The 72,089-nt window shown below is 32.3% G+C and overlaps 3 protein-coding genes and 1 pseudogene across 3 annotated transcripts; all 4 read left to right on the plus strand.

The window, feature by feature from the left end:
• Positions 1-4,508: 4,508 nt before the first annotated feature.
• Positions 4,509-34,885, plus strand: LOC142333108 (uncharacterized). Its single transcript, XM_075380026.1, has 8 exons — positions 4,509-4,764; positions 6,101-6,250; positions 6,979-7,128; positions 10,909-11,058; positions 27,526-27,675; positions 28,403-28,552; positions 32,098-32,247; positions 34,729-34,885. Exons 2-8 carry the CDS (start codon positions 6,104-6,106, stop codon positions 34,882-34,884), a joined length of 1,053 nt encoding a protein of 350 aa, XP_075236141.1. The 5' UTR covers positions 4,509-4,764; positions 6,101-6,103; the 3' UTR covers position 34,885.
• Positions 11,643-15,082, plus strand: LOC142333306 (uncharacterized). Its single transcript, XM_075380331.1, has 2 exons — positions 11,643-11,648; positions 13,537-15,082. The coding sequence occupies exons 1-2, from the start codon at positions 11,643-11,645 to the stop codon at positions 14,932-14,934; spliced, it is 1,404 nt and encodes a 467-aa protein (XP_075236446.1). The 3' UTR covers positions 14,935-15,082.
• Positions 34,886-35,064: 179 nt separating the features above from the next.
• Positions 35,065-36,854, plus strand: LOC142333110 (uncharacterized; annotated as a pseudogene).
• Positions 35,145-52,362, plus strand: LOC142333109 (uncharacterized). The gene is made up of 4 exons (XM_075380027.1): positions 35,145-35,281; positions 46,574-46,723; positions 47,456-47,605; positions 51,284-52,362. The coding sequence occupies exons 2-4, from the start codon at positions 46,577-46,579 to the stop codon at positions 51,836-51,838; spliced, it is 852 nt and encodes a 283-aa protein (XP_075236142.1). The 5' UTR covers positions 35,145-35,281; positions 46,574-46,576; the 3' UTR covers positions 51,839-52,362.
• Positions 52,363-72,089: the final 19,727 nt, after the last annotated feature.

A 72,089-nucleotide genomic window follows, 5' to 3' on the forward strand; every position in this document is an offset into this window, starting at 1 on the left:
TTCCATTATCCAAGTCTCTTCAATGGAAGTATTTGGGCCTTGCAGTCCTCCCAGTACTTTTTTAATATGTTCCATTCTTTGTGCCCTTTCTAGTGTTAGAAATATTTGTGTGTGTTTTTCTTATGAGTGTGAAGAAAGTGTTTTTTTTCTTGTTTAATGTTATCTTACCTGTGGTGTCAGATACTCTCTTATTTCTCTGATCCATCTGCATCCTGTCTTGATGTTTTTCAATTCGAGATTGTAATGTACTGGAACTTTCTTGAAGTCTTGAATCTTCTGATTCAAGAAGATTTCTGCAATTAAATATTGGAATAATAAATTGTAAATTGTAAAAAATTGACAAATATTTCAAATAACTTTTCATTTGTTAAAAAGAAATATTTTGTTGATTATGATTCTGACCATCTAAACAAATTGTGCTGTTGCCTACTGTAAGGTATTTCTATGTAATTTATTGAAATTATTAATTTATATTGTTCAAGCTGTATCTTTCTTCAACTTGCAATAAAGATATATAAATGACTTGAGTATTTATTGCTTTTCCGTAATTAATTTTAGTGTTCCTTGATAATTTTATCTTATAATAACATAGTGTATATTCAAAACTTTGATCGTATTGAGAATTCATGTTAACTGTGTCTCTCGATTTGTTTTGAATTTTTAATGTTTACTGTATATATTTTTTGTTTTTATTTAAACGTGAATGTCTTTTTTCTTTTTCCTTTTTTTGAAAGCGTTTTGTATTATTTTTAAATTTATCCGTTAGGTTGAATCGATTACATTTATTACCAAATTACAGTAGAATTCATTATAGTTGGCTTCTATAAAAATAAATATTATAAATAAAATTATTGAATATAATGAATGCTACAATAAAAAATATGTTAATTCCTGAATTTAAAAATCATAAAATTTGTTTACAAACATAACAAGTGCGTAATTATTCAGAACTAATCCATTAGTGAAAAAAAAAACTCTAGAATTTTTAGTTCTAGTTTATAAAACTGGAAATGAAACTGTAATGTTGCAAAGAAAGAAAATGAGGGATAATATGTAATATGGAACAAAAGAACTAAAATTTTAAAGGGTTCAGAAAAAATTCAAACTTATTTTCCAAGTGATTATTACACTGAGCAATAAATATACTAAGCGCAATTGAGTTTACTTGTTTCTTACAACTAATAATGACTTCTAATTAAAAATATAAATACTGTATTTATTTGATTTTTTTTTGTTGTCAGAATTATGAAAAATCATTTTAATATATGAATTTTTATACCGTTAAAGTAGTACTGCAAAAGAAACTTCAACCCTTGCATTACCAAGCTGGGTATTCTGACTAATCCAGGTTTATTTTTTCCCTATAATAATTTTATCCGAAGAGATACATAGTTGTGTTTCATGATTTTGATCTAAAATGATTGAAATTGTATTCACACTTGTGAGTGACCCATGTTTTTGGTTTTTGTAGTTATTATTGACAGGATACATTGGAGGGATTATGAGACTACCCTGCTGGGTATGGAATCTCTTATCATAAAACCGATGAAAAAATTATCAGTTGTCATTTTTGACAAATGTTTTCCCTTGGCTGCTGAACTACTAAAATGAAACACAATACTGGTTGGCATCATGCGTTCCAGTAAGAAAAAGATTCTGAAGGAATTTTTGCCTGACCAAAAGAAATAAGTTCATTCTTTAATGTTTGTCTCACAAATGACTCGACTGTAGTTTCCTATGTTCCAAAAAGGAGAATATCGGTAATCGTACTCTACCCAGCATCATGAGAGGTAAGTGAATGGTGAAGAAAGTGAATACAAATCTGAACCACAAATTGCTTTCTACAGCATTATGTAGTGTTAAAAAATATAATATAATACGAATAAAAGCAGGGTCTGATTTATGCCCATAAAAATGAAAACAGGAAGTTGATGTTGATGAAGTTAAATGTTAGTCATTAGTGCTGTATATTTGTACTACTGAATGTTACAACGACGTTATTCAATTAGACCATAGAGGCAATGACCTCTTCCCAGATGCATCAGTAAGCCATCTACAGTTTTGTACTGGCTATTTCTGGATTCTGGGAAATTCCATTCCTCCACTATCTTACTGGTAGTAAGGCGATAATAAGTATAAGTAATTTTACAGTATCTATGCCGCCCCCTCACCGTTGGAATCCTTACATTACAAGAAGTATCATAGGCTATAAAAATATGTATATATGTGTGTATACTTATAAAAATATATTATTAGTGAAGATTTGCCAGTTGAAGTACAAACTTTAATGACCTGTGAGCCTCTATCACTGTGTTAGCTGGGTTTTAATTGAATGAATCAAATCAATCGAATGAATAAAGTTACAAAAATAATAGAACTAAACTTGCATAAAATAAATTAACAATAAAAAATAAATTAAAAAAATTTGTGTTTATAATAATGGGATTCCTGTGGTAACTTGGGGTCATGCAAGCAGTTCTTGCGAGGTTAGGCCAGTTATCAACATCAAATTGTAAAAAATGGAGTGTCCCTGGAACGCTATTTTGGAAAGTGCTCCTGAATCGCTGCAAACAGTCGTCTTTTTTCAAAATTCAAAAGGGGGTATTTGTTAGTGGACTGATGGCTAACTTTTGCATGCATCAGGTATACTCTAGATAACAGATATTTTTCAGAAATGTTATATTTTCACAATCAGTCTTCCGATTTTCAAAATTGAAACTGCGTATTTACTAACACAATACAACCAAACTAGACAAAGGGTGTGTAATGTATTTAGAGTGTGCGTATGTTTGTTCCATCATATTAGCTCAATGACTCAACCGAGTTAGATGTACAACCCTGCATTGGAATCCTTATGTTACTGAAAGTGTCACAGACTATATAAATATATTATGTATATTTAATAAATTATATAATAATTTACATACATTCTAATTACATTACAATCCTTTTTGGCAATTCATGTAAGAATAAGTGATTCTTTTATAAAATATTTTAAGTTATCTGTACATGTATGTTGATTGTTATAATTCAAAAGCTTACACTGGGGGAAAAAAAAGAATTCTTTTTTTGTCTCAGGGGGAAAAATATGTGATTCTGAAAGTATTTTATTCCTCTGAATTCAAATATGATCACGCAAGGTTTCCGAGAGACAGGCATTTATAATTCAATCATTTTAATACTTTCTGCATTCTTCACTACAAAATATTCAAACATTTGGCTCACCTAGAAAAAAGAAATGACGATTTTCTGTTACACTTCGCCTGTGGAGCATCCCTCTTGATGGTCCAACAATAATCGATCAGCATATTAGGATTGCATTTGCCTTAATACCTCTCTTTGTTGACAAGATTAAACGAGAGGCGCAAGTATCGACCCTTGTAGAAGGCCGTTCTTGAGTTTCCTAGGTGAGCTTATATCGGATCCCATGATAACTTGGAACATGATTTAGTTCAACATATTATTAAGGAGGGGAGCTGTTAGTTTGCATGTGATTACACGGGGAACTTACAAATCATGCCTTCCCACCACATTTAAATATGTATTTTAATGTACAATTGTATACACGCATTTCTGAAGACGGATATTTAAAACAGTGAATATTGTTGTTCATATTCATAAAACTTTATTTATACCGCAGAGAATATTTATTTTTTGAAAATTGTGTATCAATTTTTGATGTATATTTATGTATTATATTTTATGAGAAAAATTATATTACATAGAAAATAGTATCAGATAAATTCTTGATTTTGCATAAATAATTTGAAATTCACCAAAAACAAATTTTTTGATAAATTGGACAATCATAAAATAAATCTGTTTGAATCATATTTTTCTTATCACAAGCTGCTGGTAACACTCGTGTCCTAGTGGATCGTCGTTCGAATAATTAATAGAACTAAACTAATCGAAATATATTCCACGAACTTGTTTTACATGACAACGAATACTTCAAACCATTTTAAACAGTATAAAATAAATATTATTTAATTTGAGGATTAGTTATTCAAACTTTTATTCGTGGTATTTAATGTCGTTAGTCGATCGTTTAACTAAAATTGTTTGAATGTATAAACAGAGGAAGTATTTTATTAACTTTTTTGTACACAAATTTTTCTGTACTTCGCAAAATGATACGTCTATTTAATTAAAGTCACGCGTATTCATATTATAGAAAAATATTTACTAATTAAAACATAAATAACAAAGACAAAAAGAAAATTGAAAAGTATACTGAAAACATATTTTTTTGGCGACTCCAAAAGTTACTTCGATAAATCGAACAATAAGATACAACAAAAAACCAAAAAACAATGTAAATATTATTTTGTATTGAATATTGATTCATATTAGAAAAGCCAGGAGGTACGTAAAGTTTACTTATTTTTTGTGAAATACTGGGACCGAGTAATAACCGCCCCGTTGGAATATAGGAAATTAGTCATGTTCAACAACAGGCAGATATTCAGAATGATACAGAAGGCATGGGAAACTCATTGGTTCCACACATGTTTGTTCAGTAGAAGCCGTGAGAATCCATGGTGGTTGCTAACTTGCCACCCTATTTCATTGTTTTTACATATATTACGGACTGTAATGTGTGATTACGAACACCCCAATAGCACGGTAGTATAATTGATATGCATTCCTTTCATGTGACATCTTCGGTAACATATATATGAAATCTGTACTGTCACATGGTGGTTGGTAGTCATTAAGTTATTATGATTCAGTGAAAGAAGTTTGTTTTATATACGTGTCGTAAGTATATTAATATAACTAAATATAATATAGAAAACTCTATAATAACACATTTAATAATTAATCACATTTGCATAAAATTAGTCGTGAACAACAAGAGACAGATATTCAGTCTTATTCTGAAGGCGATATACTTTGAAGTATTCTTAAACAAGTATAAGAAATACAGTAAACATATTTATAGAAATAGGTAGATTTCGTTGTGCTTGGCTGTTTTCAATTGAAATCATATCCTACATATATATTAAATTTGATGTACTGGGCGTGATTGTTCAATTCTCTGAAAGATAGTTGTAGAAGGTTCTCGTAAATTTTCTATAAGTAGAGATAGTCTCATTATTTTTTGTTAAATTTTTCACTTTTCCACATGGCTTCTTTGTAATACAGAAAATTAATGCAGTCTGGCTTTACCAGAAACAGTGTAATAAATTTACATGTTTAGTTAATCATATGCTTCTCTTGAAATTTTCATGAAAAAAATCTGTGATGTGTTTATTAATGGTATGCACCATTAATAGAGGCTGCAGTTTTACAAGTTTTCATGTCAAATGTTACTGTGCCAGTTAATTGAAAGGGATAAACGCTTGACAATTACAGTAACCGAATAGTATGCTTGTGTTAAAAATACAGTATAACATTGAAATGTCATATGTCATATTATGCTAATCGATAAGTATCAACCCTGGCGTTTGTCAGTCGGATGCTTGTGTGACAAGAGTTTAACTAGGGTCAGGTTAGGACACTCCTTTTTGACTCGCATTCTTGTAATAGTTCATGGAAGACAGCCTTATTTTATGTTACTGGCATCTTAACTCTTGAATTATGTTTTTACCTCTAAAAATATTTTGATTCTGTAAAAATTAAATGTTCATCTTTTATACAAGTGAATTCGCTTCCATTAATACTTAAAAAACATGCAATAATCTTTGTTTAAATTAGCATCAAAGTCTATATACCCAGTGAATACTTTTCTTATGCAAAATATTGTATCATTTTGGGTAATAAAAATGATGACCTCTACTGTTATTGTCTACTCATGTATATTATTTGGAGATTTAGATATTCATTTATACCATAAACTGTGGTTTTCATGTGGTGTTAGTTATAAATATAGATTATTTGTATAACAAGTCATTTCCATACATAACCGACACAGGTTCGTGCTTTAATACCCGCTTTGATACAGAACAAGTCTTAAATTATCTCTAACAATATAGTTAGTTCCAAGCTCTTGACTTCATCAGATGTTACGTTTCAATAATATTTCATTTAACATGCTTATTTTAAGTCACACTTTTGTAATAGAATATTAATATTACTTAATTTTTTTTTGCAGAGTATGGATGCACAAACTGGTGGTTCAGTTTTGCAAGAAAATCCATTATCCTTGCCCATTAAAAAAGAAAACGCGCATGAAACAGGGCAACAAGAATATTTGTTTGTACAACTTGCCAAGACAGATGATGGTCTGGCAATATTTAAACAAGTAAGTTTTTTTCTTCTTTGTTTTGGTTTAAGTTAAAAACATAAAACCTATTATTATAAGAATTCTTAATTTTTCTAATTCATTATAATATTTTTATTTACTGTTTATAGCCCACATATCATCATTTTGCATTTATGTCTGTCTAGCTTGATATATTTTGATTTAAAGTGTAAAAAACATTTATAGTGGATTATAGGAGGTAAAATACAGTGAGCTTATGCCTCATGCCTTAAATAAAGGTGACTAACATATTCATTTTTTACCCACATTTAACATAGTTTACGAAAATATTTTAAAAGAGTTCAAAGCTATCCTTGCCTTTATCAAGCATGTTCAGTTACGAGAAACTTTGTTATAGGTTTCGATAATCCTTATTCTGCATCACTGCATTTTTGTTTCCAAACAAGATTGATATGTTTCTTTATATTTGTACCAGCAACCTGTTTCTTTTACCATACAATTTAGATTGTGCGTAAGGGCAAACATTTTTCTATTGATCTATTATTTTACTGCCAATGCCTTCAATAATTCCCGTTTCTGGCACTATCATGTGTGATTATTTACTGAAAAGTTCCAGATGAATGTTACTATATATGTACTCACTAGGATGATTTATTTCTATGAAAATCAATTTATTTTTACATTGTAAGAAAAATAGATATATTTTTAATAGATGTTAATTATATAAAGATAATAAATTATTATTATTACTTTATGTTTTGCTGCAGAGTATGGATGCACAAACTGATAGTTCATTATTTGATGAAGATCCATTATCTTTCAGTATTAAAAAAGAAATCAAGCATGAAACAGAGCGAACAGAAAATTTGATTGCTCCTGTTGCTATGGCAGATGATAAACCGACAACATCTAGACAAGTAAGATATTTTCATTTACTTTTTGATGGTTTACCTAATATTTAGCATTCTAGTTTAACACTAGATATTTTGATTAAAAGCTTAAATAGTGATACCAAACTGTATGTGAAATGATAAAACAGTCTGTGTAGAATTGTACGATTGACAAGTCACTCCTGAAAACTCGTGGCTTTTGATAAAGAATAAACATTCCGAGCGAGGTTTTATATAAGGTCTCTTTTTCTTTCTTCATAGTGCTAAAATATGCTGTTCCTCATCCCACAACAAACCTACTGAAATGCAGCTGATATATTCTTGCAATTAAATTTATAATCTATTCACAGAAACCAGTTTTATGAAGAACATTGTTGTCCTCGGAGAAACTACTTCATTGTGTGTCTCTTATGGTACTTTAAATGTGACACAGCCAGAACAAATTGTTTGTTTACCTCAAAACAGACAGCATGTTGCATTATTGCTGTTGAAACATCCATAAAACATAGAAATGAATAAATGTAAGAAATATTGTACTTCTTAATACCATTCCTATTGGTCTTTGGGGCCAGCCAAAACAGCCATGAGCCATCCAGGACTTCATGTGTAGTTTTTGTGGTATTTATGGGTTTTCTGAGGGTTCCTTGGGATTTTTAATGTGGTTTTATGCCATTCCTCTAGGGTTTTTCAGTACTCTTTGACTAGAATCTTTTTATCATGTGCATTAAATTATAAACGGTAATTATAATAAAATGATTATACAATAGTAATAAGAGTATTGCATGATATAAATCTGAAAATTAGTAGAATGTATTTAAATGCCACTATTTTTTAGCAAAAAAAACTAGCCATTTTGAAGCCATGGAGGGTATCAGCTTTCTCAAAACAAGGCTAATTTCTTAGAGTTTCTTTTCACAGATAATTGAATTCATATTTAAATGGTAGTATAAATTAAATTTGTGCTTAAATAGTTCGCAGCTCACAAACATCCACTAGAAACTGTTGAAACCATTCCCAACACTGGGAATGGTTTCCCCAACAAAACCAAAAAAACAATGTAATTATTATTTTGTATTGAATATTGATTCATATTAAAAAAGCCAGGAGGTACGTAAAGTTTACTTATTTTTTGTGAAATACTGGGACCGAGTAATAACCGCCCCGTTGGAATATAGGAAATTAGTCATGTTCAACAACAGGCAGATATTCAGAATGATACAGAAGGCATGGGAAACTCATTGGTTCCACACATGTTTGTTCAGTAGAAGCCGTGAGAATCCATGGTGGTTGCTAACTTGCCACCCTATTTCATTGTTTTTACATATATTACGGACTGTAATGTGTGATTACGAACACCCCAATAGCACGGTAGTATAATTGATATGCATTCCTTTCATGTGACATCTTCGGTAACATATATATGAAATCTGTACTGTCACATGGTGGTTGGTAGTCATTAAAGTTATTATGATTTAGTGAAAGAAGTTTGTTTTATATACGTGTCGTAAGTATATTAATATAACTAAATATAATATAGAAAACTCTATAATAACACATTTAATAATTATTCACATTTGCATAGCTAGAAGGTAAGAAATCCTTACATATTTTTTGGTAAATAATAGAAGCTCTCCCTTGATGGAGTCAGATTTCCGAATTAGCAAACAGGAAATTAGTCGTGAACAACAAGAGACAGATATTCAGTCTTATTCTGAAGGCGATATACTTTGAAGTATTCTTAAACAAGTATAAGAAATACAGTAAACATATTTATAGAAATAGGTAGATTTCGTTGTGCTTGGCTGTTTTCAATTGAAATCATATCCTACATATATATTAAATTTGATGTACTGGGCGCGATTGTTCAATTCTCTGAAAGATAGTTGTAGAAGGTTCTCGTAAATTTTCTATAAGTAGAGATAGTCTCATTATTTTTTGTTAAATTTTACACTTTTCCACATGGCTTCTTTGTAATACAGAAAATTAATGCAGTCTGGCTTTACCAGAAACAGTGTAATAAATTTAGATGTTTAGTTAATCATATGCTTCTCTTGAAATTTTCATGAAAAAAATCTGTGATGTGTTTATTAATGGTATGCACCATTAATAGAGGTTGCAGTTTTACAAGTTTTCATGTCAAATGTTACTGTGCCAGTTAATTAAAAGGGATAAACGCTTGACAATTACAGTAGCCGAATAGTATGTAAAAATACAGTATAACATTGAAATGTCATATGTCATATTATGCTAATCGATAAGTATCAACTCTGGCGTTTGTCAGTTCGGATGCTTGTGTGACAAGAGTTATAACTAGGGTCAGGTTAGGACACTCCTTTTTGATTCGCATTCTTCTAATAGTTCATGGAAGACAGCCTTATTTTATGTTACTGGCATCTTAACTCTTGAATTATGTTTTTACCTCTAAAAATATTTTGATTCTGTAAAAATTAAATTTTCATCTTTTATACAAGTGAATTGGCTTCCACTAATACTTTAAAAACATGCAATAATACTTTCTTAATTTAACATCAAACTCTATATACCCAGTGAATACTTTTCTTATGCAAAATATTGTATCATTTTCGGTAATAAAAAACAATGACCTCTACTGTTATTGTCTACTCATGTATATTTTTCGAGATTTAGATATTCATTTATACCATAAACTGTGGTTTTCATGTGGTGTTAGTTATAAATATAGATTATTTGTATAACAAGTCATTTCCATACATAACCGACACAGGTTCGTGCTTTAATACCCGCTTTGATTCAGAACAAGTCTTAAATTATCTCTAACAATATAGTTAGTTTCAAGCTCTTGACTTCATCAGATGTTACGTTTCAATAATATTTCATTTAACATGCTTATTTTAAGTCACACTTTTGTAATAGAATATTAATATTACTTAATTTTTTTTTGTTGAGATTATGGATGCACAAACTGGTGATTCAGTTTTGCAAGAAAATCCATTATCCTTGCGCATTAAAAAAGAAAACATTCATGAAACAGGGCAACAACAATATTTGTTTGTACAACTTGCCAAGACAGATGGTGGTCTGGCAAAATTTAAACAGGTAAGCTTTTTTCTTCTTTGTCTTGGTTTAAGTTAAAAAAATAAACCTATTATTTTAAGAATTCTTAATTTTTTTATTCGTTATGATATTTTTATTTACTGTTTATAGCCCACATATCAACATTTTGCATTTATGTCTAGCTTGATATATTTTGATTTAAAGTGTAAAAAACATTTATTAGTGGATTATAGGAGGTAAAATACAGTGAGCTGATGCCTCATGCCTTAAATAAAGGTGACTAACATATTCATTTTTTACCCACATTTAACATTGTTTATGAAAGTATTTTAAAAGAGTTCAAAGCGATCCTTGCCTTTATCAAGCATGTTCAGTTACAAGAAACTTTGTTATAGGTTTCGATAATCCTTATTCTATGTCACTGCAACTTTGTTTCCAAACAAGGTTGATGTGTTTCTTTATATTTGCACCAGCAAGCTGTTTCTTTTACCAAACAATTTTGATTGTGCGTAAGCGCAAACATTTTTCTATTGATCTATTATTTTACTGCCAATGCCTCCAATAATTCCCGTTTCTGGCACTATCATGTGTGATTATTTACTGAAAGGTTCCAGATGAATATTATTATAGAAGTAACCATACAGACGAGTTATTTATATGAAAATCAATTTATTTTATCATTGTATGAAAAATAGATATATTTTTAATAGATGTTAATTATATAACGATAATAAATTATTATTATTATTATTATTACTTTGTGTTTTACTGCAGAATATGGATGCAGAAACCGATAGTTCATTATTTGATGAAGATCCATTATCTTTCAGTATTAAAAAAGAAATCAAGCATGAAACAGAGCGAACAGAAAATTTGATTGCTCCTGTTGCTATGGCAGATGATAAACCGACAACATCTAGACAAGTAACATATTTTCATTTACTTTTTGATGGTTTACCTAATATTTAGCATTCTAGTTTAACACTAGATATTTTGATTAAAAGCTTAAAAAAGTGATACCAAACTGTATGTGAAATGATAAATCAGTATGTGTAGGATTGTACAATTGAGAAGTAACAAGTCACTCCTGAAAACTCGTGGCTTTTCATATAGAATAACCATTCCGTGCAAGATTTTATACAGGGTGTCCCATATAAATCGCAACCCATCAATCACTCATCCATGAAATTTCAAAAGTCCAGCTTACTCTCCTACTCGTTGGGGGAGTAAGCTGGACTTACTCCCCTAACGAGGGGAGAAATAGACTCGTCCAACATCTGAACATCGCGGCGACGCAGTAGAACACTACCGATAGTAACAACAATCCAATCATAACGTTCAGTGTATTGCTGGAGACACGATGGTGTTTTCGCTAGATGAACGTTTTTTCATTGTTGAGAATCGGTCCTATTTTTTTTCGAGTACACCATTAATGCAGAACGATATCAGGATATTTTATTTCAGCTCATTGCACTCTTGGAAGAGAGACAGACACTGCTGGCTACAACATGACGGTGTGACATTGCACTATGCAGGTTCAAGTTCTGATTTCGTCGAGGAATTCTTTGGTAATCGTGTTATGGGTCGACGCTTGTGGCCACCAAGATCTCCAGATTTGACTGCGGCGGATTTTTTCTATTGGGTTACCTCAAGGAAAAAGCCTACAGCGACAAACCACGAACACTTGAACGATTGAAATTCGATATTGAACAAGCTGTATTAAATATCCAGCCACAAACTTTGAAAAATGTTGCAAGAAACGCTGTAAAAAGAATTGAAGCTTGTATTCAAGAAGATGGCGGCCACTTCCAACATTTACTCTAAATGTAAGGTTTTTACATTTCAATACCTACCAATATAAGGTTGGGTTGCGTTTTATTAGGGACACCCTGTATAAGGTTTCTTGTTTCTTTCTTCATATTGCCAAAATATACTGTTCCTCATCACACAACAAACCTACTGAAATGCAGCTGATATATTCTTGCAAGTAAATTTATAATCTATTCACAGAAACCAGTTTTATAAAGTACGTTGTTGTACACAGAGAAAACTACTTCATTGTGTCTCTTATGGTACTGCAAATGTGGCACAGCCATTACAAATTTTGTAACATAACAAACTGTTTACCTCTCAACAAACAGCATATAACATAAATAAAACATAGAAATGAATAAACGTAAGAAATATTCTACTTCTTAATACCATTCCTATTGGTCTTTGATAACAGCCATGAGGCTTCTCTTCCAGGATCTGTACTTCATGTATAGTTTTTAGTATGGTATTTATGAGTTTTCTGAGGGTTCCTTGGGATTTTCAATGTGGTTTTATGCCATTTCTCTAGCGTTTTTCAGTACTCATTGATTAGAATCTTTTTTCATGTGTATTAAATTATAATCTGTAATTATGATAAAATGATTATTCAATGTAATATAACTATTGTATGATATAAATCTGAAAATTAGTAGAATATATTGATACATCACTATTTTTTTGCAAAAAAACTTGCCTTTTTGAAGCTATGGATGGCGTCGGCTTTCTCAAAACAAGGTTAATTTCTTAGAGTTTCTTTTCACAGAGAATTGAATTCATATTTAAACGGTAGTATAAATGAAATTTGTGCTTAAATTCTTGGCAGCTCACAAACATCGTCTAGAAACTGTTGAAACCATTCCCAGTATTGAATTCTCTTTGCACAGTCTCTGGCCAATAACTTTTGAATCGCTTTATATGAGACAAGACTGAGCGTATTACAAATTGCCTTGTTGCAGTTGTTTTTCTGTTAAACTAACTTTTGTAAGAATTTGTTAAGATTACATCACATAGTAGTCGATACGTCTTCATAAGTGCTGATGGCCTACCACTTCACTCGTATTTCTTTACTGATCCAATCTTATTTTTCTATCATTCAATTCTTCCATAGGATGAAAATCTAATAAAAATTATAAATCGATCTTATTACTCTTCTCTGTGTTTGATTTTTTAAGAACAAATGTAATGACCAATCACTTAATCTGTGGATGAGTTTGGAAAATATCTACACTTATTGCCGAGGTTCTATTTTCAGTTAATATTAACAGAATTAAACTACAGTAAATTTAAAAAAAAATTTTTTTTTTATTTGGCATTATGAAATTACCTGTTGACTGACAAGTTTTAGTTTCTGTGCTATGTAGCGTATAGTTTGATTGTGTTAGATTTTGTTTTCTATATTTTAACTGCTAATACTAATGAAATTTTTATTTTTGCTACTCTGAAACAAACATATTGTGCTTGCTTAAATATGAACATAAGATATTTGATATTTAATATTAAAGTATAAGTTGTCAATTTGTAGTTGGAATTATTAAAAACAAAAAAAGTTTTACGATAGATTTTTAACTTAACAGTTAAGTTTTTTTTTAGGATCTTATTGAAGAAGTTATCAATGATGCGGAGGAAAGAATTACTGAAAGTACTTTACAGAGATCAAAACGTGTGGTTTGCAATAAATTAAAATATAAGTGCATTTGTGACAATGTCATCGATGAAGAATATGAAGATATCAACACTTTTTCTTTTAAAGAAAAGTGCTTGCAAATTACAGAAAAACCTGTTAAAGAAAGGAATGTCATATCTTCTCATCTTCCTATTCACACATGTGTTTTTTGTAAGGAGTCTTTCACTCAGAGATCTACATTAGAGTCACACTTATTTATTCATGTTGTCAAAAAAAACTTAAAATGTAATTTTTCTAAAAAAATGTTTATTCGACGCAGTAAGTTAAAAACACATATCTCTACTAATAGAGACGAGAAAAAATACACTTGTAATTTTTGTAAGAAAATATTTAGTCAAAAGAGTAATTTAAAAACTCATCTCCTTATTCATACTGGTGAAAAGAAATTCACTTGTAATTTTTGTAAGAAAACATTTCGACACAGCGGCAGTTTAAAAACACATCTCTATATTCATACTGGTGAGAAGAAATTCACTTGTAATTTTTGTAAAAACATTTTTAGGCAAAGCAGTCATTTAAAAAGACATCTCTTTATTCATACTAGAGATAAGAAATTCACTTGTAATAATTGTAAAAAATCATTTAGTGTAAAGAGTAATTTATTAAGACATCTCTCTATTCATACTGGTGAGAAGAAATTCACTTGTAATAATTGCAAAAAATCATTTAGTCTAAAGGGTAATTTATTAAGACATCTCTCTATTCATACTGGTGAAAAGAAATTCACTTGTAATTTTTGTAAGAAAACATTTAGGCTAAAGGGTAATTTATTAAGACATCTCTCTATTCATATTGTTGAGAAGAAATTCACTTGTAATTTTTGTATGAAAACATTTAGTCAAAAGGGTAATTTATTAAGACATCTCTCTATTCATACTGGTGAAAAGAAATTTACTTGTAACTTTTGTAAGAAATCATTTAGTCTGAAGGGTAATTTAAAATCTCATCTCTCTATTCATACTGCTGAGAAAAAATTCACTTGTAATTTTTGTAACAAAACATTTACAGAAAGCAGTAGTTTAAAAAGACATCTCTATATTCATACTGGTGAGAAGAAATTCACTTGTAATTTTTGTAAGAAATCATTTATACATAGCAGTAGTTTAAAAACACATCTCTCTATTGATACTGGTGAGAAGAAATTCACTTGTAATAATTGTAAAAAATCATTTAGTGTAAAGAATAGTTTATTAAGACATCTCTCTATTCATACTGGTGAGAAGAAATTCACTTGTAATAATTGTAAAAAAACATTTAATCGAAAGGGTAATTTATTAAGACATCTTTCTATTCATATTGGTTAGAAAAATTTTACATGTAACTTTTATCTAAAAACTTTTACACAAAAGTTAAATAAGGTTGACAGAGTGGTATAAATTATCTATATTTAGTATAGGGTCTTTGCAGTTTGTAGCTATTTTTTTTTTTATTTTGCATTGCATGTATACTATTATTAAAACTAATTATTTTATACATCAGATCATTTGGAATGATTTATATAATGTGTGTACAATTCTTTTAATAAAAAACCTTTTAATAACTTTTATATTATATGATTCATATTTCCTTTATTTCAGCTTGTCTAAGAAATTCGGAGACATTGCAGGCCAAAATTGTGAATACATTTATGGTTATTGAAAATTAACATTTTGAGATCGCATGCAACATTTTTTTCGATAAACTTCTACAATTTTTGCGTCCACACAATAAACCCTACTCTATAGAACTTCTACGGTTTCTGTTCACCGACCTTTTGGTGTATGGCTTATGGTTTTCACAGACCTTTTTTGAAACTAATTTAACACCATTCAGGGTGTTGTTGCAGAGACTGAAACAAATCGATTATTCTGATAAATTTCTAAAAATCTTTATAATTTATTTTTTTTAATTTTTAACGAGCTGATGAACTGCATTTGAAACACCGAAACACAAAATTTGAGTTTAATAATATTAACGTATTTATCTGAGTATTGAGAGTATGAAATAACCCCTCCCCATCGTTTACGCAAAACATTTAATGGGATAAACCGTTTTAAATGTTTGTACCAATACAAAACTCTATTATTAATTTTACCTATAAAATAATTGTTTTTATTGTATAAAATTAGGGTATTTTTAAAAACTGTGAGAAAAATAGTAATAAAATTCTTTTTTCTTTGACGGAAGCATGCATCTTTGTGCTCAAAAGAGCTTATTGAGAGACGCCTGACGCAAAATGTTGTTGAAAATTCGTTTTCAGTTCATCGATAATGCGGAGGATTTGGTCCGTAAACTCTTTCCTTGAAAAAGCCCCAAACGAAAAACTGAAGAGAAATCTGGCAAACGCTGAATCCATCGTCCTCTACTGACAATTCGTTCTTTTACACAAAAAAAACCGCACAAACGCGTGCTAGTGAATTTTTTTATGTTTCTCCGTCGTATTTGAAGAAGCCGTCCCCTTTTCACCATTTTTCAACCGATAGTAGAAATCTACAAAAATTGTACGGTAATACTTCTGTATCGACAGTCCGGTCGCAAAATGGTGCTGTTCGATATCAGAATCGTATCGTACACCGAATTTCTCATCATGAAATGGACGAATAAACATCCGGTGTGGCTTTTCAGTCATCCTGTACCTGGTGCCAATCGAATTAACACTCCCGGTTAAATGAAACCGTGTTTCGACCGACATGAAATTGAGCATCATCGGGTCTATTTCTTCATCGATAATGGTTTTTAAACGCCGGACAGAACAATTAAAACTTTTCAGTTTCTATTCTCTTAAATTTTTGCAAAATCGTTACACGATACGATTTCAAATTAAAATCGTGAAGATTCTTACGGAAAGATCTGCATTTTTTACCGCTTTGTTGTGATAACTTTCTTTGAATATCAGCTTTTGCCTCCGGAATCGTTCATTTCGTTTTGCCTTTGAAACCGATCCCGTTGAACGCTACTTTTTAAACAAATCGCGTTCGCTATTCTGCTGGGCTACTGGCATTCGGAAATCTTTCCGCGAGTATTTGACGCGTTTCCTGAAAGGATCCAGAACGCACTTACCGTTTCCCTTTAAAAACCCTTCCCTCGACCTAATAAGGCGTTTTAGAAAAATACAACGGTAAAGAACGAAACTATACAGCTCTAAAGCACGAACGGTTTGCAACCGACAGATAACAGACGTAGTAGTAAAAAGAAGCAGCGTTAAAAGTGACTCAAATAATTGTATTTGGAACCGGTTCGGTTCTGTTTTGAGTCTCTCATCTTGTACATATGAATGTAATTTCGCTCCGTAATAGATCATTTGGAACTAATATTAACTGTAAAATAATCAAATACAGAATTAGTAAACGGAGTAAAATATGTGAGAACTTATTAAATGAATTTCATTATGCTAAAACAAGTTTGAAAAATTATTTTACGAATTGTTTATTAAATTAAAATCTGCTAGTAATTCAATAAATATAACATTTTTAATTACTCGTCAACGGATATATTTAGTGACGTGCGGCTGGCAGAATTTGTTTCGCATACCCTCCTCTGAAACCACATGTTCTTGGATTGTTATTTGAGTACAACTTGTTTAAGTGTTACAACGTAAAATTATGCGTGGAACCGAAAAACACTTTTACAGAAACGTTTCAATTTTTGAAACAAGCTTACGGAGAGAGGATGCTGTGGGTAGTCAGTAGATCGAAGATGACCCTCGAGCAGGAGGGCCTTCGACTTCGACTGATGACACCCGCGTTCAGAAAATCAATCGCCGATCGACTGTCACAGAACTTGCAAAAGAGGTTAACGCCGCGATCGGATCATTCCGTGACATTTGGATTGAAAAATTGAACGCGCATCTATTCGCAGCAAAGTTTGTTTCTCGTTTGACGACCGAACAGTAGAAAGAACATCGAGTTTTTGTGAACAGACCGATCACGTCAATTTCGAAGCAATGTTCACTTTTTTCGATTTTAGTGAATTCATGCGTTTTGAATTCTTGCCTGTATGTGAAACAATGAACCGTGCGTACTATAAAGGCGTTTAACAACGGTTACGCGAAAAGAGACCGGAGTTGTGGCAAGACAGCTCACGGTTCCGTGAAAAAATGTATTTTTTGACCCTATTTTTGGCGTTTTACATGGGATTTATTAGAAACTAAGAGAGATACAGTTCTGGGACCTATTTTTTTCGATTTACCAACTCAAAAACCGTAAGAAACAATTGAATTTGCCCCTTAATTGACCTTCCCAGAATTTCAGAAAGCCTTAATTTACCCGGAGGAACTGAAACTCGGTCGAAATCTTTCACCCTGTATAACTCGTCAAAGAAGCGTTTTCGGATCTATGTTTATATGAATTTTTTCTTATTTTTAGCCTCTAGAATGAGATGTAGAAGTCTTTCCCTATCCTCCTGAATCACTCTGTATAACGGAATTTCGAAATAAAATACAATACTCTTTTTCTTCCCAATTTGTCACTTAGTTTATTTCTACTTTCCGGCTACAGTGATATATACTGCTACAACAGTTACAGCTGCAACGGGAAATTACTAGTAAATCGGTCAAAAAAACTCTAACAAATTAGTATTTTTTTTTAAAAGTTTAGTGCCTTAAGGTGACGTTAACCCCCCTCCCTCCAAATAAATTTTAAATAATCTGTTTAAATAAATTTTTAATCTGAAAAAAAAATTTTTATTCCAATGCTACAAATTCAAAAAAAATATTTTTATCTGTCGGACGTTTGTGCGTGTGTATGTTGGCTTGTGTTTTGTCTTATAATTTTGGAACCCGTGGACCGATTTTCTTTAAACTTGACAACAGGCACTATCTTGGGGGGGAATGTATTAAAGATTTGTGAAAACTGGAAAAAGGGATCTGGGTGTTTGGCCGAAATAAAATTTCAAATTTTTAACCGAGGCACTTTAACAATCAAAAGTTGAAAACGTTTTTAATCGATATGAGAAATTACAAAAAAAAATTTTATTTAATATTTTTCCCCGAATAATTTTTTTTAATTTACTTTACTTTAATTAGGGGTACGGCCGGACCGTGAATAAAATTTAATAGAATTACACTTATGCAGAGAAATATTTTTCCCGTTTTATGAATTTTTAGTTACTTGTTTCGGAAATATATTATAGAAACTCTATAACAGTTAAGCTACAGACTATCGACTCACAGACTTCAATACTGCAAACAACTGGTATATACAGCACTGTACCTAATTTTTAAATCCTATAATGCCTCTACAAAAATTAAAAATTTTTAAACGGCGATAAATACCCCGCTATTTTAAATAAGTTAAAAATTTTATGTTTTCAATGCCTTATATTTATATGTAGATATACCGCAATATTTGAGCTAAATTTCAATTTTTAATGGGTAACGGGGTCACATTAAGTCATCATTATGGACGCCTCCCTAACGTTTCTCCAGCACTACCACAATGAAGGAGAACATTTTTTGAACAAAATTGTCACAGGGGACGAGACACGGCTCCATTTCGAAACTGAAGAAACAAAAGAACAATCCAAACAGTGGATGCATTCTCCTTCTCCCAGTAAACCAAAGAAGTTCAAGCGAACCTTCCTTCTCCAACAGAAAATGTATGGCTACTGTGTTCTGGGATCAGAATGGAGTTCTCTTGGTGGAATTCATGGAATGTGGCACGACCATCACTGCGTGACTCTTCAACGTCTACGAAGGGCAATTCAGAATAAGGGGAGAGGAATGTTGTCATTCTCCATGACAATGGTCGGCCGAACACTGCAGCTGTAACAAAGAAGATCCTGCAGCGTTTTCGTCGGGAAGTGTTTGATCACCCACCATACAGTCCGGACTTGGCTCCATCCGATTTTCACCTCTTTACTCACATGAAACGCCGGCTAGGAGGACAACATTTTGGCACTGACATCGAGCTGCAGACCACCGTAGAAACATGGCTGAAAACAGTTGGTACCTCGCTACGACAAATGTCTAAATCGGAGTGGCGACTATGTAGAGAAATAGCGTAAATATGTAAGTACTTGTTACAAATATAAATGTTTTTATTTTCACTGTGGTTTTAATTTCGTGACCGATCAGACCTTGAAAAAAAAATAACCCTCGTAAATAATATTTATTTTTTTTATTTTAAATGCGATTAAGGATACCAAAGATTAAATTACACGGAAAACTAAATGAACTGTTCCGGCATTTGCCCTATTGTATCAAGGGAAACCGTGGGAAAACCTTTATAAGAACAGCTTGAAAATATTTTTGTCTGATACATTATCAGATTACAGGCATATAACATAAGTAAAAAAAAAACTTATACGTTATGATAATACTAAAATTTTAATTATAAAAATCTTTATGATTTATAAATTTCTTCCACATCTGATATCCAATCTTTTTCCCTGTTAAAAAAAAAAAAACAAAAATTTTTATAATAACGATCTACAATCTCTTATCAATAAAATATTGTTACCTGTTATCCCCATCTTCAGGAGAATGTACAAAGAATTGAGTGAAAAAACACATCCATAATGATGGTTCAACGAAAGTAAAAAAAAAAAAATCAGTTATTTTCCCATTATATATAAATAAAAAAATTATTGTGCTTTAATTAGCAAAGATTGTTTACTATGCTCAATTTACAATGTATGAACAGAAATGTGCCTTTTGTATGAACGACGTAAACAAGCAAATCGATTTCAACTTTAGATGACGAAGATAACATTTAACGAATCAATCTTTTCTTTAACTAATATTTCTTCTGCTACCTCTTTAGGCTACGTATTGATGGCATATAGACCCACAGTCTGCTCTTTGGAACTCTTGCTAATTGTAATCTTACGTAACAATTAATTTACTGTTAAAGCTAAATATTTAAAACTTATATAGGCATACTAGGAACAGACTTTCCTTTTATAACTAGACTGATTTACCGTTAACAACTCTTCTTTTAGCTGCGCGATTACCGATGTGGTCGATGTCTGTACACCGTTATGGTCACAAGCATGAATTTAGCCGATGGCAGGATCTACCTTCGCAAAAACAGACTTTGTTGGCTATAGTTGAATAAATCGACTGATTCCTGTACATTCAGTTCAGCAGTAAAGCTTATACCATCAGCGTCGCCCTTAATGACAGACCGTTTTTCCTCTTGGCCACGTTATTGTAAAGCATCCAAGAGTGTTTATTTAAATGAGTTAATTAAATCTTGTATTTTGATCGGTAAATAATAATATATTATATACATCCTTATGCTACTCCGTAGATTATAAAAAAGGAACTACTTCAGAATTTGCCTGTATAGACCAAGGAGAACTGTGGTAAAACTTTGATCACAGCAGCATTAAAAAAAAAAATTGATGTGAGTAAACATATATATATAAAATATATTTTTTTTTAATTCAAATATTTCATCAACATATTGACCACTGTGCTAATTAAATTTAAAAAAAATAAACACACCACCAAAACACAGTAACAAAAAAACCTACAAAAGTGGAGTTATGTTATTACAAATTTTGTGGTTGGCCAACACGAGTGGTAGCGTCTCTGCCTTTCATCCGGAAGTCCCAGGCTCGAATCTCAGTTACGCATGTAATTTTCACACATGCTACAAATCATTCATCTTATCCTCAGAAGCATGCCTAACGGTGGACTAGGAGGTTAAAAAAAAAAATTGTGATAGAGTGATATATATATATATAATTTATTTTTTATGACTGCATAAGAACATTTTAGTCATTCCATTATCCAAGTCTCTTCGATGGAAGTATTTGGGCCTTGCAGTCCTCCCAGTACTTTTTTAATATGTTCCATTCTTTGTGCCCTTTCTAGTGTTAGAAATATTTGTGTGTGTTTTTCTTATGAGTGTGAAGAAAGTGTTTTTGTTCTTGTTTTTCTTGTTTAATGTTATCTTACCTGTGGTGTCAGATACTCTCTTATTTCTCTGATCCATCTGCATCCTGTCTTGATGTTTTTCAATTCGAGATTGTAATGTACTGGAACTTTCTTGAAGTCTTGAATCTTCTGATTCAAGAAGATTTCTGCAATTAAATATTGGAATAATAAATTGTAAATTGTAAAAAATTGGCAAATATTTCAAATAACTTTTCATTTGTTAAAAAGAAATATTTTGTTGATTATGATTCTGACCATCTAAACAAATTGTGCTGTTGCCTACTGTAAGGTATTTCTATGCAATTTATTGAAATTATTAATTTATATTGTTCAAGCTGTATCTTTCTTCAACTTGCAATAAAGATATATAAATGACTTGAGTATTTATTGCTTTTCCATAATTAATTTTAGTGTTCCTTGATAATTTTATCTTATAATAACATAGTGTATATTCAAAACTTTGATCGTATTGAGAATTCATGTTAACTGTGTCTCGATTTGTTTTGAATTTTTAATGTTTACTGTATATATTTTTTGTTTTTATTTAAACGTGAATGTCTTTTTTCTTTTTCCTTTTTTTGAAAGCGTTTTGTATTATTTTTAAATTTATCCGTTAGGATGAATCGATTACATTTATTACCAAATTACAGTAGAATTCATTATAGTTGGCTTCTATAAAAATAAATATTATAAATAAAATTATTGAATATAATGAATGCTACAATAAAAAATATGTTAATTCCTGAATCTAAAAATCATAAAATTTGTTTACAAACATAACAAGTGCGTAATTATTCAGAACTAATCCATTAGTGAAAAAAAAACTCTAGAATTTTTAGTTCTAGTTTATAAAACTGGAAATGAAACTGTAATGTTGCAAAGAAAGAAAATGAGGGATAATATGTAATATGGAACAAAAGAACTAAAATTTTAAAGGGTTCAGAAAAAATTCAAACTTATTTTCCAAGTGATTATTACACTGAGCAATAAATATACTAAGCGCAATTGAGTTTACTTGTTTCTTACAACTAATAATGACTTCTAATTAAAAATATAAATACTGTATTTATTTGATTTTTTTTTTGTTGTCAGAATTATGAAAAATCATTTTAATATATGATTTTTTATACCGTTAAAGTAGTACTGCAAAAGAAACTTCAACCCTTGCATTACCAAGCTGGGTATTCTGACTAATCCAGGTTTATTTTTTCCCTATAATAATTTTATCCGAAGAGATACATAGTTGTGTTTCATGATTTTGATCTAAAATGATTGAAATTGTATTCACACTTGTGAGTGACCCATGTTTTTGGTTTTTGTAGTTATTATTGACGGGATACATTGGAGGGATTGTGAGACTACCCTGCTGGGTATGGAATCTCTTATCATAAAACCGATGAAAAAATTATCAGTTGTCATTTTTGACAAATGTTTTCCCTTGGCTGCTGAACTACTAAAATGAAACACAATACTGGTTGGCATCATGCGTTCCAGTAAGAAAGAGATTCTGAAGGAATTTTTGCCTGACCAAAAGAAATAAGTTCATTCTTTAATGTTTGTCTCACAAATGACTCGACTGTAGTTTCCTATGTTCCAAAAAGGAGAATATCGGTAATCGTACTCTACCCAGCATCATGAGAGGTAAGTGAATGGTGAAGAAAGTGAATACAAATCTGAACCACAAATTGCTTTCTACAGCATTATGTAGTGTTAAAAAATATAATATAATACGAATAAAAGCAGGGTCTGATTTATGCCCATAAAAATGAAAACAGGAAGTTGATGTTGATGAAGTTAAATGTTAGTCATTAGTGCTGTATATTTGTACTACTGAATGTTACAACGAGGTTATTCAATTAGACCATAGAGGCAATGACCTCTTCCCAGATGCATCAGTAAGCCATCTACAGTTGTACTGGCTATTTCTGGATTCTGGGAAATTCCATTCCTCCACTATCTTACTGGTAGTAAGGCGATAATAAGTATAAGTAATTTTACAGTATCTATGCCGCCCCCTCACCGTTGGAATCCTTACATTACAAGGAGTATCATAGGCTATAAAAATATGTATATATGTGTGTATACTTATAAAAATATATTATTAGTGAAGATTTGCCAGTTGAAGTACAAACTTTAATGACCTGTGAGCCTCTATCACTGTGTTAGCTGGGTTTTAATTGAATGAATCAAATCAATCGAATGAATAAAGTTACAAAAATAATAGAACTAAACTTGCATAAAATAAATTAACAATAAAAAATAAATTAAAAAAATTTGTGTTTATAATAATGGGATTCCTGTGGTAACTTGGGGTCATGCAAGCATTTCTTGCGAGGTTAGGCCAGTTATCAACATCAAATTGTAAAAAATGGAGTGTCCCTGGAACGCTATTTTGGAAAGTGCTCCTGAATCGCTGCAAACAGTCGTCTTTTTTCAAAATTCAAAAGGGGGTATTTGTTAGTGGACTGATGGCTAACTTTTGCATGCATCAGGTATACTCTAGATAACAGATATTTTTCAGAAATGTTATATTTTCACAATCAGTCTTCCGATTTTCAAAATTGAAACGGCGTATTTACTAACACAATACAACCAAACTAGACAAAAGGTGTGTAATGTATTTAGAGTGTGCGTATGTTTGTTCCATCATATTAGCTCAATGACTCAACCGACTTAGATGTACAACCCTGCATTAGAATCCTTATGTTACTGAAAGTGTCACAGACTATATAAATATATTATGTATATTTAATAAATTATATAATAATTTAAATACATTCTAATTACATTACAATCCTTTTTGGCAATTCATGTAAGAATAAGTGATTCTTTTATAAAATATTTTAAGTTATCTGTACATGTATGTTGATTGTTATAATTCAAAAGCTTACACTGGGGGAAAAAAAAGAATTATTTTTTTGTCTCAGGGGGAAAAATATGTGATTCTGAAAGTATTTTATTCCTCTGAATTCAAATATGATCACGCAAGGTTTCCGAGAGACAGGCATTTATAATTCAATCATTTTAATACTTTCTGCATTCTTCACTACAAAATATTCAAACATTTGGCTCACCTAGAAAAAAGAAATGACGATTTTCTGTTACACTTCGCCTGTGGAGCATCCCTCTTGATGGTCCAACAATAATCGATCAGCATATTAGGATTGCATTTGCCTTAATACCTCTCTTTGTTGACAAGATTAAACGAGAGGCGCAAGTATCGACCCTTGTAGAAGGCCGTTCTTGAGTTTCCTAGGTGAGCTTATATCGGATCCCATGATAACTTGGAACATGATTTAGTTCAACATATTATTAAGGAGGGGAGCTGTTAGTTTGCATGTGATTACACGGGGATCTTACAAATCATGCCTTCCCACCACATTTAAATATGTATTTTAATGTACAATTGTATACACGCATTTCTGAAGACGGATATTTAAAACAGTGAATATTGTTGTTCATATTCATAAAACTTTATTTATACCGCAGAGAATATTTATTTTTTGAAAATTGTGTATCAATTTTTGATGTATATTTATGTATTATATTTTATGAGAAAAATTATATTACATAGAAAATAGTATCAGATAAATTCTTGATTTTGCATAAATAATTTGAAATTCACCAAAAACAAAATTTTTGATAAATTGGACAATCATAAAATAAATCTGAATCATATTTTTCTTATCACAAGCTGCTGGTAACACTCGTGTCCTAGTGGATCGTCGTTCGAATAATTAATAGAACTAAACTAATCGAAATATATTCGACGAACTTGTTTTACATGACAACGAATACTTCAAACCATTTTAAACAGTATAAAATAAATATTATTTAATTTGAGGATTAGTTATTCAAACTTTTATTCGTGGTATTTAATGTCGTTAGTCGATCGTTTAACTAAAATTGTTTGAATGTATAAACAGAGGAAGTATTTTATTAACTTTTTTGTACACAAATTTTTCTGTACTTCGCAAAATGATACGTCTATTTAATTAAAGTCACGCGTATTCAAATTATAGAAAAATATTTACTAATTAAAACATAAATAACAAAGACAAAAAGAAAATTGAAAAGTATACTGAAAACATATTTTTTTGGCGACTCCAAAAGTTACTTCGATAAATCGAACAATAAGATACAACAAAAAACCAAAAAACAATGTAAATATTATTTTGTATTGAATATTGATTCATATTAGAAAAGCCAGAAGGTACGTAAAGTTTACTTATTTTTTGTGAAATACTGGGACCGAGTAATAACCGCCCCGTTGGAATATAGGAAATTAATCATGTTCAACAACAGGCAGATATTCAGAATGATACAGAAGGCATGGGAAACTCGTTGGTTCCACACATGTTTGTTCAGTAGAAGCCGTGAGAATCCATGGTGGTTGCTAACTTGCCACCCTATTTCATTGTTTTTACATATATTACGGACTGTAATGTGTGATTACGAACACCCCAATAGCACGGTAGTATAATTGATATGCATTCCTTTCATGTGACATCTTCGGTAACATATATATGAAATCTGTACTGTCACATGGTGGTTGGTAGTCATTAAAGTTATTATGATTTAGTGAAAGAAGTTTGTTTTATATACGTGTCGTAAGTATATTAATATAACTAAATATAATATAGAAAACTCTATAATAACACATTTAATAATTAATCACATTTGCATAGCTAGAAGGTAAGAAATCCTTACATATTTTTTGGTAAATAATAGAAGCTCTCCCTTGATGGAGTCAGATTTCCGAATTAGCAAACGGGAAATTAGTCGTGAACAACAAGAGACAGATATTCAGTCATATTCTGAAGGCGATATACTTTGAAGTATTCTTAAACAAGTATAAGAAATACAGTAAACATATTTATAGAAATAGGTAGATTTCGTTGTGCCTGGCTGTTTTCAATTGAAATCATATCCTACATATATATTAAATTTGATGTACTGGGCGTGATTGTTCAATTCTCTGAAAGATAGTTGTAGAAGGTTCTCGTAAATTTTCTATAAGTAGAGATAGTCTCATTATTTTTTGTTAAATTTTTCACTTTTCCACATGGCTTCTTTGTAATACAGAAAATTAATGCAGTCTGGCTTTACCAGAAACAGTGTAATAAATTTAGATGTTTAGTTAATCATATGCTTCTCCTGAAATTTTCATGAAAAAAATCTGTGATGTGTTTATTAATGGTATGCACCATTAATAGAGGCTGCAGTTTTACAAGTTTTCATGTCAAATGTTACTGTGCCAGTTAATTAAAAGGGATAAACGCTTGACAATTACAGTAGCCGAATAGTATGCTTGTGTTAAAAATACAGTATAACATTGAAATGTCATATGTCATGTTATGCTAATCGATAAGTATCAACTCTGGCGTTTGTCAGTCGGATGCTTGTGTGACAAGAGTTTAACTAGGGTCAGGTTAGGACACTCCTTTTTGACTCGCATTCTTCTAATAGTTCATGGAAGACAGCCTTATTTTATGTTACTGGCATCTTAACTCTTGAATTATGTTTTTACCTCTAAAAATATTTTGATTCTGTAAAAATTAAATGTTCATCTTTTATACAAGTGAATTCGCTTCCATTAATACTTAAAAAACATGCAATAATCTTTGTTTAAATTAGCATCAAAGTCTATATACCCAGTGAATACTTTTCTTATGCAAAATATTGTATCATTTTGGGTAATAAAAACGATGACCTCTACTGTTATTGTCTACTCATGTATATTATTTGGAGATTTAGATATTCATTTTTACCATAAACTGTGGTTTTCATGTGGTGTTAGTTATAAATATAGATTATTTGTATAACAAGTCATTTCCATACATAACCGACACAGGTTCGTGCTTTAATACCCGCTTTGATACAGAACAAGTCTTAAATTATCTCTAACAATATAGTTAGTTGCAAGCTCTTGACTTCATCAGATGTTACGTTTCAATAATATTTCATTTAACATGCTTATTTTAAGTCACACTTTTGTAATAGAATATTAATATTACTTCATTTTTTTTTGCAGAGTATGGATGCACAAACTGGTGGTTCAGTTTTGCAAGAAAATCCATTATCCTTGCCCATTAAAAAAGAAAACATGCATGAAACAGGGCAACAAGAATATTTGTTTGTACAACTTGCCAAGACAGATGATGGTCTGGCAATATTTAAACAAGTAAGTTTTTTTCTTCTTTGTTTTGGTTTAAGTTAAAAACATAAAACCTATTATTATAAGAATTCTTAATTTTTCTATTAATTATAATATTTTTATTTACTGTTTATAGCCCACATATCATCATTTTGCATTTATGTCTGTCTAGCTTGATATATTTTGATTTAAAGTGTAAAAAACATTTATAGTGGATTATAGGAGGTAAAATACAGTGAGCTTATGCCTCATGCCTTAAATAAAGGTGACTAACATATTCATTTTTTACCCACATTTAACATAGTTTACGAAAATATTTTAAAAGAGTTCAAAGCTATCCTTGCCTTTATCAAGCATGTTCAGTTACGAGAAACTTTGTTATAGGTTTCGATAATCCTTATTCTGCGTCACTGCATTTTTGTTTCCAAACAAGATTGATATGTTTCTTTATATTTGTACCAGCAACCTGTTTCTTTTACCATACAATTTAGATTGTGCGTAAGCGCAAACATTTTTCTATTGATCTATTATTTTACTGCCAATGCCTCCAATAATTCCCGTTTCTGGCACTATCATGTGTGATTATTTACTGAAAGGTTCCAGATCAATGTTACTATATATGTACTCACTAGGATGATTTATTTCTATGAAAATCAATTTATTTTTACATTGTAAGAAAAATAGATATATTTTTAATAGATGTTAATTATATTAAGATAATAAATTATTATTATTACTTTATGTTTTGCTGCAGAGTATGGATGCACAAACTGATAGTTCATTATTTGATGAAGATCCATTATCTTTCAGTATTAAAAAAGAAATCAAGCTTGAAACAGAGCGAACAGAAAATTTGATTGCTCCTGTTGCTATGGCAGATGATAAACCGACAACATCTAGACAAGTAAGATATTTTCATTTACTTTTTGATGGTTTACCTAATATTTAGCATTCTAGTTTAACACTAGATATTTTGATTAAAAGCTTAAATAGTGATACCAAACTGTATGTGAAATGATAAAACAGTCTGTGTAGAATTGTACGATTGACAAGTCACTCCTGAAAACTCGTGGCTTTTGATAAAGAATAAACATTCCGAGCGAGGTTTTATATAAGGTCTCTTTTTCTTTCTTCATAGTGCTAAAATATGCTGTTCCTCATCCCACAACAAACCTACTGAAATGCAGCTGATATATTCTTGCAATTAAATTTATAATCTATTCACAGAAACCAGTTTTATGAAGAACATTGTTGTCCTCGGAGAAACTACTTCATTGTGTGTCTCTTATGGTACTTTAAGTGTGACACAGCCAGAACAAATTGTTTGTTTACCTCCCAACAGACAGCATGTTGCATTATTGCTGTTGAAACATCCATAAAACATAGAAATGAATAAATGTAAGAAATATTGTACTTCTTAATACCATTCCTATTGGTCTTTGGGGCCAGCCAAAACAGCCATGAGCCATCCAGGACTTCATGTGTAGTTTTTGTGGTATTTATGGGTTTTCTGAGGGTTCCTTGGGATTTTTAATGTGGTTTTATGCCATTCCTCTAGGGTTTTTCAGTACTCTTTGACTAGAATCTTTTTATCATGTGCATTAAATTATAAACGGTAATTATAATAAAATGATTATACAATAGTAATAAGAGTATTGCATGATATAAATCTGAAAATTAGTAGAATGTATTTAAATGCCACTATTTTTTAGCAAAAAAAACTAGCCATTTTGAAGCCATGGAGGGTATCAGCTTTTTCATAACAAGGCTAATTTCTTAGAGTTTCTTTTCACCGATAATTGAATTCATATTTAAATGGTAGTATAAATTAAATTTGTGCTTAAATAGTTCGCAGCTCACAAACATCCACTAGAAACTGTTGAAACCGCCCCGTTGGAATATAGGAAATTAGTCATGTTCAACAACAGGCATATATTCAGAATGATACAGAAGGCATGGGAAACTCATTGGTTCCACACATGTTTGTTCAGTAGAAGCCGTGAGAATCCATGGTGGTTGCTAACTTGCCACCCTATTTCATTGTTTTTACATATATTACGGACTGTAATGTGTGATTACGAACACCCCAATAGCACGGTAGTATAATTGATATGCATTCCTTTCATGTGACATCTTCGGTAACATATATATGAAATCTGTACTGTCACATGGTGGTTGGTAGTCAGTAAAGTTATTATGATTTAGTGAAAGAAGTTTGTTTTATATACGTGTCGTAAGTATATTAATATAACTAAATATAATATAGAAAACTCTATAATAACACATTTAATAATTAATCACATTTGCATAAAATTAGTCGTGAACAACAAGAGACAGATATTCAGTCTTATTCTGGAGGCGATATACTTTGAAGTATTCTTAAACAAGTATAAGAAATACAGTAAACATATTTATAGAAATAGGTAGATTTCGTTGTGCTTGGCTGTTTTCAATTGAAATCATATCCTACATATATATTAAATTTGATGTACTGGTCGTGATTGTTCAATTCTCTGAAAGATAGTTGTAGAAGGTTCTCGTAAATTTTCTATAAGAAGAGATAGTCTCATAATTTTCTGTTAAATTTTTCACTTTTCCACATGGTTTCTTTTTAATACAGAAAATTAATGCAGTCTGGCTTTACCAGAAACAGTGTAATAAATTTAGATGTTTAGTTAATCATATGCTTCTCCTGAAATTTTCATGAAAAAAATCTGTGATGTGTTTATTAATGGTATGCACCATTAATAGAGGCTGCAGTTTTACAAGTTTTCATGTCAAATGTTACTGTGCCAGTTAATTAAAAGGGATAAACGCTTGACAATTACAGTAGCCGAATAGTATGCTTGTGTTAAAAATACAGTATAACATTGAAATGTCATATGTCATATTATGCTAATCGATAAGTATCAACTCTGGCGTTTGTCAGTCGGATGCTTGTGTGACAAGAGTTATAACTAGGGTCAGGTTAGGACACTCCTTTTTGACTCGCATTCTTGTAATAGTTCATGGAAGACAGCCTTGTTTTATGTTACTGGCATCTTAACTCTTGAATTATGTTTTTACCTCTAAAAATCTTTTGATTCTGTAAAAATTAAATTTTCATCTTTTATACAAGTGAATTGGCTTCCACTAATACTTTAAAAACATGCAATAATACTTTCTTAATTTAACATCAAAGTCTATATACCCAGTGAATACTTTTCTTATGCAAAATATTGTATCATTTTCGGTAATAAAAAACGATGACCTCTACTGTTATTGTCTACTCATGTATATTTTTCGAGATTTAGATATTCATTTATACCATAAACTGTGGTTTTCATGTGGTGTTAGTTATAAATATAGATTATTTGTATAACAAGTCATTTCCATACATAACCGACACAGGTTCTTGCTTTAATACCCGCTTTGATTCAGAACAAGTCTTAAATTATCTCTAACAATATAGTTAGTTTCAAGCTCTTGACTTCATCAGTTGTTACGTTTCAATAATATTTCATTTAACATGCTTATTTTAAGTCACACTTTTGTAATAGAATATTAATATTACTTCATTTTTTTTTGTTGAGATTATGGATGCACAAACTGGTGATTCAGTTTTGCAAGAAAATCCATTATCCTTGCGCATTAAAAAAGAAAACATTCATGAAACAGGGCAACAACAATATTTGTTTGTACAACTTGCCAAGACAGATGGTGGTCTGGCAAAATTTAAACAAGTAAGCTTTTTTCTTCTTTGTCTTGCTTTAAGTTAAAAACATAAACCTATTATTTTAAGAATTCTTAATTTTTTTATTCGTTATGATATTTTTATTTACTGTTTATAGCCCACATATCAACATTTTGCATTTATGTCTAGCTTGATATATTTTGATTTAAAGTGTAAAAAACATTTATTAGTGGATTATAGGAGGTAAAATACAGTGAGCTGATGCCTCATGCCTTAAATAAAGGTGACTAACATATTTCATTTTTTACCCACATTTAACATTGTTTATGAAAGTATTTTAAAAGAGTTCAAAGCGATCCTTGCCTTTATCAAGCATGTTCAGTTACGAGAAACTTTGTTATAGGTTTCGATAATCCTTATTCTGCGTCACTGCAACTTTGTTTCCAAACAAGGTTGATGTGTTTCTTTATATTTGCACCAGCAACCTGTTTCTTTTACCAAACAATTTTGATTGTGCGTAAGCGCAAACATTTTTCTATTGATCTATTATTTTACTGCCAATGCCTCCAATAATTCCCGTTTCTGGCACTATCATGTGTGATTATTTACTGAAAGGTTCCAGATGAATATTATTATAGAAGTAACCATACAGACGAGTTATTTATATGAAAATCAGTTTATTTTATCATTGTATGAAAAATAGATATATTTTTAATAGATGTTAATTATATAACGATAATAAATTATTATTATTATTACTTTGTGTTTTACTGCAGAATATGGATGCAGAAACCGATAGTTCATTATTTGATGAAGATCCATTATCTTTCAGTATTAAAAAAGAAATCAAGCATGAAACAGAGCGAACAGAAAATTTGATTGCTCCTGTTGCTATGGCAGATGATAAACCGACAACATCTAGACAAGTAAGATATTTTCATTTTCTTTTTGATGGTTTACCTAATATTTAGCATTCTTGTTTAACACTAGATATTTTGATTAAAAGCTTAAAAAAGTGATACCAAACTGTATGTGAAATGATAAATCAGTATGTGTAGGATTGTACAATTGAGAAGTAACAAGTCACTCCTGAAAACTCGTGGCTTTTCATATAGAATAAACATTCTGTGCAAGGTTTTATACAGAGTGTCCCATATAAATCGCAACCCATCAATCACTCATCCATGAAATTTCAAAAGTCCAGCTTACTCTCCTACTCGTTGGGGGAGTAAGCTGGACTTACTCCCCTAACGAGGGGAGAAATAGACTCGTCCAACATCTGAACATCGCGGCGACGCAGTAGAACACTACCGATAGTAACAACAATCCAATCATAACGTTCAGTGTATTGCTGGAGACACGATGGTGTTTTCGCTAGATGAACGTTTTTTCATTGTTGAGAATCGGTCCTATTTTTTTCGAGTACATCATTAATGCAGAACGATATCAGGATATTTTATTTCAGCTCATTGCACTCTTGGAAGAGAGACAGACACTGCTGGCTACAACATGACGGTGTGACATTGCACTATGCAGGTTCAAGTTCTGATTTCGTCGAGGAATTCTTTGGTAATCGTGTTATGGGTCGACGCTTGTGGCCACCAAGATCTCCAGATTTGACTGCGGCGGATTTTTTCTATTGGGTTACCTCAAGGAAAAAGCCTACAGCGACAAACTAGGAACACTTGAGCGATTGATATTCGATATTGAACAAGCTGTAATTAATATCCAGCCACAAACTTTGAAAAATGTTGCAAGAAACGCTGTAAAAAGAATTGAAGCTTGTATTCAAGAAGATGGCGGCCACTTCCAACATTTACTCTAAATGTAAGGTTTTTACATTTCAATACCTACCAATATAAGGTTGGTTTGCGTTTTATTAGGGACACCGTGTATAAGGTTTCTTGTTTCTTTCTTCATATTGCCAAAATATACTGTTCCTCATCACACAACAAACCTACTGAAATGCAGGTGATATATTCTTGCAAGTAAATTTATAATCTATCCACAGAAACCAGTTTTATAAAGTACGTTGTTGTACACAGAGAAAACTACTTCATTGTGTCTCTTATGGTACTGCAAATGTGGCACAGCCATTACAAATTTTGTAACATAACAAACTGTTTACCTCTCAACAAACAGCATGTAACATAAATAAAACATAGAAATGAATAAACGTAAGAAATATTCTACTTCTTAATACCATTCCTATTGGTCTTTGATAACAGCCATGAGGCTTCTCTTCCAGGATCTGTACTTCATGTATAGTTTTTAGTATGGTATTTATGAGTTTTCTGAGGGTTCCTTGGGATTTTCAATGTGGTTTTATGCCATTTCTCTAGCGTTTTTCAGTACTCATTGATTAGAATCTTTTTTCATGTGTATTAAATTATAATCTGTAATTATGATAAAATGATTATTCAATGTAATATAACTATTGTATGATATAAATCTGAAAATTAGTAGAATATATTGATACATCACTATTTTTTTGCAAAAAAACTTGCCTTTTTGAAGCTATGGATGGCGTCGGCTTTCTCAAAACAAGGTTAATTTCTTAGAGTTTCTTTTCACAGAGAATTGAATTCATATTTAAACGGTAGTATAAATGAAATTTGTGCTTAAATTCTTGGCAGCTCACAAACATCGTCTAGAAACTGTTGAAACCATTCCCAGTATTGAATTCTCTTTGCACAGTCTCTGGCCAATAACTTTTGAATCGCTTTATATGAGACAAGACTGAGCGTATTACAAATTGCCTTGTTGCAGTTGTTTTTCTGTTAAACTAACTTTTGTAAGAATTTGTTAAGATTACATCACATAGTAGTCGATACGTCTTCATAAGTGCTGATGGCCTACCACTTCACTCGTATTTCTTTACTGATCCAATCTTATTTTTCATTTCATTCAATTCTTCCATAGGATGAAAATCTAATAAAAATTATAAATCGATCTTATTACTCTTCTCTGTGTTTGATTTTTTAAGAACAAATGTAATGACCAATCACTTAATCTGTGGATGAGTTTGGAAAATATCTACACTTATTGCCGAGGTTCTATTTTCAGTTAATATTAACAGAATTAAACTACAGTAAATTTAAAAAAAATTGTTTTTTTTTATTTGGCATTATGAAATTACCTGTTGACTGACAAGTTTTAGTTTCTGTGCTATGTAGCGTATAGTTTGATTGTGTTAGATTTTGTTTTCTATATTTTAACTGCTAATACTAATGAAATTTTTATTTTTGCTACTCTGAAACAAACATATTGTGCTTGCTTAAATATGAACATAAGATATTTGATATTTAATATTAAAGTATAAGTTGTCAATTTGTAGTTGGAATTATTAAAAACAAAAAAAGTTTTACGATAGATTTTTAACTTAACAGTTACGTTTTTTTTTTTAGGATCTTATTGAAGAAGTTATCAATGATGGGGAGGAAAGAATTACTGAAAGTAGTTTACAGAGATCAAAATGTGTGGTTTGCAATACATTAAAATATAAGTGCATTTGTGACAATGTCATCGATGAAGAATATGAAGATTTCAACACTTTTTTTTAAAAAGAAAAGTGCTTGCAAATTACAGAAAAACCTGTTAAAGAAAGGAATGTCATATCTTCTCATCTTCCTATTCACACGTGTGTTTTTTGTAAGGAGTCTTTCACTCAGAGATCTACATTAGAGTCACACTTATCTATTCATGTTGTCAAAAAAAACTTAAAATGTAATTTTTCTAAAAAAATGTTTATTCGACACAGTAAGTTAAAAACACATATCTCTACTAATAGAGATGAGAAAAAATACACTTGTAATTTTTGTAAGAAAATATTTAGTCAAAAGAGTAATTTAAAAACTCATCTCCTTATTCATACTGGTGAAAAGAAATTCACTTGTAATTTTTGTAAGAAAACATTTCGACACAGCGGCAGTTTAAAAACACATCTCTATATTCATACTGGTGAGAAGAAATTCACTTGTAATTTTTGTAAAAACATTTTTAGGCAAAGCAGTCATTTAAAAAGACATCTCTTTATTCATACTAGAGAGAAGAAATTCACTTGTAATAATTGTAAAAAATCATTTAGTGTAAAGAGTAATTTATTAAGACATCTCTCTATTCATACTGGTGAGAAGAAATTCACTTGTAATAATTGCAAAAAATCATTTAGTCTAAAGGGTAATTTATTAAGACATCTCTCTATTCATACTGGTGAAAAGAAATTCACTTGTAATTTTTGTAAGAAAACATTTAGGCTAAAGGGTAATTTATTAAGACATCTCTCTATTCATATTGTTGAGAAGAAATTCACTTGTAATTTTTGTATGAAAACATTTAGTCAAAAGGGTAATTTATTAAGACATCTCTCTATTCATACTGGTGAAAAGAAATTTACTTGTAACTTTTGTAAGAAATCATTTAGTCTGAAGGGTAATTTAAAATCTCATCTCTCTATTCATACTGCTGAGAAAAAATTCACTTGTAATTTTTGTAACAAAACATTTACAGAAAGCAGTAGTTTAAAAAGACATCTCTATATTCATACTGGTGAGAAGAAATTCACTTGTAATTTTTGTAAGAAATCATTTATACACAGCAGTAGTTTAAAAAGACATCTCTATATTCATACTGGTGAGAAGAAATTCACTTGTAATAATTGTAAAAAAGCATTTAGTGTAAAGAGTAATTTATTAAGACATCTCTCTACTCATACTGGTGAGAAGAAATTCACTTGTAATAATTGTAAAAAAACATTTAATCGAAAGGGTAATTTATTAAGACATCTCTCTATTCATATTGGTGAGTAGAAATTCACTTGTAATTTTTGTATGAAAACATTTAGTCAAAAGGGTAATTTATTAAGACATCTCTCTATTCATACTGGTGAAAAGAAATTTACTTGTAACTTTTGTAAGAAATCATTTAGTCTGAAGGGTAATTTAAAATCTCATCTCTCTATTCACACTGCTGAGAAAAAATTCACATGTAATTTTTGTAACAAAACATTTACAGAAAGCAGTAGTTTAAAAAGACATCTCTATATTCATACTGGTGAGAAGAAATTCACTTGTAATTTTTGTAAGAAATCATTTATACACAGCAGTAGTTTAAAAATACATCTCTCTATTCATACTGGTGAGAAGAAATTCACTTGTAATAATTGTAAAAAATCATTTAGTGTAAAGAGTAATTTATTAAGACATCTCTCTATTCATACTGGTGAGAAGAAATTCACTTGTAATAATTGTAAAAAAACATTTAATCGAAAGGGTAATTTATTAAGACATCTTTCTATTCATATTGGTTAGAAAAATTTTACATGTAATTTTTATCTAAAAACTTTTACACAAAAGTTAAATAAGGTTGACAGAGTGGTATAAATTATCTATATTTAGTATAGGGTCTTTGCAGTTTGTAGCTATTTTTTTTTTTTTGCATTGCATGTATACTATTATTAAAACTAATTATTTTATACATCAGATCATTTGGAATGATTTATATAATGTGTGTACAATTCTTTTAATAAAAAAACCTTTTAATAACTTTTATATTATATGATTCATATTTCCTTTATTTCAGCTTGTCTAAGAAATTCGGAGACATTGTAGGCCAAAATTGTGAATACATTTATGGTTATTGAAAATTAACATTTTGAGATCGCATGCAACATTTTTTTCGATAAACTTCTACAATTTTTGCGTCCACACAATAAACCCTACTCTATAGAACTTCTACGGTTTCTGTTCACCGACCTTTTGGTGTGTGGCTTATGGTTTTCACAGACCTTTTTTGAAACTAATTTAACACCATTCAGGGTGTTGTTGCAGAGACTGAAACAAATCGATTATTCTGATAAATTTCTAAAAATCTTTATAATTTATTTCTTTAAATTTTTAACGAGCTGATGAACTGCATTTGAAACACCGAAACACAAAATTTGAGTTTAATAATATTAACGTATTTATCTGAGTATTGAGAGTATGAAATAACCCCTCCCCATCGTTTACGCAAAACATTTAATGGGATAAACCGTTTTAAATGTTTGTACCAATACAAAACTCTATTATTAATTTTACCTATAAAATAATTGTTTTTATTGTATAAAATTAGGATATTTTTAAAAACTGTGAGAAAAATAGTAATAAAATTCTTTTTTCTTTGACGGAAGCATGCATCTTTGTGCTCAAAAGAGCTTATTGAGAGACGCCTGACGCAAAATGTTGTTGAAAATTCGTTTTCAGTTCATCGATAATGCGGAGGATTTGGTCCGTAAACTCTTTCCTTGAAAAAGCCCCAAACGAAAAACTGAAGAGAAATCTGGCAAACGCTGAATCCATCGTCCTCTACTGACAATTCGTTCTTTTACACAAAAAAAAACCGCACAAACGCGTGCTAGTGAATTTTTTTATGTTTCTCCGTCGTATTTGAAGAAGCCGTCCCCTTTTCACCATTTTTCAACCGATAGTAGAAATCTACAAAAATTGTACGGTAATACTTCTGTATCGACAGTCCGGTCGCAAAATGGTGCTGTTCAATATCAGAATCGTATCGTACACCGAATTTCTCATCATGAAATGGACGAATAAACATCCGGTGTGGCTTTTCAGTCATCCTGTACCTGGTGCCAATCGAATTAACACTCCAGGTTAAATGAAACCGTGTTTCGACCGACATGAAATTGAGCATCATCGGGTCTATTTTTTCATCGATAATGGTTTTTAAACGCCGGACAGAACAATTAAAACTTTTCAGTTTCTATTCTCTTAAATTTTTGCAAAATCGTTACACGATACGATTTCAAATTAAAATCGTGAAGATTCTTACGGAAAGATCTGCATTTTTTACCGCTTTGTTGTGATAACTTTCTTTGAATATCAGCTTTTGCCTCCGGAATCGTTCATTTCGTTTTGCCTTTGAAACCGATCCCGTTGAACGCTACTTTTTAAACAAATCGCGTACGCTATTCTGCTGGGCTACTGGCATTCGGAAATCTTTCCGCGAGTATTTGACGCGTTTCCTGAAAGGATCCAGAACGCACTTACCGTTTCCCTTTAAAAACCCTTCCCTCGACCTAATAAGGCGTTTTAGAAAAATACAACGGTAAAGAACGAAACTATACAGCTCTAAAGCACGAACGGTTTGCAACCGACAGATAACAGACGTAGTAGTAAAAAGAAGCAGCGTTAAAAGTGACTCAAATAATTGTATTTGGAACCGGTTCGGTTCTGTTTTGAGTCTCTCATCTTGTACATATGAATGTAATTTCGCTCCGTAATAGATCATTTGGAACTAATATAAACTGTAAAATAATCAAATACAGAATTAGTAAACGGAGTAAAATATGTGAGAACTTATTAAATGAATTTCATTATGCTAAAACAAGTTTGAAAAATTATTTTACGAATTGTTTATTGAATTAAAATCTGCTAGTAATTCAATAAATATAACATTTTTAATTACTCGTCAACGGATATATTTAGTGACGTGCGGCTGGCAGAATTTGTTTCGCATACCCTCCTCTGAAACCACATGTTCTTGGATTGTTATTTGAGTACAACTTGTTTAAGTGTTACAACGTAAAATTATGCGTGGAACCGAAAAACACTTTTACAGAAACGTTTCAATTTTTGAAACAAGCTTACGGAGAGAGGATGCTGTGGGTCGTCAGTAGATCGAAGATGACCCTCGAGCAGGAGGGACTTCGACTTCGACTGATGACACCCGCGTTCAGAAAATCAATCGCCGATCGACTGTCACAGAACTTGCAAAAGAGGTTTGCGCCGCGATCGGATCATTCCGTGACATTTGGATTGAAAAATTGAACGCGCATCTATTCGCAGCAAAGTTTGTTTCTCGTTTGACGACCGAACAGTAGAAAGAACATCGAGTGGATGTTTTTGTGAACAGACCGATCACGTCAATTTCGAAGCGATGTTCACTCTTTTTCGATTTTAGTGAATTCATGCGTTTTGAATTCTTGCCTGTATGTGAAACAATGAACCGTGCGTACTATAAAGGCGTTTAACAACGGTTACGCGAAAAGAGACCGGAGTTGTGGCAAGACAGCTCACGGTTCCGTGAAAAAATGTATTTTTTGACCCTATTTTTGGCGTTTTACATGGGATTTATTAGAAACTAAGAGAGATACAGTTCTGGGACCTATTTTTTTCGATTTACCAACTCAAAAACCGTAAGAAACAATTGAATTTGCCCCTTAATTGACCTTCCCAGAATTTCAGAAAGCCTTAATTTACCCGGAGGAACTGAAACTCGGTCGAAATCTTTCACCCTGTATAACTCGCCAAAGAAGCGTTTTCGGATCTATGTTTATATGAATTTTTCCCTATCCTCCTGAATCACTCTGTATAACGGAATTTCAAAATAAAATACAATACTCTTTTTCTTCCCAATTTGTCACTTAGTTTATTTCTACTTTCCGGCTACAGTGATATATACTGCTACAACAGTTACAGCTGCAACGGGAAATTACTAGTAAATCGGTCAAAAAAACTCTAACAAATTAGTATTTTTTTTTAAAAGTTTAGTGCCTTAAGGTGACGTTAACCCCCGTCCCTCCAAATAAAACTTAAATATTCTGTTTAAATAAATTTTTAATCTGAAAAAAAAATTTTTATTCCAATGCTACAAATTCAAAAAAAATATTTTTATCTGTCGGACGTTTGTGCGTGTGTATGTTGGCTTGTGTTTTGTCTTATAATTTTGGAAGCCGTGGACCGATTTTCTTTAAACTTGACAACAGGCACTATCTTGGAGGGGAATGTATTAAAGATTTGCGAAAACTGGAAAAACGGATCTGGGTGTTTGGCCGAAATAAAATTTCAAATTTTTAACCGAGGCACTTTAACAATCAAAAGTTGAAAACGTTTTTAATCGATATGAGAAATTACAAAAAAAAATTTTATTTAATATTTTTCCCCGAATAATTTTTTTTAATTTACTTTACTTTAATTAGGGGTACGGCCGGACCGTGAATAAAATTTAATAGAATTACACTTATGCAGAGAAATATTTTTCCCGTTTTATGAATTTTTAGTTACTTGTTTCGGAAATATATTATAGAAACTCTATAACAGTTAAGCTACAGACTATCGACTGACAGACTTCAATACTGCAAACAACTGGTATATACAGCACTGTACCTAATTTTTAAATCCTATAATGCCTCTACAAAAATTAAAAATTTTTAAACGGCGATAAATACCCCGCTATTTTAAATAAGTTAAAAATTTTATGTTTTCAATGCCTTATATTTATATGTAGATATACCGCAATATTTGAGCTAAATTTCAATTTTTAATGGGTAACGGGGTCACATTAAGTCATCATTATGGACGCCTCCCTAACGTTTCTCCAGCACTACCACAATGAAGGAGAACATTTTTTGAACAAAATTGTCACAGGGGACGAGACACGGCTCCATTTCGAAACTGAAGAAACAAAAGAACAATCCAAACAGTGGATGCATTCTCCTTCTCCCAGTAAACCAAAGAAGTTCAAGCGAACCTTCCTTCTCCAACAGAAAATGTATGGCTACTGTGTTCTGGGACCAGAATGGAGTTCTCTTGGTGGAATTCATGGAATGTGGCATGACCATCACTGCGTGACTCTTCAACGTCTACGAAGGGCAATTCAGAATAAGGGGAGAGGAATGTTCATTCTCCATTCTCCATTCTCCATGACAATGGTCGGCCGAACACTGCAGCTGTAACAAAGAAGATCCTGCAGCGTTTTCGTCGGGAAGTGTTTGATCACCCACCATACAGTCCAGACTTGGCTCCATCCGATTTTCACATCTTTACTCACATGAAACGCCGGCTAGGAGGACAACATTTTGGCACTGACATCGAGCTGCAGACCACCGTAGAAACATGGCTGAAAACAGTTGGTACCTCGCTACGGCAAATGTCTAAATCGGAGTGGCGACTATGTAGAGAAATAGCGTAAATATGTAAGTACTTGTTACAAATATAAATGTTTTTATTTTCACTGTGGTTTTAATTTCGTGACCGATCGGACCTTGAAAAAAAAATAACCCTCGTAAATAATATTTATTTTTTTTATTTTAAATGCGATTAAGGATACCAAAGATTAAATTACACGGAAAACTAAATGAACTGTTCCGGCATTTGCCCTATTGTATCAAGGGAAACCGTGGGAAAACCTTTATAAGAACAGCTTGAAAATATTTTTGTCTGATACATTATCAGATTACAGGCATATAACATAAGTAAAAAAAAACTTATACGTTATGATAATACTAAAATTTTAATTATAAAAATCTTTATGATTTATAAATTTCTTCCACATCTGATATCCAATCTTTTTCCCTGTTAAAAAAAAAAAACAAAAATTTTTATAATAACGATCTACAATCTCTTATCAATAAAATATTGTTACCTGTTATCCCCATCTTCAGGAGAATGTACAAAGAATTGAGTGAAAAAACACATCCATAATGATGGTTCAATGCAAGTAAAAAAAAAATCAGTTATTTTCCCATTATATATAAATAAAAAAATTATTGTGCTTTAATTAGCAAAGATTGTTTACTATGCTCAATTTACAATGTATGAACAGAAATGTGCCTTTTGTATGAACGACGTAAACAAGCAATTCGATTTCAACTTTAGATGACGAAGATAACATTTAACGAATCAATCTGTTTTTTAACTAATATTTCTTCTGCTACCATTTAAATGAGTTAATTAAATCTTGTATTTTGATCGGTAAATAATAATATATTATATACATCCTTATGCTACTCCGTGGATTATAAAAAAGGGACTACTTCAGAATTTGCCTGTATAGACCAAGGAGAACTGTGGTAAAACTTTGATCACAGCAGCATTAAAAAAAAAATTGATGTGATTAAACATATATATATATATATAAAATATATTTTTTTTAAATTCAAATATTTCATCAACATATTGACCACTGCTAATTAAATTGAAAAAAAATAAACACACCACCAAAACACAGTAACAAAAAAAACCTACAAAAGTGGAGTTATGTTATAACAAATTTTGTGGTTGGCCGTCACGAGTGGTAGCGTCTGCCTTTCATCCGGAAGTCCCGGGCTCTAATCTCGGTTACGCATGTAATTTTCACACATGCTACAAATCATTCATCTTATCCTCAGAAGCATGCCTAACAGTGGACTAGGAGGTTAAAAAAAAAAATTGTGATAGAGTGATATATATATATATATATATATATATATATAATTTATTTTTTATGACTGCATAAGAACATTTTAGTCATTCCATTATCCAAGTCTCTTCGATGGAAGTATTTGGGCCTTGCAGTCCTCCCAGTACTTTTTTAATATGTTCCATTCTTTGTGCCCTTTCTAGTGTTAGAAATATTTGTGTGTGTTTTTCTTATGAGTGTGAAGAAAGTGTTTTTGTTCTTGTTTAATGTTATCTTATCTGTGGTGTCAGATACTCTCTTATTTCTCTGATCCATCTGCATCCTGTCTTGATGTTTTTCAATTCGAGATTGTAATGTACTGGAACTTTCTTGAAGTCTTGAATCTTCTGATTCAAGAAGATTTCTGCAATTAAATATTGGAATAATAAATTGTAAATTGTAAAAAATTAGCAAATATTTCAAATAACTTTTCATTTGTTAAAAAGAAATATTTTGTTGATTATGATTCTGACCATCTAAACATATTGTGCTGTTGCCTACTGTAAGGTATTTCTATGCAATTTATTGAAATTATTAATTTATATTGTTCAAGCTGTATCTTTCTTCAACTTGCAATAAAGATATATAAATGACTTGAATATTTATTGCTTTTCCATAATTAATTTTAGTGTTCCTTGATAATTTTATCTTATAATAACATAGTGTATATTCAAAACTTTGATCGTATTGAGAATTCATGTTAACTGTGTCTCGATTTGTTTTGAATTTTTAATGTTTACTGTATATATTTTTTGTTTTTATTTAAACGTGAATGTCTTTTTTCTTTTTCCTTTTTTTGAAAGCGTTTTGTATTATTTTTAAATTTATCCATTAGGATGAATCGATTACATTTATTACCAAATTACAGTAGAATTCATTATAGTTGGCTTCTATAAAAATAAATATTATAAATAAAATTATTGAATATAATGAATGCTACAATAAAAAATATGTTAATTCCTGAATTTAAAAATCATAAAATTTGTTTACAAACATAACAAGTGCATAATTATTATTCAGAACTAATCCATTAGTGAAAAAAAAAACTCTAGAATTTTTAGTTCTAGTTTATAAAACTGGAAATGAAACTGTAATGTTGCAAAGAAAGAAAATGAGGGATAATATGTAATATGGAACAAAAGAACTAAAATTTTAAAGGGTTCAGAAAGAATTCAAACTTATTTTCCAAGTGATTATTACACTGAGCAATAAATATACTAAGCGCAATTGAGTTTACTTGTTTCTTACAACTAATAATGACTTCTAATTAAAAATATAAATACTGTATTTATTTGATTTTTTTTTTGTTGTCAGAATTATGAAAAATCATTTTAATATATGATTTTTTATACCGTTAAAGTAGTACTGCAAAAGAAACTTCAACCCTTGCATTACCAAGCTGGGTATTCTGACTAATCCAGGTTTATTTTTTCCCTATAATAATTTTATCCGAAGAGATACATAGTTGTGTTTCATGATTTTGATCTAAAATGATTGAAATTGTATTCACACTTGTGAGTGACCCATGTTTTTGGTTTTTGTAGTTATTATTGACGGGATACATTGGAGGGATTGTGAGACTACCCTGCTGGGTAATGTTTGTCTCACAAATGACTCCACTGTAGTTTCCTATGTTCCAAAAAGGAGAATATCGGTAATCGTACTCTACCCAGCATCATGAGAGGTAAGTGAATGGTGAAGAAAGTGAATACAAATCTGAACCACAAATTGCTTTCTACAGCATTATGTAGTGTTAAAAAATATAATACGAATAAAAGCAGGGTCTGATTTATGCCCATAAAAATGAAAACAGGAAGTTGATGTTGATGAAGTTAAATGTTAAAGTCATTAGTGCTGTATATTTGTAATGCTGAATGTTACGACGACGTTATTCAATGGGACCAGAAAGGCAGTGACCTCTTCCCAGATGCATCAGTAAGCCATCTACAGTTTTGTAGTTTTGTACTGGCTATTTCTGGATTCCAGGAAATTCCATTCCTCCACTATCTTATTGGTAGTAAGGCGATGGTAAGTATAAGTAATTTTACAGTATCTATGCCGCCCCCTCACCGTTGGAGTCCTTACATTACGAGTTTCATAGGCTGTATAAAGATGTGAAATGATAAAACAGTCTGTGTAGGATTGTACGATTGACAAGTCACTCCTGAAAACTCGTGGCTTTTGATAAAGAATAAACATTCCGAGCGAGGTTTTATATAAGGTCTCTTGTTTCTTTCTTCATAGTGCCAAAATATACTGTTCCTCATCATACAACAAACCTACTGAAATGCAGCTGATATATTCTTGCAAGTAAATTTATAATCTTTTCACAGAAATCAGTTTTATGAAGAACATTGTTGTCCTCAGAGAAACTACTTCATTGTGTCTCTTATGGAACTGTAAATGTGGCACAGCCAGAACAAATTGTTTGTTTACCTCCCAACAGACAGCATGTTGCATTATTGCTGTTGAAACATCCATAAAACATAGAAATGAATAAACGTAAGAAATATTGTACATCTTAATACCATTCCTATTGGTCTTTGGGGCCAGCCAAAACAGCCATGAGGCTACTCTTCCAGGACTTCATGTGTAGTTTTTGTGGTATTTATGGGTTTACTGAGGGTTCCTTGGGATTTTTAATGTGGTTTTATGCCATTTCACTAGGGTTTTTCAGTACTCTTTTTTTCATGTGTATTAAATTATAAACGATAATTATAATAAAATGATTATACAATAGTAATAAGAATATTGCATGATATAAATCTGAAAATTAGTAGAATGTATTTAAATGCCACTATTTTTTAGCAAAAAAAACTTGCCATTTTGAAGCCATGGAGGGTACCGGCTTTCTCAAAACAAGGTTAATTTTTTTAGAGTTTCTTTTCACAGATGATTGAATTCATATTTAAATGGTAGTATAAATTAAATTTGTGCTTAAATAGTTGGCAGCTCACAAACATACACTAGAAACTGTTGGAATATAGGAAATTAGTCATGATAAACAACAGATAGATATTCAGAATGATACAGAAGGCATGGGAAACTCATTGGTTCCGCACATGTTTGTTCAGTAGAAGCCGTGAGAATCCATGGTGGTTGCTAACTTGCCACCCTATTTCATTGTTTTTACATATATTACGGACTGTAACGTGTGCATACGAACACCCCAATAGCACGGTAGTATAATTGATTTGCATTCCTTTCATCTGACATCCTCTGTAACGTATATATGAAATCTGTTCTGTCACATGGTGGTTGGTAGCATTAAAGTTATTTTTATTTAGTGAAGGAAGTGTGTTTTATATACGTGTCGTAAGTATATTAATATAACAAAATATAATAATATAGAAAACTATAATAACCACATTTAATAATTAATCACATTTGCACAGCTAGAAGGTAAGAAATCCTTACATATTTTTTGGTAAATTATAGAAGCTCACTCGTGATGGAGTAAGACTTCCTAATTAGCAAACAGGAAATTAGTCGTAAACAAGAGACAGGTATTCAGAATCATTCTGGAGGCGAAATATTTTAAGTATTCGCAAACAAGTATAATAAAAACATTTATGGAAATAGGCAGATTTCGATGTGCTTGTGTTTTTTTCAGTTGAAATCATATCCTGCATATATATTATATTTTTGATTGAATTTGGTGTACTGGTTGTGATTGTTCAATAATCTAAAAGGTAGTTGTAGAAGGTTCTCGTAAACTTTCTATCAGAAGAGATAATCTCATATTTTTCCGTTAAATTTTGAACTTTTCCACAATGGCTTCTTTGTACCACAGAAAATTAATGCAGTCTGGCTTTACCAGTGTAATAAATTTAGATGTTTAGTTAATCGTATGCTTCTCTTGTAATTTTCATTCAAAAAATCAGTAATGTGTTTATTAATGGTGCATATAGGCTTATGAGAGGCTGCAGTTTTCATGTCAAATGTTACTGTGCCAGTTAATTAAAAGGGAAAGACGCAAAAGGGAAAAGTCACACTTTTGTAATAGAATATTAATATTACTTAATTTTTTTTTTGCAGAGTATGGATGCACAAACTGGTGGTTCAATTTTGCAAGAAAATCCATTATCCTTTCCCATTAAAAAAGAAAACATGCAGGAAACAGGGCAACAAGAATATTTGTTTGTACAACTTGCCAAGACAGATGATAGTCTGGCAATCTTTAAACAAGTAAGCTTTTTTCTTCTTTGTCTTTGTTTAAGTTAAAAACATAAAACCTATTATTATAAGAATTCTTAATTTTTCTATTCATTATGATATTTTTATTTACTATTTATAGCCCACATATCATCATTTTGCATTTATGTCTAGCTTGATATATTTTGATTTAAAGTGTAAAAAACATTTATTAGTGGAGTATAGGGGGTAAAATACAGTGAGCTGATGATGCCTCATGCCTTAAATATAGTGACTAACATATTCATTTTATACCCACATTTAACATTGTTTATGAAAATATTTTAAAAGAGTTCAAAGCTATCCTTGCCTTTATCAAGCATGTTCAGTTACGAGAAACTTTGTTGTAGGTTTCGATAATCCTTATTCTATGTCACTGCAACTTTGTTTCAAAACAAGGTTGATGTGTTTCTTTATGTTTGCACCATCAACCTGTTTCTTTTACCAAACAATTTTGATTGTGCTTAAGCGCAAACATTTTTCTATTGATCTATTAATTTACTAGCAACGCCTCCAATAATTCCCTTTTGTGGCACTATCATGTGTGATTATTTACTGAAAGGTTCCAGCTGAATATTATTATAGAAGTAACCACACAAACGAGTTACTTATATTAAAATCAATTTATTTTATCATTGTATGAAAAATAGATATATTTTTAATAGATGTTAATTATATAACGATAATAAATTATTATTATTATTATTACTTTTTGTTTTACTGCAGAGTATGGATGCACAAACTGACAGTTCATTATTTGATGAAGATCCATTATCTTTCAGTATTAAAAAAGAAATCAAGCATGAAACAGAGAGAACAGAAAATTTGATTGCACCTGTTGCTATGACAGATGATAAACCGACAACATCTAGACAAGTAAGATATATTCATTTACTTTTTGATGGTTTACCTAATATTTAGCATTCTTGTTTAACACTAGATATTTTGATTATAAGCTTAAAAAAGTGATACCAAACTGTATGTGAAATGATAAATCAGTATGTCTAAGATTGTACAATTGAGAAGTAACAAGTCACTCCTGAAAACTCGAGGCTTTTCATAAAGAATAAACATTCCGTGCAAAGTTTTTTACAGGGTGTCCCATATAAAAAGCAGCTCATCAATCACTCATCCATGTAATTGCAAAAGTCAAGCTTACTCCCCTACTCGTTACTGAAATGGACTCGTCCAACATCTGAACATCGCGGCGACGCAGTAGAACACTACCGATAGTAAGAACAATGCAATCATAACGTTCAGTGTATTGCTGGAGACTAGATGGTGTTTTCACTAGATGAACGTGTTTTCATTGTTGAGTTGTACTTCAGTACAAAATCAGTGTTTACAGTGCGAGATTTGTTTTGCCATAAGTACCCAGATAAACCAGCTCCTAACAAAACATCAGTATTAAGGTTAGTTGCAAAATTTAGAGAGACTGGTTCTGTTAATAACAAGGACACAAAAGATCTGCGTTAGTGTTGAATACAGATACAGTCACTGAAATCAAAAGACCGATTACTCGCCTCGCCAAATAAATCGATCAGACGTTTGTCTGCTGAAATTAATTTGTCTAAATCAACTGTTCATCGGGCGAAGAAACTATTACAATTACGACCTTATCGCATTCAAACGGTTCATCGACTTCGTGAGGTAATGGATGGTAATAATAAAAATTACGTTTACATTTACACATGCCTTTTTATTATTTCAATACCTACCAATATAAGGTTGGGTTGTATTTTATATGGGACACTCTGTATAAGGTTTCTTGTTTCTTCTTCATATTGCCAAAATATACTGTTCCTCATCACACAACAATCCTACTGAAATGCAGCTGATATATTCTTGCAAGTAAATTTATAATCTATTCACAGAAACCAGTTTTATAAAGTACGTTGTTGTCCACAGAGAAAACTACTTCATTGTGTCTCTTATGGTACTGCAAATGTGGCACAGCCATTACAAATTCTGTAACATAACAAACTGTTTACCTCTCAACAGACAGCATGTAACATAAATAAAACAAATGAAATGAATAAACATAAGAAATATTGTACTTCTTAATACCATTCCTATTGGTCTTTGATAACAGCCATGAGGCTTCTCTTCCAGGATCTGTACTTCATGTATAGTTTTTAGTATGGTATTTATGAGTTTTCTGAGGGTTCCTTGGGATTTTCAATGTGGTTTTATGCCATTTCTCTAGGGTTTTTCAGTACTCATTGATTAGAATCTTTTTTTCTTGTGTATTAAATTATAATCTGTAATGATAATAAAATGATTATTCAATGTAATATGACTATTGTATGATATAAATCTGAAAATTAGTAGAATATATTGATACCTCACTATTTTTTTTGCAAAAAAAACTTGCCTTTTTGAAGCCATGGATGGTGTTGGGTAAAGTTAAAAATAAAAAAACACACAGCTAGTATTTGCCAAAAGAAATTGGACTTTAATGAAAACAAATTAATATAAGTTAATTATTATAACCTTAAAAACTACTTAATACATCAGCTGAAATCAGCGTCTGAACAATGATAGTTAAATGAAAAAATACATGAGTACACGCTTCTAAATACAGATTTTGACAATATACGTTTTTGACAAAGCCTGAAGGAGAACATGAAACACCTTAGTTTTAATTATAACTTTAGAAAAATATAACATCAATAAACATAGTATGTCTGAAAAACTATTGCATTGCTGACAAATGTTGTAATATTGAAAAATTAGGAATGAACAAATGTCATTAACTTAGAAACATCAATTACAGTAAATCTTAATTGGCACTAGCCTTTCCTGATTTGTGAACCACAAACTTAACATTAAATAATGTAAAAATGTAATTCTAGTTTAACGTAGAAAAGGACACAATAAATTACAGTACAAAAGAGTTAATTACAATATAATCACACTGAACTTAATTGAGCACATGAAATAGGTTGCAGCTGAACAATGACAGCCTTCTGTAAGTAACCTGTCGTGACTGTACTAAAGTGAAATTGAAACTTGAACGGCATAGATATGATGAACTGAATGTTCCACAAATTTGAATGATAACATAATGGTTTAACGTAATGAGTAATGAAAAACTGAACTTGCCTGTAGCACACAAATATTTGCCAGAGATGAACTCGTAACAGCAAGTACAGAAGAATACCTATGTAGTCCTGGGCGTAGTCCGCACGGTGAATCAGGAATACAGAGGCGTGATGTGGTTTAGTGGTAGAATGAGGCGTGGAATCTCAAATGTGTAGTGATGAGTTTGAGATTCTGCTTGAGCGTGAATGTTACCACAAAGTTTGCAGGAGAGTATTGCCCTAGGCGACTGCAGTGGTGAGATGTTGGATTTACTCTGCCGAAAAGATGGCGAAAAAAGGCGGGGGTAACCAGATCCAGGTAGTGGACAGGAGAGTGTGTGTGTGTATTAGTAAGGGGACGAAAAAATAACGGGTGTATGAAAAGGGTAGTCAGAAATAACTCGATAGAATAATGGGCGCGGTCGCTAAGGATGACGGTGGGAGGGTCGAACACAAGAACAATAATGGAAACAAGTGGACTTTACAGACCCAGCAATACGAAACCAAGTGGAATTCAAACATTCCTTGTAACAAAACAATGGGACCCACCCTAGTTTGGAATTCGTAGAAAATAACGGAAAACTTTATGCCAGAATGGCGTAAACAGATGGCATCGGCTTTCTCAAGACAAGGTTAATTTCTTAGAGTTTCTTTCCACAGAGAATTGAATTCATATTTAAACGGTAGTATAAATTAAATTTGTGCTTAAATTGTTGGCAGCTCACAAACATCGTCTAGAAACTGTTGAAACCATTCCCAGTATTGAATTCTCTTTGCACAGTCTCCGGCCAATAACTTTTGAATCGCTTTATATGGGACAAGACTGAGCATATTACAAATTGCCTTGTTGAGTTGTTTTTCTGTTAAACTAACTTTTGTACTAATTTGTTAAGACTACATCACATAGTAGTCGATACGTCTTCATAAGTGCTGATGGCCTACCACTTCACTCATATTTCTTTACTGATCTAATCTTATTTTTCATTTCATTCAATTCTTCCATAGGATGAAAATCTAATAAAAATTATAAACCGATCTTATTACTCTTCTCTGTGTTTGAGTTTTTAAAAACAAATGTAATGACCAATATCTTAATCTGGGGATGAGTTTGGAAAATATCTACACTTATTGCCAGGTTTCTATTTTCAGTTAATATTAACAGAACTATACTACAGTAATTTTTTTTTAAATTTGTTTTTTTTTTTTATTTGGCATTATGAAATTGCCTGTTGACTGATCAGTTTTATGCTATGTAGCATATAGTTTGATTGTGTTATATTTTGTCTTCTGTATTTTAACTGCTTATACTAAAGAGATTTTATTTTTTCTACTTTGAAACAAACATATTGTGCTTGCTTAAATATGAACATAAGATATTTAATATTAGAGTATATGTTGTCAATTTGTAGTTGACCTTATTAAAAATAACAAAGATATCCGATAGATTTTTAAAGTTTTTTTTTTTTTTTAGGATCTTGTTGAAGAAGTTATCAATGATGTGGAGGAAAGAATTACTGAAAGTAGTTTACAGACATCAAAATGTGTGGTTTGCAATAAATTAAAATATAAGTGGATATGTGACAATGTCATCGATGAAGAATATGATGATTTCAGCAGTTTTTCTTTTAAAGAAAAGTGCTTGCAAATTACAGAAAAACCAGTTAAAAAAAGGAATGTCATATCTTCTCATCTTCCTATTCACACATGTGTTTCTTGTCAGGAGTCTTTCACTCAGAGATCTAATTTAGAGTCACACTTATCTATTCATGTTGTCAAAAAAAACTTAACATGTAATTTTTCTAAAAAAACATTTATTCGACGCAGTAATTTAAAAACACATATCCCTACTAATACAAATGAGAAAAAATTTACTTGTAATTTTTGTAAAAAAACTTTTAATCATAGTAGTCATTTAAAAGCACATCTCTCTATTCATACTGGTGAAAAGAAATTTACTAGTAACTTTTGTAAAAAAACTTTTAGTGATAGAAGTAATTTAAAAACACATCTCTATTCATACTGGTGAGAAGAAATTCACTTGTAATTTTTGTAAAAAAACTTTTAATCAAAACTGTAATTTAAAAGTACATCTCTCTATTCATACTGGTGAAAAGAAATTTACTTGTAGTTTTTGTAATAAAATGTTTATTCAACAAATTACTTTAAAGAAGCATCTCTCCATTCATACTGGTGAGAAAAATTTTACTTGTAATTTTTGTAAAAAAACTTTTAATCTAATCTCTAATTTAGAAACACATCTCTGTTCATAATGGTGAGAAGAAATTCTCTTGTAATTATTGTAAGTAAACATTTTGTCGTAGGTATAATTTAAAAAGACATCTCTATTCATACGGGTTAGAAAATTTCATTTGTAATTTTTATCTAAAACGTTTTACACTAAAGTCAAATTAGGTTACGGAGTAGTATAATTTTCTTTGTTATAGGGTCTTTGCAGTTGTGGCTAGTTTTTTTTTTCATTTACGTTATTGTATACACTACTCTAAAGTAATTAGTTTATAAAGAACATCATTTGGAACCATTTATATTATATATGTACATTCTATTAATAAAGATTCGTAATAACTTGCATATTATATGATTCATATTTCCTTTATTTCCGGTTGTGTAAAAGGTACTGAGCCTTTGGAATCCAAAATGTAGAATGCATTTATTGTTATTGAAAAATAACATTTTGAGACTACCTGGACCATATTTTTTTATAATCTTTTGCCATTTTTCTGTTAACACCATAAATCCTACACTATAGAAATTCTAAGGTTTCTGTTCTTAAAATTGAGATACATGATTTTCATAGGCGTTTTTTGAAACTAATTTAACACCATTCAGGGAGTTATTGCAGAGACCGAAACAAGTGATATTCTGATGGTGCTAGGTCTAGGCTATATGGTGGATCCATCTAAACCTCCCAGTCAAGTTCTTGCAGTTGATAGGTTGTTAAAGATATCGCGAATTCTGGCGGTTATCAGTGTGTTGTATGACATCCTTTCTGTTTACTAATTCTGGCTGTCTTTTTTTTTTTAATTGCTAAGTGCAGTCACACTAAATACCAACAGTACAGGTCTGAGTCTATCATACTGCTTGATAGCAGCAGCTTGTGATACACGATGCCCTTTCAGTTACACCTAACACAACATAATCTTCCTGGCCGTCAGTGTTGGCTTTTTCACAGACTATGGAGTTTTTCCCTGCTTCAGTCACAATTTTTTCGCCATTGTGTTCTTAGGTTATCCACTTTTCATCACTGATGATCATCTGTCTTCAGAAATGGCTCACTTTTGTTGCGTTTCAGTAGAGATTTACAGATAGAAATTCAATTGAGTAAAGTTTTCTCAGTCAGATCATATGGCACACAAATGTCACTTTTCTTTTTGTAACCAGCTTTCTCTGAATAGACTAATAGTGTTTGCTGATGGGTTTTAGGCCACTGGCAATGTCATGAAGGCTTGCATGGCTAGACTTTTGCCAGAATATCATTCACTTTCTCTGTGATTTTGTTGTTGGTCCTTCCACTGCAAGACGCATCTTGGACATCAAAATTTCCAAAACAAAAGCGACTGAACAGTCTTTTGGCTGTTGTTTTTGATGACATAGCTTGCCCATAAACAGCACAAGTTTCTTCACGGTCCTGCGCAGCATTTACATCTTTATCAAAGTAAAATTGTAAGATGTTCATCAGTTTCGCTGAACGTCCACTGATTTTCATAGCACAATATGTTATGTCCAAGTGTAAGAATTGCAACATTTTTTGCACATCTAGTAGCTTCAACTGCCAGCTGTCAAATAACCTTCGCCCTGATCCACTGCGACTCATATACCCTGAGATTTAGGACATTAAAGTATATAGTTTGCAAAACAGTCATTACTTTTTAGACTTCCATGTATAACAAATTAAAACTACAAGTTTAAGACATTGTTACAAAGGTAATTCATTAAGTTAATAGTATATTAGAAGTAATTGAGAAAGAATATTAAAAACTGTATCCAAATATAGCTATAAATATAAAATAACAGGAGAGTCATTTATAAAAAACTTCCAAAAATCACTAAAGAAGATTAATTTGAAATTAAGGAAATTTGTATACATGTCTTTCTTACAGTGGAAGGAGCACCAAGAAAGAATTCTTTGAAATTTTGAGTTTAAAGATCCAAATTGATTTAAATGAAATTTATTATTTTTTTGAATTTCTCTGATATATACTTGATATTTGGTGTTTGTTTGTTGTTGTTGTGTGTGTGTGTGTGTGTGTGTGTGTGTGTGTGTGTGTGTGTGTGTGTGTGTGTGTGTGTGTGTGTGTGTGTGTGTGTGTGTGTGTGTGTGTGTGTGTGTGTGTGTGTGTGTGTGTGTGTGTGTGTGTGTGTGTGTGTGTGTGTGTGTGTGTGTGTGTGTGTGAATATCAAAAGTGCAGGCAGTATATGGCATGGCAGCTCAACAAATACAACTACTGCCACTCTTATTGTATGTGCGATGCGATTGGCTGTAGCAGCCTCTGGTTACTTGACTAAAAAACAAAAAATTAAAAAAAAATCGACTGCAATGAGAAATGCAAGTAACCATTATGTGCGGGTGAAGACGCGACTGGGATGATACCCATTCGCATCATATTAAATTTTATGCGAAAAAAATACCAATGCTGACTGGGATTCGAAACTAGTACCTTCCGAATGAATATTAGAGACGTTACCACTCCGCCATGAAGATCGACTTTGTTGTAATAATAATAACAGTACTAGTAATAATGATAGTATAAATATAATTATAAACATTTCATGTAGCTCGCAAATTCCCTACCGATCCATGGCCCAATGACACATATTAATCATCTTGTCCATTCACCTTTACATGAAACCGTCCACCTTATCTGCTACTTCTCTAATAGCTCACAATATACCTCTTTACTCATATCTTCAATTATCTTCACCCATAAATCAGTCAACTGCTGCAGCGGAAACACCCTGGTGACCACAAATAAGCTTCTGTGAATACTGAGGCTTATGCACACGCAATTCTCTGAGCTATCCTCCTTTGTACTCCCTCCACCAGTCATCTGTTATGATCATACCTCAGAGCTCTGTACCGTACCGGTACACCATACAGCAAAATGGAATTTACTATGTGTGAATACAATCTCCTTTTAGAGTGCTGCGGTCTAGTCGTAGTTCTGTTCAGGCTTTGAACAACTTGTTCGGCTTTTACCCGAATTTTCAGGACATGAAACGTGATGGACCTTCTATGGTCCAACCACAACCTGAGGTATTTTGCAGTCTTAACTGCCTGGATCGGTCCTTCATGGGTCACAATCGGTATAGGTCCTATAATTCTCTTACCTGTCATAGAGATCGCCACTATTTTCCCATGTGATAATCGAAGGCCTCTGGCTTTCATCCATCTACTTACCATGTCTAAAGCTTCATTTGCTGCCCTCACAAAATTTCATTTTTTTTTGCTGCAACCACCAAAGCGAGGTCGTTGGCAAACGTTACTGTGTTCACCACTTCTGGGTACTCTAGGCGTAAGATCCCATCAAAAGTACTATTCCATAGTATAGGGCCCAAGACTGAACTCTGGGGTACCCCACTAGAAACTTTAAACTTGTGCTCATTGTTGCCCGTACGGTACACCAAGAGTTTTTCCTGCAGATATCTTTGAATCAGTTTTCTCAGGTATGCGGGCACATTGACTTCTTTCAACACCTTGAATACAGCCTCCCAACTGAAAGAATTGAATACATTGTGGACATTTACCAATATGACCACTGGGATTTGACGCGTACGCCAAGTACCTTTTGCTGCGTTATCGACAGTTTTCATCACTTCTTTTACCGCATCGATGGCTGATCTCAACCATAAACTAAATTGCCATTGACAGGCCACTTCTCTCTTCAATGTAATTCCTCAGCCTGGCCTCTAACATTTTCTCTAATAACTTGCAGAGATTGTTAACTGAACAGATCGGTCTATATGGTACTGAGCTCTCCGGCCAGGTTTCTGTATTAAGACCAGTCGTGATGTCTTCCAAGAAGTAGGGATAAAATCACCCTTTGTCATTTTATTCATTACGTTTAGAATAGTAACTGGAGCTTCCTCTACCAGGATCTGGACAACTTCAACCGGAATTCCATCCGGACCCAGACTCTTATGCAGCTTCATTTTTTTACCTGCAGTCTTAAGCTCCAGTATATGTATTCACACACCTTATCCTTCGTGATTACCAGTAACAGTCATCCTAATATTTCTGATACCAACTGGTAGCCTCTTCCCCACAGATCCCTGTCAATGTCCTCGCATAGTTCCTTCCAACATTTAGTCTTGGCTTTTTGTAATAGCGGATCCATACACGGATCTGGCTTCAGCATATTCCTTTTTGGCATTGTCCTTACGAGACTGACAGTCATGTCTATTTGCTCATTGTAACACTCTTTTGGATGCCCAGGCTCTTACGTAGTAGTTGTAGTTCAGGTCCCCACCAGTACGCATGTCTTTTTTCTGGTACTGTTACTAAAACCCTCATCTTATCGCATTCTGCGGTTACTATTGCTGTCAATTCTTCTGGATCGACTATGTCAGCCAACTTTACACGTATCACTTTGGAAAACCGTATATACCCACTCCTCAAGGTGATTACTCTTTCCGGATTCACTAGTCTTGGTTCCGTTGTGACCTCATATGCTATTATGAGGTGATCTGACAGGCTTTCTTCTAGTATTCTCCAGTTACATAGGATAGAGACATACTGTTCAGAAATAAAGGTGAATTCAATCGCAGAGCTGGTGTTCCCATGACAATTGACTGGCTTATCCTCGTTCATGCACGTCAGTCTTAAAGCATTGATTTTATCACCTAGATACTGCCACTTTAGGTTATGTGTTGTCCCCACAAAATGTGGTGACTTTGCAGTAAAATCGCTAGCCAATATTATCTTTTTACCTCTGAGTTTCATGATCTCATTTCCCAGTTCATCAAGCAAGGTTCAAAAACTCGTGACTCCCTCATTTGGTGAGTGATATACAAAAACATCACCGTATCACCCAGATCTGTGCATACATAACCCTTGCGAGATCCGCATGTCCATACCGGTGTCCCCATTGAACGAAAACCAATTACTGCAACCATGATCTCATATTTGGCCCATTCGGCTCAAGTAATCATTAATGCATTAGGTTCCGCTGCAATAATAATGTATATTCTCTGTTGTATCGCTATCTCACAGCAGTTGTCATGTCTCTGCTGCAGTTCATGTTTAACTGCAAGATATTCATTTCTGGGGCGCACATCTTCCTGTCCAATGGCCCTCCTATCCGCATATCGCACATGACATCAGAATGGTGCTTTTAATTTTATTACGTTTTGACATTTAGATTTGTTTTTCTTTTGTGTAGGTTTGTTTGTTTGTTTATTATATGCGCTTAAATTTTTATTTTAGCTGCTATTGGCGCAGAACAGACCAATGGTGGTGCACCGGACAGCTGCACGCAGCGATCAAACAATCCATTCGTTCGAACGATTTACGCTTCTTGATATGAACGATTTATCTAAAATTATATTTGTGTTTTGAGGATAAAAAAGGAAAACATTGGGTGGGGTTAGAGCTATGTTAAAAACTCACAACTGGAAAAAACAAATAAAATTCACAGAATTTTAAAGGTTTTAATTATAAATGTTTTTGTTGTTAGTACGCTAAATTCATGAACGTTAATTAGTTACAATTGCAAAAATATTTAAGAAAATCATTTGTAATGAAACATAAACTAGTAAAATATTAGCCTTTTTTCTAGTTAATAATAAAAGTAATTTTTATCGAATTTAGCAGCATAAGTTTTTATAAAAACCATATGCATATTGGTCAATTAACAAAGTTGTTGAATTATAAACCTAAAATAACCTGTCTTTTATCATCAAATTTTTCTGTTTTATGTTAGATATCGTGAAAACTATGTGAGATACAGTTCTGAGACCTGTTTACTTGTTTTTTCAGTTTTTTGTTTTGTTTGTTCAAAAAACCATCAAGCGTACCGATTATATATAGTTTAACAATTTCAGTTTGACCTCATTTCACCAGGTGAACTGAAATGTAAGCAAAATTTTTTTCTAGCCATATATCCAAAAATTTTTGGATATATATTTAAACATACAAATGTTTTTCCTTAATTCAAGGTTTTCGAATCAGTTAACCAAATTATTTTCCTTTCTTCCTGAATCACTGTGTATAATTATTAAAAACAGAAAAGTATATATAGTATTAATTGCATCACGTTTTGGTAGAAGTTAACATTTTCAAAACATCTTTTAATTTAAAAAAAAAAAAAACTGTAAATTCGCCAGAAAGTTGTTAAAAGTATTATTTTTAAAGCTCTTTATGTACTGAAATATCTTCGCCTGCTCTAAAACTTAATTTCCTATCTTAATTGTGTACATTCTATTCTTCTTCCCCTGATCTTTATCTCTCGTTTCCCAATCAGGCAGAATTTAATTATTTCTTTCAGATATATACTAAACAATGTTGGTGGCATGCAGCATCCCTATCTCACTCCCTTTCCAATCCCTATTCTACCTGTTATTTCACCTCCTATCCTCACTTTTATTCTCTGGTTATAGTATAGCACTTTTATTAGGTGCCTCTCTTTCCAGTCAACTTTTTCAGTATTAACAGTAATCTAACCTGTCTTGTTTTTTTTGTCTTCAGTCATTTGACTGGTTTGATGCAGCTCTCCAAGATTCCCTATCTAGTGCTAGTCGTTTCATTTCAGTTTACCCTCTACATCCTACATCCCTAACAATTTGTTTTACATATTCCAAACGTGTCCTGCCTACACAATTTTTTCCTTCTACCTGTCCTTCCAATATTAAAGCTACTATTCCAGGATGCCTTAGTATGTGGCCTATAAGTCTGTCTCTTCCTTTAACTATATTTTTCCAACTGCTTCTTTCTTCATCTATTTGCCGCAATACCTCTTCATTTGTCACTTTATCCACCCGTCTGATTTTTAACATTCTCCTATAGCACCGCATTTCAAAAGCTTCTAATCTTTTCTTCTCAGATACTCCGATTGTCCAAGTTTCACTTCCATATAAAGCGACACTGCAAACATACACTCTCAAAAATCTTTTCCTGGCATTTAAATTAATTTTTGATGTAAACAAATTATATTTCTTACTGAAGGCTCGTTTAGCTTGTGCTATTCGGCATTTTATATCGCTCCTGCTTCGTCCATCTTTAGTAATTGTACTTCCCAAATAACAAAATTCTTCTATCTCCATAATCGTTTCTCCTCTTATTTTCACATTCAGTGGTCCATCTTTGTTATTTCTACTACGTTTCATTACTTTTGTTTTCTTCTTGTTTATTTTCATGCGATAGTTCTTGCGTAGGAATTCATCTATGCCGTTCATTGTTTCTTCTAAATCCTTTTTACTCTCGGCTAGAATTACTATATCATCAGCAAGTTGTAGCATCTTTACCTTTTCACCTTGTACTGTTACTCCGAATCTAAATTGTTCCTTAACATCATCAACCGCCAGTTCCATGTAAAGATTAAAAAGTAACGGAGATAGGTAACAAAATTCTTCTACCTCCATAATCTTTTCTCCTCCTATTTTCACATTCAGCGGTCCATCTTTGTTATTTCTACTACATTTCATTACTTTTGTTTTGTTCTTGTTTATTTTCATGCGATAGTTCTTGCGTAGGACTTCATCTATGCCGTTCATTGTTTCTTCTAAATCCTTTTTACTCTCGGCTAGAATTACTATATCATCAGCAAATCGTAGCATCTTTATCTTTTCACCTTGTACTGTTACTCCGAATCTAAATTGTTCTTTAACATCATTAACTGCTAGTTCCATGTAAAGATTAAAAAGTAACGTAGATAGGGAACATCCTTGTCGGACTCCCTTTCTTATTAGGGCTTCTTTCTTATGTTCTTCAATTGTTATTGTTGCTGTTTGGTTCCTGTACATGTTAGCAATTGTTCTTCTATCTCTGTATTTGAACCCTAATTTTTTTAAAATGCTGAACATTTTATTCCAGTCTACGTTATCAAAAGCCTTTTCTAGGTCTATAAACGCCAAGTATGTTGGTTTGTTTTTCTTTAATCTTCCTTCTACTATTAATCTGAGGCCTAAAATTGCTTCCCTTGTCCCTATACTTTTCGTGAAACCAAATTGGTCTTCTCCTAACACTTCTTCCACTCTCCTCTCTATTCTTCTGTATAAAATTCTAGTTAAGATTTTTGATGCATGACTAGTTAAACTAATTGTTCTGTATTCTTCACATTTATCTGCCCCTGCTTTCTTTGGTATCATAACTATAACACTTTTTTTGAAGTCTGATGGAAATTCCCCATTTTCATAAATATTACACACCAGTTTGTATAATCTATCAATCGCTTCCTAACCTGCACTGCGCAGTAATTCTACAGGTATTCCGTCTATTCCAGGAGCCTTTCTGCCATTTAAATCTTTTAATGCTCTCTTAAATTCAGATCTCAGTATTGTTTCTCCCATTTCATCCTCTTCAACATCCTCTTCTTCCTCTATAACACCATTTTCTAATTCATTTCCTCCGTATAACTCTTCAATATATTCCACCCATCTATCGACTTTACCTTTCGTATTATATATTGGTGTACCATCTTTGTTTAACACATTATTAGATTTTAATTTATGTACCCCAAAATTTTCCTTAACTTTCCTGTATGCTCCATCTATTTTACCAATGTTCATTTCTCTTTCCACTTCTGAACACTTTTCTTTAATCCACTCTTCTTTCACCAGTTTGCACTTCCTGTTTATAGCATTTCTTAATTTCCGATAGTTCCTTTTACTTTCTTCATCACTAGCATTCTTATATTTTCTACGTTCATCCATCAGCTGCAATATATCGTCTGAAACCCAAGGTTTTCTACCGGTTCTCTTTATTCCGCCTAAGTTTGCTTCTGCTGATTTAAGAATTTCCTTTTTAACATTCTCCCATTCTTCTTCTACATTTTCTACCTTATCTTTTTTACTCAGACCTATTGCGATGTCCTCCTCAAAAATCTTCTTTACCTCCTCTTCCTCAAGCTTCTCTAAATTCCACCGATTCATCTGACACCTTTTCTTCAGGTTTTTAAACCCCAATCTACATTTCATTATCACCAAATTATGGTCGCTATCAATGTCTGCTCCAGGGTAAGTTTTGCAGTCAACGAGTTGATTTCTAAATCTTTGCTTAACCATGATATAATCTATCTGATACCTTCCAGTATCGCCTGGCTTTTTCCAAGTGTATATTCTTCTATTATGATTTTTAAATTGGGTGTTGGCAATTACTAAATCATACTTCGTGCAAAATTCTATAAGTCGGTCCCCTCTTTCATTCCTTTTGCCCAGCCCGTATTCACCCACTATATTTCCTTCCTTGCCTTTTCCAATGCTTGCATTCCAATCTCCAACTATTATTAAATTTTCATCTCCTTTTACATGTTTAATTGCTTCATCAATCTCTTCGTATACACACTCTACCTCATCATCATCATGGGGGCTTGTAGGCATATAGACGTTAACAATCGTTGTCGGTTTAGGTTTTGATTTTATCCTTATTACAATGATTCTATCGCTATGCGTTTTGAAATACTCCACTCTCCTCCCTATCTTTTTGTTCATCACGAAACCTACTCCTGCCTGCCCATTATTTGACGCTGAGTTAATTACTCTAAAATCACCTGACCAAAAGTCGCCTTCCTCTTCCCACCGAACCTCACTAATTCCTACTATATCCACATTTGTCCTACCCATTTCCCTTTTTAAATTTTCTAGCCTACCAACCTTTTTCAAGCTTCTAACATTCCACGCTCCGACTCGTAGAATGTTATTTTTTAATTTTCTGGTGACCCCTTCCTTAGTAGTTTCCACCCGGAGATCCGAAGGGGGGACTATTTTACCCTCCGGAATATTTTACCAAGGAAGGCGCCTCCATTATTGCTATGTGAAAATGCAGAGAGCCACATTTTCTTGGAAAAAAAGCAGCTGTAGTTTTCCATTGCTTTCAGCTGTGCAGTACTCAGAGGACTGAGTGATGTTGATACGGCCGTTTACGTCGTCCTGACTCACGCCCCTAACAACTACTGAAAGAGCTGCTGCCCTCTTTCAGGAATCATTCCTTAGTCTGGCTCTCAACAGATACCTCTCCGATATGGTTGCACCTTCGGTCCAGCTACTCTGTATCCCTGAGCACTCAAGCCCCCACACCAACGGCAAGGTCTCATGATTCATAGAGGAGGATCTAGTGCTAGACGTTTCATTTCGGTATACCCCTTACATCCTACATCCCTAACAATGTGCTTTACATATTCCAAATGTGGCCTGCCTACACAATTTTTTCCTTCTACCTGTCCTTCCAATATTAAAGCGACTATTCCAGGATGCCTTAATATGTGGCCTACAAGTCTGTCTCTTCTTTTAACTATATTTTTCCAAATGCTTCTTTCTTTATGTATTTGCCGCAACACCTCTTCATTTGTCACTTTATCCATCCGTCTGATTTTTAACATTCTTCTATAGCACCGCATTTCAAAAGCTTCTAATCTTTTCTTCTCAGGTACTCTGATCGTCCAAGTTTCCCATCCATATAACACGACGCTCCAAGCATATACTTTCAAAAATTATTTCCTGACATTTAAATTAATTTTTGATGTAAAAAAATTATATTTCTGACTGAAGGCTCGTTTCGCTTGTGCTGTTCGGCATTTTATATCGCTAAAAGAGTGTATATTGCTTGGAAATATACTTAGATCAATTTGAAAGAATTACATAATTTTTTTATATTATATAGTTAAAAATAAGATTAATCAACATCAGTACATACATTATTTTCTTTTTTTCTAACAATGTGTATTATTTATAACCTCAAAATTACAAACCTGGTGGGGATGAAGCAGTACCTATTAATAGATGAATATCATCATCAATACAGTCCACGTGTATGAGTTTGATACATCAGAAATTGCAAACACTGTGCATCGGATAACTTTCTTATGCACATCGTGAAAAACATATTGTGTTAAAAGCTATCGTGTAATAAAAGTTATCGATTTTATTCTGCGAATTGCTGTACCATGTATAACTAATCAAGTAGCCATCTACTCAAAGTCTTATTGTTAGTATAGTGCTGGCAAGCACTGATTATATTGTATATTTTCAACTAATTATGATCAGCTGTTCACAAGATTCATGTCACTGCTTGTCGCAAGATTGCTTTCTCTAACATTTTACGGTAGCCCAGTAGTGCAATAATATATTATCAATACAATATAATCACATAACTGCTCAATTATGAGATCGTTACATCAGGTAAAAATGCTCTAATCTTCTGTGGGATGAATGACTGCTTTTCATGCTGGAAGAAAACATTTTTTTTTCATGTTGTAATTCTTCATGCTAGGACTTGCAGTGTATAGTGGTCAACACTTATTTCTTTCTATATTTATTTCTTTTTTGTTATGTGCATAATAGTAAACCTAAGGCTGAGATGCTTTTCACGTTAAGCTTTCTCTCATAGTTTCTTCTGAAGTACAACTATAATAATCCGTAACATGTTTTTGAAATAAATGACGGTTTTTTAATTATTTTTTTACAAAAGGTGAGGAGTAAAACTGTCATTCTCTTAACTGTTGGCAGTAATGAATTGTTATTCTGTAACAGCCACAGCTGCCAATGTGGGGATGAAGCATACGACCTGAAAACGCAGAGAACCAGAATGGCCAGCATTGCTGTTGGAAAAACAGCAGGAAAAGCTGCCACAAAAAAGAAGGCGCAATCAAAATAGCCACTCAAGGACTCTTGCTGAGGATATGGTGGCAGCCATGATGGCCATGGGGGCCGAGGTTTTTATATACAACCCAGAAAATGAGTCCACTAGTAGTGTGACGACTACTGAAGAACATACCTCTCATGCAAGACACCATTTCTTAACACTTACCTTACATTTTAGAGTAAAGAGGAGTAAAGCGATTTGGGGTCAAGTTAGGGCCAGGAAGTAGCCCCCCCGACCAAGGAGGTTGAGCTACTATACACTTACCTAATACTTTACTTACCTTAAACTAATTCAGTTATATACATACCTTTGAAATGCACTTACTAACTATATATATAAAATGGTATAATTTATTTTTTAAGCTACTTTTATAAATTGTTTAGAAATTAATTTTACCTAAATTAATTACATAAAATTAATTCGTCAACCCCAAATCTCTTTACTCCTCTTTATAAAATTTATGGTATTTTATTCATTAATCATCGATTTGAAATCTGTGATTTCAAAGATGATTTTCTACAGTTTATAAGAGATTTTTTTTTTTGCAAATGAAAGTAGTAAATGAATTAAATACATTTTATCTAATAGTGAACCATTTTCTGTTACTGTCATTTTGAGTTTTGAAATAGGTTTCAATTTTAAAAAGCCTCAGGGGTGTAGGCATGTGATGCGTGCTGACCAAGCATGAAGGTGGTCACAGATTTGTGGGTAGAGTTGATGGGGCTCAGAGCAAGTGGTGAGAATTAAGACTATAGTTAGGGTAATCATGCTTCAATAGACTGGGGACGTTTAGGTACCCCTAATATCTAAACGTCTCATCTAAACAAATCCTGTAGATTGAAAGAAGTTTGAGGGTACTGCAAAATGAAAAAAATTTAGCAAGACACCAGTTAAACATGAGTACGTTGTTTTATTGTACCCAAATTTGATAACGTTCATGTAATTCATTTTACATTTTGATGTTTTTATTTTACAATGAAAACCGTACAAAACAACTTCTTAATTTTATGTTAGTATGTACAATTTAGTATTCTAGTACTTGCCGGAGTCTATCATTGCCCTGTCAAGAGTTGTAACCCTGCAGCTTGTAAACGATTACAGCCTGGCTTAATATTATGGCTACACAACCACCAACAATTTCATTGTAAGACTGGAAGCACAGCTTCTGCTTCCGATAACTCTCGTTCTTCATAGATCAAGCTGTGGTGGTGAGATCATAGTATTAAAAAGTTGCAAAAATAGTTGTTTGTTGAAATTACTTTTACTTTTGTTAATAAATGTAAATAATAAAATTTAAATACGAGTGGGAAATTTATTGACCAGTGTTTTTTCATAGAATTTGTTCATAATAAATTATTTAATTTTTATAAGAAATAAAAATGTGTTATCATTGAATTGTATTTACATAACAAAGGGAGTAATATCTTTGTTGAATTTAAACTAGATTGCTAATGATGCGATATGAACAACCATGAATTCACATGGAATGTAAGACAGTGCAGCAAATATGACTCTAAACACATAAAATTAAACAGTTATTCACATACTAAACAGAATGAGTGCTGCAACCACAACTGCATAACTGCAAACTCTACCATATGAACAACCATGAATTCAAATGTCAGAATGTAAGACAATGCAGCAACCATGCCTATAATCACAAACGGTTTGAAAATGGCAGAAATCCTGAAGGAGGAAATTTTACTGTATTGTCTTTTAATGAAGAAACTTTATATGAAGCATATTTAACTTTAACCTAGAGTTTTTTCAATATGGTTTGATTTTTTTTTCATTTTACAGGGCAGAGTAGTAGTTATAGTAAGCACAATATAGTCTTTGTAGAAAATGTGAGTATATAGAATTAATATTGAATAATTTGAAAATTTTAGCACAGACTTAAATTTTATAAAATATATTTTATAATTTTAAAATAAACTTTTATTAAAGTAATGAATAAAACTGGCAGAAATGTACATTCTTTTTGTCACTAAAGCAAACGCCTTTCATTGCGGAAATACGTACTGCTTAAGCATTTAGCCCAGAGGTAAGCCGGTTTTCTCATTCCGTCAAAGAAGAAAGACGTTTTTTCTTCATTCACATATCTACTGTTTCCTTTACGCCGTCATCTGTCGTGAAACGAATACGTCCACATTTTTTCATAAATTAAACATATCAGTATTAAGAAGTATACAGTAAACTGATCAATAACTTAAATTTTATAAATTACATTTATTTTTATCCTCTGAAGGCATCAATTTGTTTATTATTTTGTTAAATGAATGATTTAGTTTAGAACCAAACTGCTGTTTAATTTATGGAAAACGAGAAAGTCAGTCAAAATCTAAAATCTTCAACAGTTATTTGTGTTCGAATCTGGTATAAATGCTCCAATCTTCTGTAGGATGAATGCTTTTCATATTGACGTAAATTTTTTTTCACGTAGTTCAGGAATATAATTTCAAAAATTAAAGATTTATAATTATTTTCTTTCTTCCATAATAACATCAACAACGAAAAAAATGGTAATACCGCCCAGAGAGCGAGATAAAAAAGCCTACATTGCTAGTATACTGTATACAGATCCTCCCAAAACCACAACCACAGCCGCCAACGAAACCGCGGTGTAAAAAAACTAAGAGATGGTGGCGACGTAGCCACCGCATGGAATACAGCATTTATGCTGTTGCAAAAACAACGGCAGAAAATGCTACCACAATAGCCGCTTAAGGACTCTTGCTGAAGCCGAGGCCATTAATTAATGTATACAGTTTACACAACCAACAAATTACTCCGCGGCTGGAATTTTACATTAAAAAATACGGCCTGGTCGTTAAATAATTGTGAAAATGTCAGCTATTTGTGAAGTTCAAATCAATTTCATGTAATTTACTTGTACGAAACGAGTTGCTCCTTTAAAGCAAATAACACTACCAAGGCTTGAATTATGTGGTTTTCTAATTGATCATAATATTGGTACTCCTGAGCGTAATTGTCTGTTCCTTTAGCCCAGGAACATGAATTACGTACCTTATCCATCAAATTACTCAATCTATTGATACTAAAAGAATTATTCTCTCTATTATTGCAGGAGTATTTGACTCATTAAGTCTTATCGGTCCTATTATTTTCCTATCGTAAACCCGCGATGGGACCCCAGGGAGGAAATGCAGCTATGCCTTCCGACCCTGACAGAAGTTATACCATTTATGGTAAAGGAACAGCGTAACTGGCGACTGATGGAGGGGTTCTTTATCCAGGTACTGACGGCGAAAGGGAAGGACTACTTCGACTGGACTGATTCGAGGACTTCAGAGCTGGACAACAGACGAAGACGAATGAAAAGGAAAAAAAGAAGCCGGCCTGCGGCGTGGGGAACCGAGAACAGCGTAGCTGCATCCGCCCTCCACACTGCCGAGGGTTAGAGGATACAGACATAAAAGATCTAGAACCGAGGGGTTGATCTGCCATGCCGGATTTACAACCGGTAGGCGGGGAGGTCCGGTAAAGTCGGAGAGACACCCCCTGGGGCGAGTATTAGTTGCTCAAGTGCGGATCCTCCCCGGGGAGGAAGCGTTGAAAAAAAAAAGTCATTAACATGACATAATATATAATAGTGATCGCAACTTAATGACAATGTATAAAAGTAGTATAATAAGAATTATAATAGTAATGATTATATTAATAACTTTTAATAATATACTTAAGTATATATTTTTAGAAACTAATACTTTCGGAAAATGTAAATCATATAGCGACTACGACTTCTTTAAATATGTTTTGTTAGTGACGCAAGCGAAGGTTTGTCCAATGACCTGAATTACTATGCGCGCGCGCGAATATATAAGCGTGTGTGTGTGTGCACACGCGCGTGTATGTATATATGTATATATATAACATTTTTTTTGTCTTCAGTCATTTGACTGGTTTGATGCAGCTCTCCAAGATTCCCTATCTAGTGCTAGTCGTTTCATTTCAGTATACCCTCTACATCCTACATCCCTAACAATTTGCTTTACATATTCCAGACGTGGCCTGCCTACATAATTTTTTCCTTCTACCTGTCCCTCCAATATTAAAGCGACTATTCCAGGACGCATTAATATGTGGCCTATAAGTCTGTCTCTTCTTTTAACTATATTTTTCCAAATTCTTCTTTCTTCATCTATTTGCCGCAACACCTCTTCGTTTGTCGCTTTATCCACCCATCTGATTTTTAACATTCTCCTATACCACCGTATTTCAAAAGCTTCTAATCTTTTCTTCTCAGATACTTCGATCGTCCAAGTTTCACCTCCATATAAAGCGACACTCCAAACATATACTTTCAAAAATCTCTTCCTGACATTTAAATTCATTTTTGATGTAAACAAATGATATTTCTGACTGAAGGCTCGTTTCGCCTGTGCTATTCGGCATTTTATATCGCTCCTGCTTCGTCCATCTTGAGTAATTCTACTTCCCAAATAACAAAATTCTTCTACCTCCGTAATCTTTTCTCCTCCTATTTTCACATTCAGTGGTCCATCTTTGTTATTTCTACTACATTTCATTACTTTTGTTTTGTTCTTGTTTATTTTCATGCGATAGTTCTTGCGTAGGACTTCATCTATGCCGTTCATTGTTTCTTCTAAATCCTTTTTACTCTCGGCTAGAATTACTATATCATCAGCAAATCGTAGCATCTTTATCTTTTCACCTTGTACTGTTACTCAGAATCTAAATTGTTCTTTAACATCATTAACTGCTAGTTCCATGTAAAGATTAAAAAGTAACGGAGATAGAGAACATCCTTGTCGGACTCCCTTTCTTATTATGGCTTCTTTCTTATGTTCTTCAATTGCTACTGTTGCTGTTTGGTTCCTGTACATGTTAGCAATTGTTCTTCTATCTCTGTATTTGAACCCTAATTTTTTTAAAATGCTGAACATTTTATTCCAGTCTACCTTATCGAATGCCTTTTCTAGGTCTATAAATTCCAAGTATATCGGTTTGTTTTTCTTTAATCTTCCTTCTACTATAAATCTGAGACCTAAAATTGCTTCCCTTGTCCCTATACTTTTCCTGAAACCAAATTGGTCTTCTTCTAACACTTCTTCCACTCTCTTCTCAATTCTTCGGTATAGAATTCTAGTTAAAATTTTTGATGCATGGCTAGTTAAACTAATAAAAAAATTTATAAAACTAATAAAACTAATTTTTAAAACTAATAAAACATTTATAACCATACTATAAATCGCAATTTAAAGCATATTAATAAAATACAAAGAAATTAAAACAGTAAAATATCAATTGACAACATTATTTTAACAATATTCAATTAGTAAAAAGTGAATTATTTTTTATTTTTCATTTTAAATAAATAATATTTAATTAATTGTCAGGTATTGGCAACAAACAACTTATGCACAGATCTTTGGAGCTAACCATTAGCAGTCTTGAAATCAACGACTCGAACTAATTGGTCCTAAATAGTTTTCCAAAGGGCCTTATTACATAGATTTGCATAATAAATGTTTTAAATCGTTGTGCTGTGTCAGTAAACTCATAATACTCTGCTCAGACATAATCATAAAGAACGTTTTTCGATATTATCACCCAGACATGCTCATATGTTGCAATACACAAACTTATTATATTTTACATCTTAATTAGAATAATTAAATTTCCAACTCCTACATGGCAATCAGATTTTCTTCCAGCTGCATGAAACGTCACTTTACCAATCACTTGCGCCAATATGGTTTTATATATTTCGTACTTTGTCCACCCTTTCCAATCTTACTGCTACAAAAATAACAATGCTATGTTTTTTTGGTGTATTAAAATCACCACAATTAGATAAGTTTATAAAAAAATGTAGGTGATGAACATGTGACATTTATATTAATAAAATATTGTATTTTATTTATAAATAAATTTATTTTATATAAATTTATTGATATTTAATCATGCACAAGGATATGTTAAAAGTCTTAATTTTGGGTTGTGTGACAGTTTTTTTGCATAAATATTAATGTAATTTCTTCTCTAAATCTTTTTTTTTACATTTCTTTTGTTTCAGGTAATGAATGTGTGAATATGCTATTATATTTTATGTTAAAATAATTTATTTAATTAAAGTTTTATCATTAAATCTTTATATATAAAAATGTTAAGTTCGTTTGTGTACGCTTCAAAAACTCAAAATGTTCTGCACCGATTGAATTCAAATTTTAGCACGATATATAACCCGCATCAAAGATTGTTTTTATCTATTTTTCGCATCAGTCACATACCCGCGACCGCGAGAAAACAGTTTTTTTAACGGTCAGCTGTGTACCAGTGACCGCGCCATCTGCCGAAAGCGAGGGGAACACTCGCCATACTAGCTAACGACAACCGCAGTCAAATGTGAAACAATACCTGTTCCCAATTACTTTGTTTATTAACAAAAAAAAACAAAACGTATCCACTTGCATCCGATTCAGATTATTATACAATCTGAATTAAATATTCACTTTAATCGAGGTACTTTTGTGTAATCGTGTCGCGATCGAGCTGCGCCTTTCACCAAGCTCTGAATTTAACAGAAAACGACCAACAGCTTTTTTTTTGTCTTTTTTGTCTTCGGTCATTTGACTGGTTTGATGCAGCTCTCCAAGATTGCAAAAAAAGACAAAAAACAGTGGGATATATGTATTAATGACGAGTGCAACACTGCACATCCAAACCAAATTCGCGCATTATTCGCAATTATATTGACCGCTTGCTTCCCTTCATCTCCCACAGAGTTACGGGAAAGATATCGATCGCATATGGGTGAGGATATGCATAGAGTACGCCTAGAAAATACCAATATGACCGTGGAATTTACAGAAGGCATTTACAACGAAGCATCCATAAATATTGAAAACAAGTGCTTAGCTATTGCAAATAAATTTCTTAGTCGATCGGGAATGCCAGCACCCACACGAGCTGCGATCGTTTCATTTGATGTGGATTTACGCCGTGAACAGAGTTATAACATCGGTGATCTTCAGTCATATGTCCGATCAAACATTCCCAAATTAACGCGTGAACAGAAAGGCATTTACGATCGCATAATGCGAATTATAAATGACGGAGTTGGGGGACCTTCTTCTTGGATGCGCCAGGAGGAACTGGGAAAACATTCCTCATTAGATCGATTCTAGCAACGGTTCGATCAAAAAATGACAATTATCCTGTTGCGGAATATTGATGAGCCAAAACTCTACAACGGCACGCGACTTGCAGTTAAGAAATTTATGAATAACGTAGTGGAAGCAACGATTTTAACCGGGCCTTTCAAAGGTGAAGATGTCCTCATTCCTCGAATACCCATAATCCCGACTGATACACCATTTTAATTTAAAAGATTGCAATTCCCAATTCGATTGGCATTTGCAATGACAATCAATAAAGCTCAAATTGTGTGGTTTAGATTTAGATGCGGATTGCTTCTCACAGGGGCAACTGTATGTTGCGTGTTCCCGAGTCGGCAAACCAGATAGCCTTTACGCAGACAGTGGAAAAACAAAAAATATTGTATATCCACAAATATTGCAAAATTAAACTTCTATGAAACGTATGCTTTGTTTTGTTTCTTATTTCTCATCCATGCAACCACAATGTGCCACAGCGAAGCGTGGTGGGTAGAGCTAGTACCTAATAAATCTTGTCTTTAGGTTTATTAATCATTTTACTTTTGTTTCAGGTGATGGATGTATTTATAATTATATATTATATCTCATGCTTTTTATATTAAAAAAAAAGAGTCAATTTGAATTATTTAGTTTCATATTATAAACATATAAAATTCCTACAGCAGATTAATTGGAAACTTTTACTTGTTAGTTCTAGTTTTAAATACCAGGTGTTTCATTTCTCGCTAATAAGTGTGACTTTTCAGTATAATTTTAGAAGATTAAACAGCTACAGAACAAATATTAACTGAAGCTGAAAAACTTTATAACATGCTTATCTGAACATATGATATATGAACAAGTTATCTAGTTTGATACATTTTTCACTAATTTAAGCTGAAAAAAGTAATAATGTGCTTATCTGAACATACGATATATGAACCGGTTATGTAGTTTGGTGCATACATTTGGTTATACGTGTACATTGCAGTCTGTTACTACTGAAACAATAAGCAGCAACCCTCCCCCTGGCCCAGTGAGGCAATACGCGTGTCATGTAAATGATGTACCACCGAAGTACCCCAGTATCCACTTCCTAATATTGAAATCCATATAAAAGCAATAAACATTTACTAGTATATTTGAACTTCAGAACCTTTAACTTTGAGAATCAGCTGTTACAAAATTGATTTGTGACAAGTTTGAACATAAGCAAATCAAAAAAATTATATTTAAAAGATAAATTCAGTAAATCAAGAAAATGTTTGTACTTGTCTACTTTCAATCATAAACATTTATCATACGGCATTAACAAAACTCTCAAA

The sequence above is a fragment of the Lycorma delicatula genome, chromosome 12 (assembly GCF_047948215.1).
Source record: "Lycorma delicatula isolate Av1 chromosome 12, ASM4794821v1, whole genome shotgun sequence".
In the NCBI taxonomy this organism is placed as follows: Eukaryota; Metazoa; Arthropoda; class Insecta; order Hemiptera; family Fulgoridae; genus Lycorma; species Lycorma delicatula.

What these genes read in the sequence shown, in the direction of transcription:
- LOC142333108 (XM_075380026.1), top strand. Translation starts at nt 6,104, where the DNA reads ATGGATGCACAAACTGGTGGTTCAGTTTTGCAAGAAAATCCATTATCC. An exon ending in GTCTGGCAATATTTAAACAA is followed by an intron (nt 27,676 to 28,402) that starts GTAAGTTTTTTT and finishes GTTTTGCTGCAG; the next exon opens with AGTATGGATGCACAAACTGA. An exon ending in AACCGACAACATCTAGACAA is followed by an intron (nt 32,248 to 34,728) that starts GTAAGATATTTT and finishes TTTTTTTTTTAG; the next exon opens with GATCTTATTGAAGAAGTTAT.
- LOC142333109 (XM_075380027.1), top strand. Translation starts at nt 46,577, where the DNA reads ATGGATGCACAAACTGGTGGTTCAATTTTGCAAGAAAATCCATTATCC. An exon ending in GTCTGGCAATCTTTAAACAA is followed by an intron (nt 46,724 to 47,455) that starts GTAAGCTTTTTT and finishes GTTTTACTGCAG; the next exon opens with AGTATGGATGCACAAACTGA. An exon ending in AACCGACAACATCTAGACAA is followed by an intron (nt 47,606 to 51,283) that starts GTAAGATATATT and finishes TTTTTTTTTTAG; the next exon opens with GATCTTGTTGAAGAAGTTAT.